Below are 72089 nucleotides of genomic sequence, written 5' to 3'. Positions count from 1 at the left end.
TAATACTATTCTTGTTTATTTTACTGTGGAGAGTCTATTATATAATAGATTTATTATAGGACTATAGCATCTGTACTGTAACTTATAACACTGGATACCATTTTACATTTCTGTATCCTGAACAAGGAATAGGGCTGAGGCAAATGCTTGCGGTGAGTAACCATGGTTACTATAACAAGTGCATATATATGTAGCGGTCCTGCCACATACAGTAGATGTATCCAACTCTGATTAGAGATGAAAATTCACTTTATTTTCTGAACACACAATGCCACAAAGTTACTTTTCTACTGACCAACCCCCACTAGTCCATTAGTTAAAACCTGACCTAAAACAACCTACACAAGAAAATATATTTTAAAAGTAGAGAAAGTGGTTATTTATTATTTGTGCTGTCAGGGATATCAAATTAAATAGACTAAGGGGACTGACTCTCCTCCTACTTAATAGGGTGTTCCACCTCTATAATGGTTACACCAGTGGTTCCCAAACTGTGTGCCGTGGCTCCCTAGGGTGCCTTAGGACACTTGCAGGGGTGCCACAGGTTGGTGGTCCAGGACCAATTCAAATAATTTATTATCAATTATTTATGGACAAAACCAGTGCTGGTGGCTGCCAATCATAAAATATGTGTACAATAATAAGCAAGTCATGCCTTTTACCAGACAGCTGAACCTAAGAAGCACATATAAACACGATCTACTTAATTTTATATAAAAAATTTTGGGGCCTACGGGTGCCGTGGAAAAATTCTGATACTTTAGGGTACCGTGATTTGAAAAAGATTGGGAACCCCTGGGTTACACACATGACAAACAGAGAACAACATGTCAAGGTTGGAGCAGTCAACCACAAAAAAGATAGGGATTTAACAGAAAACTGTCCCCTAGCCATCAGATGACTAAGTACAACCCTGCATGTTATAGTTACTATAAGTTTTCCTTTTTATTTTGCCATGCTATAAATCTATTGTCTATTATTATTAATATTATAACAATGCTTAGTTACAATTATTATTATTATTGTAACTAAGCATTGTACAATATTAATGTATTCAAACAGTATAGTCTTAGACGTAGCAATTGTTCACTTAGGCTACTTAATATATAGAGTTATTTTGTGACTAATTAATTGAGTGATACTTTATATCTTGAGAGACTGAGTAATTGTAAATAAAGTAGTTATTTGAGAGCCTACAGTATGTGGGAACCCATAAGTGTTGTATGATATAGATACTTTTAAACCTAAACATGACTTAATAAACACAATTTATTTAATTCATATGTTTTTCTTAATTTCTTCATAAGAAACTTTTAGCCTATGGGGTGCCATGGATAAAATTCTGATACTATAGGAAACCATTATTCAAAAAAGTTTGGGAACCACTGATCTTGAGCATCACTGAGTATTGTAAGATAAGTATCTGATATTCTCAACTGTATTCCATGTGATCAGACATTAATGCTGGGTACACACCAGGACGACAAGGGTCCGATCCCATCAATCTAGATCCAATTCTGACTGATTGGATGTAGATTGTGTGGTGATTGGGCCCTTTTCTGTCCTGGTGTGGTCTGATAACAATCCGATGCGCGGTCCCGCGGGTAGGTTGGTCGTTATTCAGATCCTACCTGCAGCACCTAGAATCTGGAAACAACCATACTCCCAAGTGCGGGTCGCCATCGGATCGGACCCGATCACGGTGCACACTGTGACCCCCGCTTCAACGTGAGCGGGTCGGAAGAAACACTGACGACCCGCTCACAATGTGCATCGTGAGTGGGTCGTCCTGGTGTGTACCATAAGTATGTGTAATTGTGGATATATCAATTCATATGTACAAGTTTTAAAACACATTGCAGTTACTGTACTCTCTGCTTACTATATAATGATAATACCTATTAGTTTCTGACACAGATAAAATAAATTTCTGGTAGAATAAGCACATCCTTTAACCCCTTCCTGACAGAGCTAGTTTTTGCGTTCCTGACAGAGCCATTTTTTTCAAATCTGACATGTCTCACTTAAGTGGGGATAACTTTTTTTTGCTTTTACTTATCCCAGTGATTTTGAGATTGTTTTTTCGTGACACATTGTACTTCAAATTAGTGGTAAATTTGGGTCGATACAGTCTGTGTTTTTTTGTGAAAAATACCAAAATGTCGTGAAAAAATGGAAAATTTAGCGATTTGCAAAATGTTAAATTTTCTGCTTGTGAGACAAATAATCATACCACTCAAAATAGTTAATAACTAACATAGACCATATGTCTACTTTATGTTGCAATCATTATTTCAACTTCCTTTTAATTTTTTTGGACACTAGGAGGCTTACAATATGAATAGCAAATTCTCAAATTTTCAAGAAAATTTCAAACACTGATTTTTTTAGGGACCAGTTCAGTTCTGATGTGACTTTGAGGGACTTGTATGTGAGACACCCCCATAAATGATGCCATTTCAAAAACTGCACCCCTCACAGTATTCAAAACAGCATTTTGGAAGTTTGTTAACCCTTTAGGTGTTTCACAGGAATTAAAACAAAGTGTAGGTGAAATTTCAAAATTTCATTTTTTTTGCAGATTTGCAATTTTAATACATTTTTCTAAGGAACACAGTACATTTTACTAGAAAAATGTGACTAAAAATTGATTCCCCCAATTCTTTTGTTTTCAAAAATATCCTATATGTGGCCCTAGTGTGCACGTTGACCAAACCACAGGCTTCATAATAGAAGGAGCACCTACTTGATTTTGGAGCCTCCTTTTTATGAGATTATTTTTTAGGCACCATGTAGGTTTCTAGGCACCATAAGATGCTAAAATTTAGGAACCCCCCCACAAGTGACCCCATTTTGCAAACTACACCCCTCAGGGAATTCATCTAGGGGTATAGTGTACATTTCAAACCCCCAGGGGTTTCACCAATTGTGGTACAACTGGGCAGTGAAAATGAAAAATTACATTTTTTACACAAAAATGCAGTTCTGGCTCAAAATTTTTCATTTTCACAAGGAATGAAGGAGACAAAGCACCCCAAAATCTGTGCCCCAATTTCTCCCGAGTACCGCAATGCCTCACATGTGACCAAAAAATACCAGTTGGGTGCATGGCAGGACTCAGAAGGGAAGGAGTGATTTTTGGATTTTGCAGCTCAGATTCTGGTGGAATTTTGGTGGGTGCTATGTCGCATTAGCAAGACCCCCCAAGCACCAATACAGTGGAACCCCCCCACAAGTGACCCCATTTTGCAAACTACACCCCTCAGGGAATTCATCTAGGGGTATAGTGTACATTTCAAACCCCCAGGGGTTTCACCAATTTTGATACAAGTGGGCAGTGAAAATGAAAAATTACATTTTTTTACACAAAAATGCAGTTCTGGCTCAAAATTTTTCATTTTCAGAAGGTATGAAGGAGAAAAAGCACCCCAAAATCTGTGCCCCAATTTCTCCCGAGTACGGCAATGCCTCACATGTGAACAAACAATACCAGTTGGGTGCATGGCAGGACTCAGAAGGGAAGGAGTGATTTTTGGATTTTGCAGCACAGATTTTGGTGGAATGAATGGTGGGTGCTATGTTGCACCAATACAGTGGAACCCCCCCACAAGTCACCCCATTTTGCAAAGTACACCCCTCAGGGAATTCATCTAGGGGTATAGTGTACATTTCAAACCCCCAGGGGTTTCACCAATTTTGATACAAGTGGGCAGTGAAAATGAAAAATTACATTTTTTTACACAAAAATGCAGTTCTGGCTCAAAATTTTTCATTTTCAGAAGGTATGAAGGAGAAAAAGCACCCCAAAATCTGTGCCCCAATTTCTCCCGAGTACGGCAATGCCTCACATGTGACCAAAAAATACCAGTTGGGTGCATGGCAGGACTCAGAAGGGAAGGAGTGATTTTTGGATTTTGCAGCTCAGATTCTGGTGGAATTTTGGTGGGTGCTATGTCGCATTAGCAAGACCCCCAAAGCACCAATACAGTGGAACCCCCCCACAAGTGACCCCATTTTGCAAACTACACCCCTCAGGGAATTCATCTAGGGGTATAGTGTACATTTCAAACCCCCAGGGGTTTCACCAATTTTTATACAAGTGGGCAGTGAACATGAAAAATTACATTTTTTTACACAAAAATGCAGTTCTGGCTCAAAATTTTTCATTTTCAGAAGGTATGAAGGAGAAAAAGCACCCCAAAATCTGTGCCCCAATTTCTCCCGAGTACGGCAATGCCTCACATGTGAACAAACAATACCAGTTGGGTGCATGGCAGGACTCAGAAGGGAAGGAGTGATTTTTGGATTTTGCAGCTCAGATTCTGGTGGAATTTTGGTGGGTGCTATGTCGCATTAGCAAGACCCCCAAAGCACCAATACAGTGGAACCCCCCCACAAGTGATCCCATTTTGCAAACTACACCCCTCAGGGAATTCATCTAGGGGTATAGTGTACATTTCAAACCCCCAGGGGTTTCACCAATTTTGATACAAGTGGGCAGTGAACATGAAAAATTACATTTTTTTACACAAAAATGCAGTTCTGGCTCAAAATTTTTCATTTTCAGAAGGTATGAAGGAGAAAAAGCACCCCAAAATCTGTGCCCCAATTTCTCCCGAGTACGGCAATGCCTCACATGTGAACAAAAAATACCAGTTGGGTGCATGGCAGGACTCAGAAGGGAAGGAGTGATTTTTGGATTTTGCAGCACAGATTTTGGTGGAATGAATGGTGGGTGCTATGTTGCACCAATACAGTGGAACCCCCCACAAGTCACCCCATTTTGCGAAGTACACCCCTCAGGGAATTCATCTAGGGGTATAGTGTACATTTCAAACCCCCAGGGGTTTCACCAATTTTGATACAAGTGGGCAGTGAAAATGAAAAATTACATTTTTTGACACAAAAATGCAGTTCTGGCTCAAAATTTTTCATTTTCAGAAGGTATGAAGGAGAAAAAGCACCCCAAAATCTGTGCCCCAATTTCTCCCGAGTACGGCAATGCCTCACATGTGACCAAAAAATACCAGTTGGGTGCATGGCAGGACTCAGAAGGGAAGGAGTGATTTTTGGATTTTGCAGCTCAGATTCTGGTGGAATTTTGGTGGGTGCTATGTCGCATTAGCAAGACCCCCAAAGCACCAATACAGTGGAACCCCCCCACAAGTGACCCCATTTTGCAAACTACACCCCTCAGGGAATTCATCTAGGGGTATAGTGTACATTTCAAACCCCCAGGGGTTTCACCAATTTTGATACAAGTGGGCAGTGAACATGAAAAATTACATTTTTTTACACAAAAATGCAGTTCTGGCTCAAAATTTTTCATTTTCAGAAGGTATGAAGGAGAAAAAGCACCCCAAAATCTGTGCCCCAATTTCTCCCGAGTACGGCAATGCCTCACATGTGACCAAAAAATACCAGTTGGGTGCATGGCAGGACTCAGAAGGGAAGGAGTGATTTTTGGATTTTGCAGCTCAGATTCTGGTGGAATTTTGGTGGGTGCTATGTCGCATTAGCAAGACCCCCAAAGCACCAATACAGTGGAACCCCCCCACAAGTGACCCCATTTTGCAAACTACACCCCTCAGGGAATTCATCTAGGGGTATAGTGTACATTTAAAACCCCCAGGGGTTTCACCAATTTTGATACAAGTGGGCAGTGAACATGAAAAATTACATTTTTTTACACAAAAATGCAGTTCTGGCTCAAAATTTTTCATTTTCAGAAGGTATGAAGGAGAAAAAGCACCCCAAAATCTGTGCCCCAATTTCTCCCGAGTACGGCAATGCCTCACATGTGAACAAAAAATACCAGTTGGGTGCATGGCAGGACTCAGAAGGGAAGGAGTGATTTTTGGATTTTGCAGCACAGATTTTGGTGGAATGAATGGTGGGTGCTATGTTGCACCAATACAGTGGAACCCCCCCACAAGTCACCCCATTTTGCGAAGTACACCCCTCAGGGAATTCATCTAGGGGTATAGTGTACATTTCAAACCCCCAGGGGTTTCACCAATTTTGATACAAGTGGGCAGTGAACATGAAAAATTACATTTTTTTACACAAAAATGCAGTTCTGGCTCAAAATTTTTCATTTTCAGAAGGAATGAAGGAGACAAAGCACCCCAAAATCTGTGCCCCAATTTCTCCCGAGTACGGCAATGCCTCATGTGTGACCAAAAAGTGGCAGGACTCAGAAGGGAAGGAGTGATATTTGGAGTTTGCAGCACAAATTCTGGTGGAATGATGGTGGGTGCTATGTCGCATTAGCAAGACCCCAAAAGCACCAATACAGTGGAACCCCCCCACAAGTGACCCCATTTTGCAAACTACACCCCTCAGGGAATTCATCTAGGGGTATAGTGTACATTTCAAACCCCCAGGGGTTTCACCAATTTTGATAAAACTGGGCAGTGAACATGAAAAATTACATTTTTTTACACAAAAATGCAGTTCTGGCTCAAAATTTTTCATTTTCACAAGGAATGAAGGAGAAAAAGCACCCCAAAATCTGTGCCCCAATATCTCCCAAGTACGGCAATGCCTCACATGTGACCAAAAAATACCAGTTGGGTGCATGGCAGGACTCAGAAGGGAAGGAGTGATTTTTGGATTTTGCGGCTCAGATTCTGGTGGAATGAATGGTGGGTGCTATGTGGCATTAGCAAGACCCCCGAAGCACGGTGAAATTATGAACCTAATATTCCATAGATGTGTGGTATATTTTAAAACACTCCTTTATACATAGGCCGGGTTTGTCGGGGCAAGTGTCACACTGGAAAATAGTTTGCTTTCTTATTCCCTTTTTATAGCAAACTTTGCACCTTTTTTGTGTCCTGCCCTTTTTTCCAGTGGAGGGGATTTCATCAGGAAAATGCTGCCCTGGTACAATACGGGGGCCAGTACTAGAAGTACTGGGGCCCTCTGCCTGCTGGTTCCCAAATATTAGGCCCTTTATGACTTCCTCTTGAAAGTGCATAAATGTCCCCCTCTGGCCGGTAGAACGGAATAGCACGTAAGCGTTATACAGTGCCATCTGGATGATATACACGGCCAGCTTCTTGTACCAGATATTTGTTTTCCGCAGGGCACTGTACGGCTTCAGTACCTGATCTGAAAGATCCACTCCGCCCATGTACCTATTGTAATCCAGGATACAATTAGGTTTTGAGGTGTGGGTACTGGTACCTCGTACAGGGACGGAGGTGGTACTGTCTCCGTGAATTGTTGTCAGTATAAGGACATCCCTCTTGTCCTTATATTTGACCAACAACATATTTTCGTTGCATATTCCCCTGCTTTCACCCCTTCTCATTACTTGGGCAATGTGCGTTTTTGGGAGGCCTCTTTGGTTCTTGCGCACAGTACCGCAAGCTGCTGTACCTCTTGAACCAAGGGCCTTAAACAGGGGGATGCTAGTGTAAAAGTTATCCACATAGAGGTGATAACCTTTATCCAGGAAGGGGTGCACTAAATCCCAGACAATTTTCCCACTAACACCTACGAGGGAGGGGGGGCATTCTGGCGGTTCAATTCTTGAATCCTTCCCTTCATAAACCCTAAACCTGTGGGTGTACCCTGAGGTGCTTTCACACAGTTTATACATTTTTATGCCATACCTTGCCCTCTTACTGGGAAGGTACTGGCGGAATTTAACCCTTCCTTTAAAATGTATAAGGGACTCGTCGATACAAATAAATTTTTCAGGGATGTACACCTCTTCAAATTTGGCACTGAAATGATCAATGACCGGCCTGACTTTGAATAGCCGGTCAAAGGTGGGATCATCTCTGGGTGGGCACTGTGCATTATCGGTGTAATGTATAAATTTAAGAATTGTCTCAAATCGAGTCCGGGTCATGGCCATACGGTAAAATGGAGTACTGTACAGAACATCTGTACTCCAATATTGCCTAATTTCTGGCTTTTTTACTATGCCCATATGAAACACCAGACCCCAAAACGTCATCATCTCTACTGCATCTACAGGGGTCCACCTAGCAAATGATGACGTGGGGTTTTGAGCAATAAACTGCTGGGCATATAAATTAGTTTGGTCCACCATTAAATTTATAAAATCATCAGAGAAAAATAATTTGAAAAAGTCAATTTCTCTGAGACCTGTGGAATCAAATTGGATTCCTGGCATGGCCAAAAACTCAGGAACCTGGGGCTCAAAATTGTCTGGTGGTGGGGTCCATACGAGATCAATTGTTGGGGGGGGGTCTCAGCTGCTCTACGGGGGCGTCTTTGAGGGGGTCCCTCATCACCAGAGGAGGAAGAGGAGCTTAAGACGAATCCTTCAAATTCCCCGCTTGCATCACTGGCTGTGTCAGAGTCAGAGGCAAGCATGGCATATGCCTCCTCCACTGAATACATTCTCCTGGATGACTGGGAGGACATTTGGGAGGACATTTGGGATGCCATTTTTATTTTTGTGTTACTGGTAGTGAAATGTTTCAACACGTGTATAGTGTAGGGGGGGGTACAAACTTTATTTCAACCTGGGGGGAATGTAGTGTGTAATGTGTATGTAGTGCAGAAAAAAAAAATACTTTATACCAAAAAAAAAAATTGAAGGGGTTAAAAAAAAAAAAATTGAAGGGGTTAAAAAAAAAATTGAAGGGGTTAAAAAAAAAAAAGGTCCTGCGCCAAAAATTGAGCACAGATGTTGGTCAGTAACGTCTGTCACTGAACAGCGCTCAAAGGCAACAGGAATTTGATCAAAAAAAAAAAAAAATAGATCAACCCTGTGCCGAAAAAGCTGATCAGTGATGTACGTCACTGATCAGCGCACAGTGGCCACAGGACACCCACAAAATCACAGTGTGTGTAAAAAAAAAATTAAAAAAAGACCCCACAGCACCCACAAAAAAAAAAAAAGGTGATCAGTGATGCGACACTGATTACCAGTGAGGGGCAGCAGGTGCACAACCTTTGGTGCAACTGGCAGCAACTGACAGGTATATATAAAAAAAAAAACCTCGGCGCCCCCAAAAAGTTGCTGATCACCTCAGATATGGTGATCAGCACAAAAGGCGGGGGTAGCAGACACAAAATATACACTCTCTATCACTCTCTGTCACTATCTCTCTCTATCTCTCACTATCTATCACTATCTATCACTATCACACTGCAGCAGCAGCACTGACAGTTATATGTATAAAAAAAAACCTGCACCCCCAAAAAGGGGGGGTAGCAGACACAAAATATACACTCTCTATCACTCTCTGTCACTATCTCTCTATATCTCTCTATCTCTCACTATCTATCACTATCTATCACTATGACACTGCAGCAGCAGCACTGACAGTTATATATATAAAAAAAAAACCTGCACCCCCAAAAAGGGGGGGTAGCAGACACAAATCTCTCTATCTCTCACTATCTATCACTATCTCTCACTATCTATCACTATCTATCACTATGACACTGCAGCAGCAGCGACAGTTATTTATATATAAAAAACCCCTGCACCCCCAAAAAGGGGGGGTAGCAGACACAAAATATAGCTCTCTCTGTCACTATCTCTCTATCTCTCTCTATCTCTCTCTCTCTATCTCTCTATCTCTCTATCACACTGCAGCAGCAGCAGGAAGTCTCAGGAAGTCAGATCCAGGAAGCGTCCAGCACGCTACAAGCAGTGATCAAGTGATCAGGTAAGGTATTTGCAAGGATCAGGTAAGTATTAGCAAGGATCAGGTCGGTATTCACGGCAGACAGGCACGGTGACCGTTCTGCACGCTATTCCAGACTGGAATGGCGTCTGCAGCGCAGTCACCGTTAGTTTAAATGTCGCGCCTTGGCTGTGATTGGTCCGTGGGTCCCACGGACCAATCACAGCCTTGGGGGCAGGTGGGGTGAGGGTGGGGTGAGGTGTCATCGTCACCGATGACCCCCTCATGCCCCCTGACGCCCGGCGGTGATTGACACCTGTGTTACCGAGCGTCTGATTCGCTGGTAACACAGGAAAACGCTGTAATTGGCTGTTCACACTGAACAGCCAATCACAGCGATCGCCGACGGGGGGGCGACATCGCAGCCCCCCCTGGGCATGCAGGGACATGTCTGCTGTCAGGGACAGCAGACATCGTCCCTCTGTCACTGCGTCTCGAGACGCAGTGACAGTTTAAAGTCATGACGTACATTTATGCCATGTGTCGGGAAGTACATCCCGGCCATGACGTAAATGTACGTCAAATGTCGGGAAGGGGTTAACTATTGCAGGGCGAATAAATTGAAAAATCAAACATAGTTCAGTAATAATATCCCCCAGTGCGAAACTTAAGTTCATGCTAAATTATTGTCACATAAATATAGATATGAGCCTAAACTTAATGTTGTGGATAAAGCTTCTTATAGTTCAGCTTTACCATACATAAAGATTAAGACAAAACTGGGCTATTTTATAAAATAGAGAAATGCAATTATAGATGATGCCCTAGAAACATAAAAAGATGTAGATAACATGCGATTTTGTCTATGGCATTTCTACAAATTCATTATAGCTTAACTGCATTAAGTCAAGATAGTTATACTTAAAGATATTGAAGAGGAAAATACTGTAGTTTTGATTGAGTAAATGTCTTAATACTTTTCTATACTTCCTGTTTAATATATTATTTTAATATATTATTTTAAATTGGCCACTGAGTCAATACATTTAGTGATAATGAAAGTAGTATTGGATTATGTTGTTATGGAGTAGTAGCATTATTATTACTAATACTGTTATTATATATTACAGTATATTGCATATCAATATAAATATAGAAGAACTTTCTGAAAGCCCCCTATGGAAATAAGTAAAAGCGAGAGGAATGTTCTACAGGGTCTAGGAGACTCACACAGAGCCAGAGAGCAGGCTGGTAGAAACTGTACTGATAGGAGAGGGAGCCATTGGAACTTAACTTAGGAGGAGCTGTTGCAGAAGGTTGCCAGTCAGCGAGGGAAGCCTGATGTTGCTGTTGAGAGGTGGACCTGTTGGAAGAGATGATCAGAAGCCTAAAGCCCTTCTCCAGTTAACAACACTGACAGACTGTTACAGGTATTCCTGTGGAACCCACCTTCTGGCAGATGAGATCACACCTAACATAGCTGGGATCATCCCTTAACAGGCAGGGGAGCTGTAACTTCTGCCTTGCCTCCTAAACATGGCAAAGTTGAAAGGAAAATGAGATGTGAAATCAACAGCAGCTGGTAAAAGGGTAGTCACTCCCCTTAAAAATATGCAAAATTATAAAAAAATAAATAATGTGCCAGCACTGGCTGAAATAATATGTAGAAAGACGGTTTCACGATAAGTTATTTATGATCTATAAAAACACATATAATCTAAAAATGATAATGACAGATCTGCTGGGTGCGGAATACAGCTGGGGTTCTATTTACATTTTTTTAATTATAATTATAAAGATGTACACTGTTTATAATATCATTGACTGCATGCTCTTAATTACATTTTAATTGAATGGTACAGTACCTGTACCATTTAAGATTTTGGGATATCTTTATATTGAAAAACTATTTAAAATTGGTGCAGAGGTGTCATTAGGGGGTGCAGACCAAGCGCGGTTGTTATCCTTAAAACGAAGTAGCACCAAAATGCCAGCTCCTTCTTAATGACTATGAGACGAATGTTGACCTGTGACATCTTCAAGCTGCACATGGCTCCTGTCAATGAGGAGGAGCTGGTAATTCAGGGCGAAGTCTATGATGCAGCCCAGCATCTCTGAGAATGCTGAACATGCCCCCAGAGTGATGTAAACATGGGCTCCCCATATGGTCACACCAGTTGAATGATGTAAATGGTAGGTTCCACAGATGCCAAATCCCTTCACACTATGCCATACTCCTTTTGACAATGCACAGAGAAGCCAATTTATCACAAAAGTATCACCACCCCTGGTGGCACCACTATCTAATTGTATTATATTTTGAATTCATTTATCTGACTTGCTAATATATGATATCAGCAATGTAAGCATTAATATATTTTTTTCTAAGAGTTGATTTAATACTCTGCATTTTCTTCAATTTTACAATAGGGACCACAGCTAATTGTCACATATTGGTTATTTTCTATTAGACCGCTGATACAGGAGGGGTGGAGAAAATTAAAAAGTGCAATACTAAAGGCAACGGACCTTTGTATCAAAAGGGTTAAGAAAAGTACCAGGAAAAGGAAGCCAGTGTGGTTTACTAAAGAGGTATCAACTAGTGTAAAAGCAAAAAAGATGGCCTTTAGGACATACAAGCAGACTCAAAATAATAATGACAAAGAAGTGTATCTTGCCAGACGCAAAGAGGCTAAGAAAGTAATCAGGCGTGCCAAGGCACAAGCTGAGGAGAAAATGGCTCAGTCAGTAGATAAATGAAACAAAACTTTTTTTAAGTATATAAGTGAAAGGAGAAAATCAAATGGAGGAATAATAAGACTGCAGACAGACACTGAGAATTTGGTGGAGGGAGACAAGGCAATTGCAGATCATCTAAATAATTACTTTTGCTCTGTATTCACTATAGAAGGAGAAGGGAAGGGACCACAGTTAAGTTGCAAGGACATTCATAAAAATAAGGTAGATGGAGGTACATTTACTAGGTAGAAAGTCCTAACAGAACTTTCAAGACTGAAAGTGGATAAATCAATGGGGCCAGACGGAGTGCATCCAAGGATACTAAAAGAACTAAAAGATGTGTTGGTAGCGCCATTAACAGATTTATTCAACCAGTCACTAGATACAGGTGCAGTTCCAGAGGACTGGAGAAAAGCAAATGTAGTTCCACTGCACAAAAGTGGAAGCAAAGAAGAAGCAAGTAACTACAGACCAGTGAGCCTTACATCAGTAGTAGGGAAAATAATGGAAACACTATTAAAAGAAAGAATAGTGGAATATCTTAAATTAAACAACTTACAGGATCCAAAACAGCATGGTTTTGCAGGGAGATCATGCCAAACAAGTCTCATTGACTTTTTTGACTCCGTGACCAAAATACTAGATGAAGGGGGGGCTGTAGATGTGGCATATCTAGACTTTAGTAAGGCATTTGACACTGTCCCACATCGCAGTCTGCTAAATAAACTTGAAAGTGTGGGATTGGATTATAAAACAATTAAATGGATAAGAACCTGATTGCAGGATAGGAAACAGACAGTTGTAGTAAATGGAGTGCATTCTATGGAGGGACATGTTACCAGTGGAGTACCCCAGGGATCTGTACTTAGACCAGTGCTCTTTAATATCTTTGTTAGTGACATTGCAAATGGTATTGAAGGGAAAGTATGCCTTTTTGCAGATGACACAAAGATATGCAACAGAGTAGACACACCAGGAGGGGTAAATCAAATGACTGATGATCTAAGTAAACTTGAGAATTGGTCAAGAGAATGGCAACTACAGTTTAATGCTAAAAAATGCAAAATTATGCACTTGGGACTCAAAAACCCAAAGGCTCAATATAGAATCAAGGGTACTATAATGGAAACTACTGAGGAGGAAAGAGATGTAGGAGTCACTATTTCAAGTGACTTAAAGGCAGGGAGGCAATGTAACAAAGCAATGAGGAAGGCTAGTCAGATGCTTGGTTGCATAGGGAGAGGAATCAGTAGCAGAAAAAAAGATGTAATAATGCCACTTTATAGGTCATTGGTACGACCTCATCTGGAATACTGTGTCCAGTTCTGGAGACCATATCTTCAGAAGGATATAAATACATTGGAGAGTGTACAAAGAAGGGCAACTAAAATGGTTCATGGCCTACATCACAAAACTTACCTGGATAGACTAAAAGATCTTAACATGTATAGTTTGGAGCAGAGAAGGGAAAGGGGGGACATGATAGAAATCTTCAAATATATCAAGGGTTTTAACATAGTACAGGTGGGAAATTTTCTTCAAAGGAAAACAAGTATTAAAACACGAGGACATGCACTGAAACTGGAGGGAGGTAGGTTCAGGGGAAATGTTAGAAAGAATTACTTCACAGAAAGGGTAGTGGATAAGTGGAATAGCCTCCCATCAGAGGTGGTAGAAGCTAAGACAGTAGAACAATTTAAACATGCTTGGGATAGGCATATGAATATCCTTACAAAGAAATAAGGATTAAAAAGGGTTGAGTTTACCTGAAGGGTAAAAAAAGGGGCAGACTAGATGGGCCAAATGGTTCTTATCTGCCGTCAAATTCTATGTTTCTATGTTACTACGGTAATAGCAGTCCCGCAGTTTTCACTTAACCACATGAAGGAGATCTTACATAGCTGCCTGTATTTTTTTAAAGCAATGGCTCAGTAAGAAAAAAATGTTTAACAAAGTATACTTATATTGGAGGGAACCTTTGCCACTAATGAGAGGATAAATATCTGTCTCACTCAGAAATGATGACATAACCAACCCTCTAATAACAATAAATAATGGAATCTATGAGAGATATTTTGAAAACAATGGCTCCAACATTAAACTATTTCAGCTATTTCAAGTTATTTATGTCCCATTATCTCAAGTGATATTTTACAGTACCCCATAACTCATGTGTTCTATGTTTTACAGCATTATGTTAATTTGTGATAGATTCCTATAATCTATATAACTTAAACAACATTGCATCAAGCATCGGAGATGTTTTCCAACACTTTGCTGTGAAATATGTTACTGTTTAATAGGATAATTGCTTTTTCATTAGATCATTTCACTTGCTTAGTTTTCAGGACATATTCATTTTACTTACTTACAAAATGCTATATGCCTTTTTGTCATGGAATATTAAACATTTTTAATTCTAAAAATGATTGATGTTAGTGCAGAAAGAAAAGTAATAGATGTTTTTTCTTCGAGTCTATTGCAATTTATAGCCTAAATTATATTATATAAACTACATAGATTTGTAGTTACCTGTACTGTGTAGACAAGAACATTATATTTTAATGATGTACTTAATGACTTACTAATTCAATGTTATTCAGCAAATAAAAGTCAATGTTCAAATACTGAAGTCTTGTAAGTCCCTAAAGCATGCAAATTATTAGTAGTTATATTAGTTATCCTTTATATAGATTTGTATTTTTGGTTCCATAAAAATGATTGGCAGAAAAACAGGTATTTTGCAGCATGTTTGCCATCTAACAATACATAGCCTTTCACATTTTCACAGTTCATGCAAGCAATTATTGAAAATGACCTGAGCAGCTATAAAATTTCTGAGGGAGTAGCTAAACCTATTCAAGGCTTATAAATTCTACACGTCCTGTCAGTTTCAAGGATGATAACTCTTAAATAGAAAACACAATGCACAGCTGAGTACACTACAACACGTTTTAAGGACTTTTTTTATTGTGCATTTGTTTGTTTTTGTGTTTTTTTGCTTTTTTTAGTAGCAGCAGCTGCAGCATCAGGCACCAGATGAAAAAGTAATTAGAAGAGCAACACAACTGCTTTTGTTCCAAGAAATTTTAAGACATTTCCAGTGCTCTCAATAAAAGAGATAGCTACACTATGCTACTAAATAAATGTTTAGCAATACTATAACCTTTTCATTTGATAATAAATCCTATAATTTTAAATAGTTAGCAATACAAAGGAGTATTATTGTTATCTCCCATATGAAAATCGTTATGAGTATTTAGCAGTATATGTTGTGTCTTACAACTAAGATTGAATTGATTCCCAGGGCCTTCAAAGTTCTATCAATCCCAGTAGCATGACCAAACATAAGGAAGGGACATAGGGGTTTATTCTGGTTCAGGCGGCTGGGCCGTAAGCGTACGTTCCGGGTTTTTTTTTTATCTGCGCATGCGTACCTTCTGTAATGCGCAGGCGCGACGACTACACAACGCTCACGGACGGTTGTTTCCGTGCGAAAAAACCTGTCCGCAAGAGTACGGTCATTGTGGGCGGCATAGGGGCGTGTTGAGGGGAGCGGCCGAAATAATGAGGAAAACTGGGCGTAAACATGGGCGTACACGGGGGTGTGCACAAAAAATGTACGCTGCTACAACCGCTCGATCGGCCAAAGCAACGTGCATTTCGGACACAAAACAGGCAGCCGCCACCTCCAGACCACCCCTACAGATACCGCATGAGAGCGGACGCCTGGGTCTGCTAATTAACGCTGATTACTACTTAAACACATACACCTGAATGTAATAAGCAATGATGCAGCCTATTAAGTCCAAACCAGTATTTCACTACCTGCAAGCCACACACAGCACTCAAACACATTGGAAGCATATCTTTCTACACTTCTCTACATGTAAAGGTTGGTTTCATTTAAGGTAAGAATCATTTTAAGACCTGCTTATAGATGCTAAGGTAGGTATTTTTAAAACATTTATACACATTCAGTAAGTGTTTTCATATACTTTAAACAGCAGCACACTCAATCTACACAAGTCGACATGTGTCAACGTTATCACTCTAATACATACATATGTTTGTTCATTTTGCAAAAAATACATAAACCACATCTAAGACCTACAAGGATGTGCCAGCAATGTTCTAAGGCCATGGTCACTATTTTGCACACAATCTTTGTATACATAACTGTACCACTTTCTGATCTGCTATGAATTGGATGTTACTACACTCTGGATGTAAAATGCCACCAATCACATTATTGCAATCACATCTCTCTAACAAAGGATTTCTACATCTGCTTATGACACTGAAAACTCATATCTGTTTCAATATTTAAACATGTTTGTTCACAATCAATTTTATCATGTTTGGTCGACTCACACATCTTTAACATACCTGTACCAAGACATGACTGTTTTTTTAGGGAGGACACATATGCATTCCTACACAAATGTCCCTTTTGACCAGGGCTGGGCAACACCGGCCCTCCAGATGTTAATGAACTACACATCCCAGGATGCTTTGCATTAGTTTTGCTATGTGGCCATGCTGAAACCGATGCAAGGCATGCTGGGATGTGTAGTTCATCAACATCTGGAGGGCCGGTGTTGTCCAGCCCTGCTTTTGACCCTTGTTTGCCTACCTCACCCACACCATGACGAACTCATTGTTCTGGACCTGCTTTTACCTACTAATGTAGGAGTTACCTCACCTGCACAGAAACTGCTTTCTCACCTATTAAGTTGCTCTGCACATGTGCTGACACAAACCCTGCAAATGGTGAAAGAAATGTGGACACCAGAATACGACCTGCAACAACCAGGGAGAATACTAAGCATGATACACACCACCAAAAATAAAACCTGCATTTCTAGAGGTCAAAATAAGCACTTTATTGCCCTTTGCACGAAAATGGATAGATGGCAAACTCAGGAAGTGGATACACAGTGCAATTTAAAACTTTGGGATCCAAACACAGAGGAAGTGACCCAGGTGTCATTATTTTGGCCCTTTTTTCCCCTTTTTGGATGGGGCCTTGGGGACAGGGGCCTTTTGGCACTGAAGGCTTGCGCCGTCTTGCCCCGGTGGACAGAGGAGGGTCAGCAGAGGTGGTAGCTTGTGAAGCAGCTTGGGGTGGGCCAGCAGATGGGGGATTGTCCCTTTGGGACCTGGCAGTGGTCAGCAGCTCCGCCAGAATGTCATTCTGGCGGCTGAGTTCTTGGGCAATGCTTTGCATGCCAGCCGCCAGAATGTCATTCTGGCGTTGGAAGGCCTCAAACTGCTGGGTGTTGGTCTCCTTCCAAATGCCAATGAACTCAACCAACTGATGCTGACATTCTGCAGCCTCCATCCCATGCTGCTCTATCTTCTCCAGCATCTCCAACAACCTGCCATCATATGAGGCCACTGGATGGGTCTGGCGTATTGGTGGAGGCTGGACCACTTGCTCCACTTGTGGCTCTGAAGAGGAAGATGCTGCCGGTTCATCATGTGCTTCTGCTTCTTCTAGGATCAAAATTGAAAACAATGTCACCATCACATAAACAAACAATCTCTCTTACCACAAACAATGCATTACTGTGACTTACCATCAAAAGCACCAGCAAAGACCTCCGCCGGGAGCTCACTATCCATATTGGATACCCCCTGACCTCGACCACATCAATGACATCCAATGAGTCCTGCTCCAGGGGGGTATATTCCAAACTCTCTGGGATAGGCCCCCTCCCGGTGGAAATGCTGTGGTTGTACCAGTCAGTCATCTTCCTCTTCAGACCAGTTTTGAAGTCTGACCACCTACAAATACAAATCAAAATAAATCAACATGAGATATGTGCACCACTGTGCTAGTGAACATCATGACTACATTACATTTCCTAGTGTGGGTTATATTATGTTTTTAATGCATATGTTTCCCACACACACATTAATGTCTCCATTATGAGGCATTTCAGTGTCTCATCTCATTCATGAGGCCACTAAATGCACATACATATCTCACTATGCAGAAATGACAGCAGCCATGGACAAATTATGCACCTCCACCTGTTGTGAAACTACACATCCCACCATAGCTTGACAGTGTTAATAATATGGAGTTATTTCACTATGGGAAGGCATGCTGGGATGTGTATTTTCTCACCAGCTACATGTGCACAGTTTTGAAATCCTTGTTTCAGTAGCATCATATGTAACTTGTTACTACAACTCTTTTTCTACAACACATTTTCTGTTGTCCCATCACATACTTCACATGAGCAGAACTGTGCCCATAACCTCACATCACACCAATGGTGCATGTTTCATATATAAATGTGGGTTATTAGACATGGTTGTGTTCACATGTGTCATTGAAGTGTAGCACTATCTACAAACACACCTTTCTATTATTCTCTAAACATACATGTAACATATGTACACACATATGACACTTGCCTTTTCTTCACTGATGTCAAATCTCTGACCACTGTTGACACCTGGTTCACTTCCTCTGTGATCTTCTCCCAAAGCTTTCTCCTTGCACTGGCACCCGTCTTACTGGTAGGTAATTCTATCCATTCTCGTGCCCTGGGAACTAAAATTCTCAATTCTGCCTCTAGAAATGCAGGGTTTCTCTTTTTGGTGGTGGTATACTGCTCAGTTCTCGGCCTAGATGGTGCAGGTCATGTTCTGGTGGCCCCAGTTCTCTCACTATGCAGCTGCTGGGTCTCACATGTTTGGAAAGATGCAACCTCTTGTTCTGCCTGGTTGCTTGGCCCTTGTGGAGCTGGTGGCGTTGTTAGTGAGGGGCCCACTTGCTCTTGGGCCCTCCTTCTCCACTCCTGCTCCCTCTGCCTCAAACTTTCAAGCAGGTATTCTGCTCATGCTCTTTGTAGGGCGTCCTCAGCTGCGGAATCATCTGAGCTAGACATGTTTGCAGCAATTATGGCCAGCATCTGACTGGATATTTATATGGTAATCTCCCGCCTTGAACAAGGGGGCGTATATTTTTCAACGCAATGTAGTAGCTAATTTACACCGATATTTCCCGCCGATAATTTCCTCCGTTAATTACCGCGGAAATTACGCAGGTCTCAACGCACCTGAGCATTCACCTGTACAATGCACATACACAAGTTGTTGACCATTGTGTGCTACATGTTGAAATGTGTGCACATGTCATTCCAATGATGAGTGTTTTCATGTGGTCTCTGTGGGAGTACGTGTATGCTTTCTTAAACCAATGTATTAACATACCAACATTACAATGCTTTCCTTACTTTTGTTATGAGGAATAACTTGTCATACACCAACATGTTGTAAGTGCCTTGTTATCAGCGTATGTATTAGTAGATGGTTGCGTGTATAATTTTTCGCACACTGTATATACAGTACGTCTCTCTCTACATTGAAAGCATAATGTATGTTATGGTGTGCATATCAGAACGGTCCGTGAAAGTTTTTATTTTATGATCATTTTTAATGTTATGAGCATCACTAATGTGAATTTTTCTTTCACTCTTTTTTATGCAACCCAACCTTCTATTTCTATACCATCAACATGAACATTTCAGCATGCGCCAGGGCACGCATGGAAGACCGGGAGGAGGCAGCCTGGGAGGAGGCAGCCCAGGAGGAGGAAGCCCAGGAGCAGGAAGCCCAGGAGGAGGAAGCCCAGGAGGAGGCAGCCCAGGAGGAGGAAGCACAGGAGGAGGCCGAAATAGATCTGGAGGAGGAGGAGACATTGGGGCCTGCTGGTGACCACCCCATCTCAAGCTCTTCTTCCACCAGCCACTCCCCTACCCCCACCCACACCCCTACTCCCATCCCCTCCCCACCCCATTTCCAACCCCCCTACAACTCCCCACCACCCACCCCCAAGCCTTACCAATCCCCACTCCAACCCACTACCTCTATCCCAACTCCCATCCCATCCCCCTTGCTCCTGACCCCCCCATCCAAAAACACCGGCCACCCATCCAGCAGAGACCAGGATAGCACAACGAGCCGTAAGTAAATAATGTGCCTAATGTTTACATTAATTTATAGGTTGGTTTGTTTATAGTGTGTGACCATGCGGATGCATGCTTTTCTAAATTTGATTTAGAAATTTTAACATTTTAATAAGTAAGGAGTGGTTATGCCACAACAATGTCAGTACCCTTAACTAGCACAGGTTAATTGTGAGGTTAGAGGTGATTCCCCCACCACAAACCTCCCAATTGTGATAGAGCATACATTCATCCAATGAGGAGGAATTTTTTTCATTTCATGTAATATATACGTATGTGTGTGAAAACATAATACTAATTAGTACCGTGTTCACAGCATACCCATCTTCAATGTAGTTGAAAAATGTATGTGGCCTTCACACTTAGCTCACAAATTCATATTATGTTACAATGCAACAAACATTTGTGTATATTATATTAATTATGTGTTTTTCCCCTTCACTGCAGACACTGAAGAGCACCAGGAGGAGGTGGCCAATATAATGAGGGAAATATTCCTCACTTTATTTTATTTAAATATTCTTTTTGGACGTCTGGAGGCCCTCATGTAATTTGTTTTGATCCCCCCCCCCCCTATTATGTTTGTGAACAATAAAAGTTTTTGTAAAGTTAGAAGTTGCCTGTGTTTTTAATCCTAAATATGTGAGAGGGTTTGTAAGGGCAGGTACATACAGATGTGTAATGTAAGTTATATTGGTAATTTGAGGTGAGGGGTAACGAATGATGTGTGAATGTGTGTGTTTTTGGGTGAAATAACACATAGTGAAAAGGCATGATTTTTTATTGTTGTCACATCACACATAACATCAGGGTAGGTATACATGTTACAAAATCAGATTAAACTAATTATTGACATAATTTAGTACATACACAGAAACACCACCATGACTTTATTTAAATGTAAAAGCCAATGTGGGGACACAAAGATAGTGATTAAAATGCAACATTAGAACATAATAAAGATACATGTAAGTAGGGGTAAAATTTATTTTTATTAGGCTGTTCATTAAGGTAGATAATTGAGGTAATAGAAAATAATAATTGAATAACAATTAGAATTTCATTTAATTGTCTTAATCATAGTTGAAAGGCTAGATTAGCAGGTCCATATATGTGAAGGGTATGCCAGCGTGCACGGACGTACGCTCACTCTCACGATCGGTGACATACACTGAGTTTTCCATTGAAAACAATAGAGACCCGTCCGTGCATGGTGTCGTACGCTCAGATAGGCGCAAGATGTCGGTGGGAAAACGGACGAGAGACATCCGTAAACGGTGGCGTACGCTCTGTTGTATGCCAGTTGTTGGAGTCGAAGCGCTGATCCGTCCGTGTACGGTGGCGTACGCTCAAGGGTACGCCACTCCCCTTTGTCAGTGTTTGTGAGCGTATAAGAGATAAGAGCAGATAAGAGCCGATTGGCGTGTGTCCTTCTACTGCCCTGGCTAGTGAAATAAAAATATGGTGAGCACCATGCGGTTTTTTTCCCCATCATTTTGGGGGATATTTTGTTTAATTTAACATTTTTAAACAACATTTATACAACAAAGCATGCAAGATTATACTGATCTGTGAAGGGCTTTAAATCCAACAATCTATGTAGATAGATTATTGGCAGATGTATGGCAGATTAGGGACAGCTATCTGCAGAAGATGAAAAATGTATTTAAAAATGTTTTCAGACTATAAAGCAGGCATGTCCAACCTGCGGCCCTCCAGATGTTGTGAAACTACACATCCCTGCATGCCTTGCCATAGTATTGCTATTAGGGAATGCTAAAACTATTGCAAGGCATGCTGGGATGTGTAGTTTCAGCTGCAAGGCCGCAGGTTGGACATGCCTGCTATAAACAGTTGATGATGCCACCTGGCTGCAATTGACAACAAACACTCCTTAGGGGTACAATTCTTATTCAGCTTCCTACTACTTGTACTTGTAGAAGAGTAACTCCACTTTTGTGTTGGTCCTAGAGATTCCAGCCACAGACTGAACAGTTGAGAGCAGATTGCCATTGTCACAGGTGGACTCCATTCTGTGTGTGGCCTAGTCCTAGTTATTTTTAAAAATGGTAACGCCCACATTGTCACACCCTTCTTATTTTTAAATACAAGTCCACCCTCAGAGGACCAGGGCTTATTCGAATTTTGGGCGGGGGCACAAGATGTTTCTTTAAAAAAAAAAGGCTGAACAAATCCTTGTGGTCTGTGCTGTTAATAATAGCAACTCGCCGATTAGAGGCAGGTTTATTATTTGGATAGGTTTGCCCTCAATTTTTCAGCAGTTTTTAAACCCAATACATAGTAAATAAAGGATTTACTTCTTCTAGTTAAAAAAAACATTAATGGAGAGTTGATGTTCTATTGTGTTCGAACATCTGCATTTTTGGTGGATTCCCATTGGACTTGGCAGCAATTGCAAATATACCAATAATACAGTCCACCAATGCTTTATAAATATGTTAAGATGTGCCAGAGGCAGTACAGATGGTGTAATGGTTAGCATTACTGCCTCACAGCACTGAGGTCATGGGTTCAATACCCACCATGGCCCTAACTGTGCGGAGTTTGTATATTCTCCCCATACTTGCGTGGGTTTCCTCCGGGTACTCCGGTTTTCTCCCACAATCCAAAAATATACTGGTAGGTTAATTGGCTCCCAAAAAAATTAACCCTAGAATGTCTGTGTGTGCATGTACATGTGGTAGGGAACATAGATTGTAAGCTCCACTGGGGCAGGGACTGATGTGAATGGTCAAAATATCTGTAAAGCGCTGCGGAATCTGTGTGTGCTATATAAGAAACTGCTAATAAATAAATAATCATACACTGTGGTTTAATCCCACCAAATAACATTTACTGTACCAGCATACCAAGTACCATCATCTCGGCCACATCAAGGACCTGATTCTTGTTCAATCGGTCCCGGCTTATTCGCTCTGGGGACCAATTGTGCTGCTCTGCACATGCCTTTGGCAACTATCACAGTCGCCGAGGTGGTCATTGTTTATGGACACTCTTGAACTTTCCACTAAAACGCACATTATCTCAGTATTTGAAAATTCTCAATCATCTGGTTCCCCACCTTTGAGTTGAACCATAGTAACATCCTGGTTGGGTATTGAATTGAAAGTACTTAAGGTATATCTACTGTGTATTTATTATTACAGATATCGACTTACTATAGACGGTATGTTTTTAGGTACCGCGTACATTTTTCTTATCATTAATGTGCCCCCTTCCTTTTCCTTTCTGTCTTTTGTCTATATCTGGTTATGTTTATTGTTATTTGTTATAAGAGTCTTTGTCTTATGGCCTCATGTACGTATTAATGTCACAACACTTTATGGTCATGGGTTGAACAAACATTATGTGACTGGAAAAATGTGACATACTGACTTATTCTCGATGTTATATTGATACTTTATATTTAATACATGTGGCACGTTGTTGGAATATTGTATGCTTAAAAGAAAAACTTTTCAATAAAAAGTATTTTTTAAAAATCACAGTCACTGAGGTGTTCATAGGGGTAGGGGAGGAGGGCAGGCATCTGCCCCAGGCAGGGGAATGCCCAGCATTTTATGGGCATCCTCATGAAAACGCTTGGTGTTTTCTTCAACGGACACCAAAGGCAATAAAATACAGTTTAGACTAGTGATGACACTCCAGCTGTTGTTGAACTACACACCCTAGCATACCCTGCTACAGTTTTACTATTTGGCCATGCTAAAACTGATGCAGTGCATGCGTATTTCAGAAGGGGAGAGAAATCTTTCGATGGTCAGTAACCATCGAATGAGTTCTCTCCCTATGGCCACATGCCATAGGGAGAGAACTCATCCCCTCTTATGTTGCACCGATGTCGCTGCAAACTAGCTGGGAAGTTCAATCAATGATTCAAGTGGATGGCTGAATAAATAGTGCGACTGGATAGCACAATCGATGAAGCGACTTGATAGCACAGCAAGAGTTTGATGCTGGTGGGTAACAGGAGTGCAAGGAATCAGCTGGAGCTGAAGAAGTTAATTCCAACACTGGAAGGAGCCAGACTGTGCAGCTGGACACGATTTGCATTAGTCTGAGGGTGGAAGCCTCAGGAGACTGGGGCTGACAGGCAGACATGACTGGCAGGGATTGCTGCAGCATCAGGTGACCTCTAGACAGACTGTGGAGAAGCTGTGCGGTGGGCTGCATGCAAACAGCATTGGAGATATCCAGACCTGGAGCACAGTGTCAGTCTTGAGAGACACTTTAGAGGTAAGAATAGATGTCTTGTTACCTGGATTATGACATACAGTATATATTACAAGGCATAGCACACCCAGAGCCGGATTAATAATGGGCCTGATGGAGCTACAGCTCCAGGCCCACTCTCCAAATAGGCCCATTTTGTAGCTGAGGGCCAGGGCTTTCCAACGAGCCAAGCCCTGCGTCGCTAGCCCCCCGGGAACCGGAGATACCGCCAGGCAAACCTGGAACGTTTTCCCCATAGGATAACATGGGACCCGCTAATTCCGACCTCCACCTGGTTCCAACGGCGGCCAGTTCCCCCTCCGGCATCACAGAAGCTCGAGGTTGATCTCAGTCAAACCCAAATCGCTGGGCCTTTAATCTGATACCTGGTCCATATGGGTTCATTGGTTCTAGAGATATATATATGGCTGTTCATGTTGTTTAAGGACGGATTTCTCTGGAACCAAACGGCCCAGTTTCACGGGGCCAAAATCATTCGAAGCCTACATGTAAATGGATTGAGATAGGGGTTGGGCTGGCACAGGCTTAGGAGAGAATTAATGGGTATAATTTCAGCGTTGTTAATTGAAGTAAACCAACATAAGAAAAAAACCGTACGGGAAAGACCCTGAAGGCTGTTTTACTGGTTGGTGGTGCTCCCAAAAAAAGTTCAAAGTATAAACTGAAAATGGAGGTAGTCTATAGAAGAAGACTAAAGAAGAACCAACAAGGTTTTTGGGGCACACTTGATATAATATAATATACAAGTGTGCCCCAAAAACCTTGTTGGTTCTACATGTAAATGGGTCAGTTGGTTCCGAAGATATAGCTGGTTGTTTAAAGGGGGACGGGGTGGTTTTCTCTCCCCTCCCATCAGAAAATGCAGGGACTAGGCTGGCGTAAAAGAGGCCAGTCCGGGAATGTCCCTGCATGATCCTGGCACCATATTCCTGGGTAAATCCCTGCATTTTCTGGTATGAAAGAGGTATTATTTCAAATAGCCAGGACATGCAGTGCTCTGAATAAAGCCGGGGCAGCCCCCTGCTCTCTGCCCCCTGCTCTCTGCCCGGCTGTCAATGGCTGTCATTTCTGCCCGGTGGCTGTCCCCCAGTTACCGCGAGTGTGTATTCCCCCTTGGCAATGAGCATGTAATCCCACATGGCAACGAGCATAGAACCCCTGGCAAGGAGCATGGAACCCCTGGCAAGGAGCATGGAACCCCTGGCAATGAATATAGGCATTATGGTGATCAGCATTATACGTAATGGAGATTATGGTGTGAGGCTTAACATGTAAAGGGCATTATGGTGTAAATTTTTAATGCGCGCAATGCCCCTATTTATGAAGCATAATGTGTATTACTGCACAATCTGTTTGGTATAGTGCAGGCATGTCCAAACTATGGCCCTCCAGCTGTTGTGAAACTACAAGTCCCATCATGCATTGCCACAGTTTTGCTATTAGGGAATGCTAAAACTATGTCAAGGAATGCTGGGACATGTAGTTTCACAATAGCTGGATGGCCACTGTTTGGACATGCTTGGTATAGTGTGTATTTTGGCTCAATCCATGTGGCACAATGTGAATTTTGCCTTAATCTGTGTGCCATAGTGTGAATTTTGGCTCAATCGGTGTGAATTTTGGCTCATTCCATGTGGCATAATGTGTAAGAAGCAAGTACAGTATAAAGGGGGTTACTATTGTGTTGCATGATTTGTATAAGGGGTATATGGTGTGGTAAACTTAGGTGACCACATAAAAGGTGCTGAAATGTTGTCTACCCAGATTCGGCTTTCAGTATTTTTTTATGACTGGAGTGCTGCCTCAACCCGCAAGTATCCTAGGACATTGGCATCCTGCGGGTGCACCTTTGGAGGGCACCCGCCAATATATCTCTCTGCATTTTTCTTATGCCCACCCCCTGCCTTTTCCAGGCATATATAATTAGTTGTAAGTAGTTACACAAATACAGACACACCCATGAGCAGACCACCCGAACAGAACACTGGTCCCGCCCCCCACATTATTAGGTGCTGGCCACAACCCCTATTCAGGGCCGGTGCCACCACTAGGCAGCTCTAGGCATCTCACACTGGAGGGCGGCCAATTGGAGCAGCCCCTACCCCTCGGATCAGGTGAGTGGCTCCCTCTCTCTCCCCAGCTCCCCCCCGTGGAGCTATGTAACTCCCGCCACCGCACGCACCCCAGTGCTCTCTCTCCCCCACCAACCTGCCCCCCTGCAGGGAAGTGAGTGACGCTGCGGCCAGCGCCGCATCTCCAGCAAACACACCCCCCCCCCCCCGCCGTGGAGCGAAGCAGCTCCAGACGCTTCACCCCCCGCCCCTCTGTCCCACCCATGGAGCGGGTGAGCTCCGGGGCGCCCCCCCCCTCCTAGGACGCTCCTTGCACCGGCCTTGCCCCTATTATTGCGCATAATAGGCCCTTCATAATTTTCAGCTCCAGGCCCATTTAGACCTTTATCTGGCTCTGAGCACACCCACTACTGTAATGGACAAGTCTCCTCAGATCTCTGGATCTATGTTCACAATACTCCTTGGTGACTTATATTATGATTGTAATTTAAAGAAAGGGGTACATAATATATAAAACTATGCATAGTTTCTTATTCTGTTGAGAGTGAAATAGCGACTTGTGCATACACTTGTTCGTATTGAGCATTAATCAGAAGTGTTTAGAATTTCAAAGTTTATGCAAAATTTGACAGCAATTAATTCAATTAAGTAAATATTATATATTTAAATTAGAAGTCTTTTTAATTTACAAAAACATATGGTGGATCATCAGATCACCTCTAGCAACTAACAGCATGCTCTCTGCAAATTAAATATATCCAAAAAGTACCTCGTGCTGCTGTAATTATTCGACACTGTAGCTAAAATTGACTGAAGCTTAATTATATTCTACTGCGGTTTACACAGGAGGGTCTCCAAAAGATCTGGGATGAAGAGATGTAGACTGATGAAACTGTGTCTCAAATGGGTATTTCTGCAGAGGATTACAAATCGCTTGTCTGAGCATAGTACAGGTAACAGTGATGAACTTGAAATGATTAATTGTGCCCTAAACAATACAGCACTGCGACAAAGCCATAATAATGTAAAGGGAGGTAAACAAACAAATGCTAACACAGCCCTAACAGTAACGTTAGTAAGGTTAGTGTTTGCAAAATTTTACATGGACAAATAATGTAGTAAATCTTCGTTATATTTGTAAACAAAATAATGTCATTTAGAATGTAAATGGAATAATTTACTGATAGAATAAATTGGACAAAGGTTTTGACAAGGTATACAGCTGTAATGTAGTGTATAGATCTGTCAGCAGTACACGGGTAATGAAAGCCATAATATTGTCATGCTTCGGATGATTATTAAAGTTGCCAGAGAATTGTCCAGTGGGTGCTTAGCCTATGTGGGACCCTATTAAATATTTTATACAAGGAAAAATGGAATAATAAGTTAATTAGAAAAACATTAAAGGCTCAGGAAATCTATTGTAAAGATGACACTCGCATTCATGATGACCTCTTCAGCCAAGTATATCCAACTGCTCTCCTGTTCAGTGTTTGGATTGCTAGACATGTTGTGTGATGGGAATTATTATTTAGCAGTTATTTATGTAGCGTGCACATATTCTGCAGCACTTTACAGAGAATATTTCGCCATTCACGTCAGTCCCTGCCCCAGTGAAGCTTACACTCTATGGGGCAGATGTATTAAGCCTTAACAAGAGATAAATGCAAGGGTGATAAGGAGAGATAAATGTCCAGCCAATCAGCTCCTTACTGACTTTTTTCAAACACAGGCTGTAACATGGCAGTTAGGGCTGTTTCACACAGTACGGTTCCTGCCGCACGGTGAAATCCCGTACGGTCAGGGAGCCGCGCCGCACTCAGAATTTTATAATGGCAGGGATGGCCACAGCCCGGCAGCCGTCCCTTCCAGTGGGGGGATCCGGCTGCAGCCGTGCGGCCGGGCCGTGGCCGTCCCGTGTGAATGGACACAATAGTGTCCATTCACAACTGCTGAGTGCGGCACGGCTCCCTGGCCGTACGGGATTTCACCGTGCGGCAGGAACCGTACTGTGTGAAACAGCCCTTAGGATGTGATTGGCTGGATGTTTACCTCTCCTTATCACCCTGGGATTTATCTCTTGTTAAAGCTTAATACATCTGCCCCTATGTTCCCTACCACATGTACCCACACACATTCAATCTAGGGTTAATTTTGTTGGGAGCCAATTAATTTACTGTGCCAGTATATTTTTGGATTATGGAAAAAAACAGAGAACCCAGAGAAAACCCACCCAAGCACAGGGAGACAGTGAACCCATAACTTCAGTGCTGTGAGGTAGTAGTACTATTAATTACGCCATCCATGCTGACCATTACACTGTTGTCTGCCTGGGGATGGAAGTTCCCAATCTTTTTAAGTTTATCATGTAAATTGTTATGGATGTAGGGTATTTGTTTACTACATAAAATGTATTATCATTGACTTCACAACAGGTCCTTATAACTGGATTTAGATGTGGGCCATCTTACATACCGCAGCACAATCACCAGAAATTATTACTGATACAACACATTGTTGTTAGCAGCGCTTGACTGTGTATATGCCCTTAGGGATCTAACATAATTTACAATACTTTGTTAATGCTTCCTACATAGGGATAGGGAACTGTTTGTATAATACAGTGATTGTTCCCTTTGTGAAAATAATGAGTGTAAAGCAATGCTCTGAAAGTATTGTTACTTACATTACATCAGTAAATAACGTTTTATTGAATTTTACATGGAAATAACAAAGCAAGGTTGGCATAGCAACACCAATAACAATGTTATTCCTGCTGCTCAACACTATTATTTTGTGGAGCCTTTCAAATTAATTGTGAGGAGGTGGTAGTCTACAGTAGGCATAAAGTATTTCCACAGATGGAGCATGTCATGTAGATAGATGAGCAACTTGATGGATCTGTATGTGCATGAAATGTTATATATACTCATGCGGTGCACAAGATGTATGCAAAAGGCACTATTGCAATCAAGACGCACAGTATCAGAAATGTTTTGGAAAAGTGATGGGTGTTCCTTGACGGTTCCTGTAACATAGCTAGCTTTACAGGTCAGTGGAAATCTTATGTGAGTGATGCAGAAGTGTCAAGGAAAGCAGCTATGTACACAGATGCACAGCCAATGGCATAGGAGGACAAAGTCAGGTGAAGAATCTGTTCTTGTCATTGGGCTGATTCCAGTTTCAGTGGTGTGACTGATAATGACGCACCAATTGGTAATACTGCATGCACAGATGATGAAGCCACCTTCTCAGTCCTTGCACATTAGAGAGATGTACACAAGGGAAGGAGTTTGTAGTGCTATTTGTATAAATCCGCAGACGGATGACTGGTCAATAGACAGGGCCAGTGCTAGGGTGTTCGGCGCCTCCCTGCAAACTCTAAATTTGCGCCCTCCCATACTTTATAAAATAGCACATTCTAGAGACACACGCCACAAAAAGTTGTGTAAGCGCTGCTTATGCATAATGCCAACCATAGTGTTGCTTACATATAATGCCCAGAGTAGTGCTCACACAATGCCCCTTCCATCTTTATAAGTTGCAACCTGCCACCTCCCCTAGTTACCTTGCTCTCAGCTGCTCAGCTCCTCCTCCGATCTCACCTGCGTCTGCAGCAGCTGCTTCCTGTTCAAGTCTGAGTCTGACCAATGTGACAGCAGACATGGGTCCCTACAGTAAGGAACCACCGAATTGCAGGCATAAGGTCCATACACACTGGGCAACTATAGTATGCCCAGCATGTATGGACAGCGATGATGACAATCATCGCTGCGGGGAAAGCCACTCAGTGCATACACACTAAGTGGCTTTCCCCCTGCCCGGCGCCGACGGAGGGGGGAGGACGGCGTTGCATAGCGTAGAGCTATGCAAAGCCATCCTGAAAGCCGCTCATCTGCTAGTATAACCAGCAGATAAACGGCTTTCCCGGCGATGTTGCGGGAGTGCTCATCGCCGGGCCATACACACTGGGCGGCTTTCAGCTGAAAGCCGCTCAAACCTGCTGTTTTTAGCAACTTTCAGCTCAAAGTTGCCCAGTGTGTATTAGAGATGTGCGGGCTCGGATTCCCCAGATCCGAGCCAGCACGGACGTCATCAATCCGGGCCCGGATATGAGCAGTGCTCGGCGCTTCCCGCCTGACTGGAATCCGGGCGCACGGGCAAAACGTCATCGCCCGGCGTCGGATTCTCGCGAGATCACGGAACCCTTAAATTCCGCAACCTCGCGCCGCCATCTTCACTCCAATCTCGGAGAAGGGTAGGGAAGGGTGTGCTGCTGCTGTGTGTGGTCTCTGCTGGGGCCCGTGCTGCTGTGTACTGCTCAGTGATCAAGACATCACCATTGCAAGGATGACTAGTGCTGTGTTCTGTCTCTCCTTTGTGCTGGGGCCTGCCTCTGCTGAGTCTGCTCCTGTATAGTCAGTCACAGTGTGATAGTCCACTGGTGCTGCTAGTGCCACTGCCTGCCCTGCACTGCCTAGTGTCTGCTGCAGTCTGCTCTCTGCTGTTGCCACTGGCTAGTGCCTACCAGTACCTATTGCAGTATATAATTCCAGTGTACTGTTGCCCTTGGCTACCAGTACCTATCACAGTATATAATTCCAGTTTGCTGTTGCCACTGGCAGTGGCTACCAGTATTTTATTTATTGCAGTATATAATTCTAGTCTGCTGTTGCCACTGGCTACCAGTATTTATCGCAGTATATAATTCCAGTCTGCTGTTGCCGCTGGCTACCAGTAATATTTATCACAGTATATAAAAATCCAGTCTGCTGTTGCCACTGGCTACCAGTATTTATTGCAGTATATAATTCCAATCTGCTGTTTCCACTGGCTACCAGTACTATCAGTCCAGGGGTGTCCACATGTGTGCTGTATCCATCCAGGGGTGCCCACATGTGTGCTGTATTTGTCCAGGGGTGCCCCCATGTGTCCTGTATCAGTCCTGGGGTGCCCGCATGTGTGCCGTATAATTCCAGGGGTGCCGCATGTGTCCCATATCAGACCAGGGGAGCTGCCCTTTTTTTTTATGAAAATAAATTTAAGGTGTTTTTTTTTTGTTTTTACTGCAAGGGGTGAGCCAAGAGTGCTGTATAATTCATGGGGTGTTGCTAAGTAAGGTGTGCTGCTCTTTTTTATAATTAAAAGAATACACATTTTTATTTTTACTGCAGGAATTTGTCTGCCGTATAATTCCATGCCTGCCGCCATGTGTGCCGTAACAGTCCAGGGGTGCCGCCATCTGTGCCGTATAATTCCATGTGTGCTGTATCAGGTCAGGGGTGCCACCATCTGTGCCATATAATTCCTGGGGTAAGCCAAGTCTGCCGTATAATTCATGGGGTGCTGCCAAGTGTGCTGTATTAGTCCAGGGGTGATGCTAAGCGTGCCATATCAGTCCAGGGGAGATGCTAGGTGTGCCGTATTAGTCCAGGGGTGATGCTAGGTGTGCCGTATCAGACTAGGGGGGATGCCAAGTGTGCCATATCAGTCCAGGGGTGATGCTAAATGTGCTGTATCAGTCCAGGGGTGATGCTGTGTGCCATATCAGTCCAGGGGTGATGCTGTGTGCCGTATCAGTCCAGGGGTGCTATTAAGTGTGCCATATCAGTCCAGGGGTGATGCTAAATGTGCTGTATCAGTCCAGGGGTGATGCTACCTGTGCCATATCAGTCCAGGGGTAATTCTAGGTGTGCAGTATCAGCCTATAGGGTATGCTAAGTGTGCCATATCAGTCTAGTGTTTGTGCCGCACACTTGTGTGGCTTATCATAGTTATCCAGCTACCTCGGTGCAACCTTTTGCCCTAAAAACAATATTGTAAGGTGTGAGCTGTTCAAAATAGACTGTAAATGAGTGGAAATGAATGTAATTGAGGTTAATATAGCGTAGGAGCAAAACAAATAACAAATTCTGCAATTTTAGCAGTTTTTATGCTTTTTTAACAAAAAAATCAGAACCCAAAACCCAAGAAATCCAAACACAAAACACTTAGGAGGTGTTTTGGCAAAACCCATTAGAACCCAAAACCTCAAGGTAATCAGAACCCAAAACCCAAAACCCGAAAAGTGGCCGGTGCACATCTCTAGTGTGTATAGGCCTATACTCTGTGGGCATCATGGTAGCATAATGATGCTGCTGTGGGCAGGGTGTGACAGTCCAGCACTTCTGGTTTTAAAGAAACAATAATAGTAGCTTGCCGGGGTGACCACCATTGAGAAAGAGTCGTCATTCTAGGACTTGTGCAAAAAACAACCTTTTACTGTTTTTACTGTAGTCTACGCCATTTTGGGCCTTAGCCTTATACAGGACACCTACGAAGTGATGTGGACCACAGTAAAAGGTAGTTTTTTTGCACAAGTCCTGGAGTGACACCTCTTCCTCAACATACATATGTGTGAATATATACCTCCAGAAAACCGACACTGTCTTAATATTTTCTCATTTTCAGCGTGCTCTGAGTCCATGTACAAAAAAGTCCCCTTATGTACGAACATAAGCTTAGTTATTCAGGCACTGCTTGCTTAAAGGTGTCTGTACATAGGGGTACTTTTTTATAAATGGACTCGCTGAAAATGAAAGAATGTGAATCCAAAACTGCATGCATCTAGCATTTGGAGAAATGCCTATGCTAGATGTGTTATAATCTTTTCAACATGTTTATATATATATACTGTATATATTAGTCCCTGTCACTTTCCTCTACCAGTACAATTTCTTAGGTATTAACACAGAGGTGGCAGTGGCACTCACAGAATAAACACTAATAGCCACTTCTCTATTTCAACCAATTCTAATTAACCCTGTGAGTCCCACTGCCACCTCAGTATTAATACAGATGGTACCTCTCACCTAATGTACTGTAGGTGGTTGCCAGCGTGGCCTTCTGTCCCGGCTCCCACATTGTGTCCAGCGCCGAATCAACCTGCTCCAGCAGAAACCCGACCAGGCGCAGGCTGCGGCAGCTGGCAGCTACAGAACCGGAGGAGGGGAGATAGCGCCTTCAGGGGCCGGCGCTTAACTGCTTTGCAGGCTGTGCTGAGCTGGTAGCGCCGTCCCAAATAGATGCTGCTGTGTGTGCTTCTACTTCTACCTCTTAACCTACCCTAATGTTTTAATAGGTTTATAGATCCTACAGTATATTGTATGAACTTATTGATTCTATCCTAGATTTTGACAGACCCAGAATACACCAAAAAAACATGTTATATTCATTTAGACATCTGTGACTCAAGAGAGTTAACATATAGATTTTAAAGTATACCGTTTGTTTGAAGCTGTACTGTGTAGTCAAATTAGATGTTGCTAAATACGTATTTCTTCATATACTGTATACAGAGAAGTAACATTTATTTAATAAAGAAACTTCATTGTAAAATTAATTTCCCTAATTAAAATGATTATGCAGTTTTCACGGTCTGCTGATACAGTGATAACTTGGTTGATGCTTTGTGAAACCCGTCTGTTTTCCTATGCTGCTAATGCTATTTGCTGTGAAATATGGTCCCCTGATATTCACCAGAACACAGGCAAAATGTCATGATCCAGGTATTACAACAGACATACTTACCATCCAGATGCCTGAGAAGACTGATGGTGCGCTCTAGACATAGGGCCTAGTTCACTCTTTCTGACAAAATCCTTCTTAAATGGACAAAACCATGTGCACTGCAGGGGGGCAGATGTAAAATGTGCAGAGAGAGTTAGATTTGGGTGAGTTATTTTGTTTCTGTGCAGGGTAAATACTGGCTGATTTATTTTTACAATATAGATCTCACTTTGAAGTAAAACCCCACCCAAATTTTATTCTCTCTGCACAAGTAACATCTGCCCCACCTGCAGTGCATATGGTTTTGTCCATTTAAGAAGGAATTTGTCAGAAAGAGTGAATCAAAATAACCCCCATAGTTTCTATCAGCGATGTGTAAGTCTGTGCCACTATTCCCATGGCTGCACCCCGCGCCCTCCCTGTCATCTCTGATACCTAGCTTCAACCTCCTGCGGCTTCCACGCCGCTGCCATGACTGTAGGCCTCAGACCATGTGCCAAACAAACAAATCCTGTCCGTTTCCCAGTCTGGCAAGTTACCCAATCAATCCGCTTCCACTCCTCCCTATATCCATAATGGGAAAGTAAGGCCAGTTGCCAGTGCTACTGATCTCATCCTGAGTGTATTACCTGCTTGGTGTCTCTCTGTGTTCTGAGGAATCCGCTCCTTTCAGGTCCTGTGTCATCTTCAGCAAGCAGCTGCCTGGCTCCACCGGTGCTCCACCATCAATACTTCTCATCATCGGTGCTCCGCCATCGCTACTTCTCATCATTGGTGCGGCACCATCGGTACTATTCACCATCGCTGCTCTTCCATTGGTACTACTCACCATTGGTGCTCTGCCATCGGTACTTATCGGTACTTATCATCGGTGCTCCGCCAACGGTACTTCTCACCCTCGGTGCTCTGTCATTGACATCTCATCACCCTCGATGTTTCATCATCTCAACTGATCGCTAAAGGTGCATCCTTGATCGATATCCACCACCATAGGTGCTACCCATCGATACCAACCACCATCAGGGCTGCATCATCAACTCTGTCCTCCCCGGGTGATCGTCTGGTTGATGTTTCCCACCATCGGTGCCTCCATACTGTGATCCATCCACTAAGGTATTCTTCAGGTCCACAGTGGTCAATAATTCATCTCTGACAATACCATCTACATTATTGTATTATATTCTATATCCTAAGCATGATGGACACATGTAGATAGAGACGCATCTCCTTCCTAACAGATCACCTTCTGTATAGGAGGCCAATAAGGTATGAAGGACAGATGAGGTTATGTAGAAGTGTTTATTTTATAAACTGTTACAGTCTTTGAAAGATATTAAAGTCAAATAGTGGTTTTATTTACTTTTTAAGGACTGAGGGTCTCAGGCAGATAGTTAGCTACATCTGTTTATTAGCATAGTAACATATATTTTAGTACTTCGTTTTTATGCAGTGCTATATGGGTACACATGGACCCATATGCTGAATTGCATATTATGTTCATACATACATACATTTTTTTTTTGCCAACATTTGATTTGTTGTTCATGTGCCATTCAGATAACTATTATTCTTAAACTTGTGAGGATCTTTGCTATAGCATTAGATTGTGGAAGTAATTCAGACCATTTTCAATATGCTTGGTTTCAGCATTAAACTTTTTATTGTTTGCAAGATTGATAAATCTAGAGCCCCATTATTAGAGAATGTGGGGACAGACCACATACGTTCAGATGCCAGTGATGCACACTGAGGGAGTAATGGAAACAAAATCTTGGAGATAAGGTTACACAGTATCGGACTGAGACATGAAAATGCCCATCGGGGAATGTAGTGATAGGGACCCTTGTTGATGTGGCTAATCTACAGAAGGGGATGGCCAGCTGCCACAGAGGTTTACTCTTATGTAGGGTACACACCAGAACAATTTGGCCTCAAAAAAACCATTTTAGTTACAATCTTGACCAATTATATGTCAATTGGGCATGTTTTGGGCCATTTCAGATCTGATTCCAATCCAATACGTGGCCCCGTGGGTTGTTTGGTCGTTTCATAGATCCTACCTGCAGCAGACAGGATCTGGAAATGACCATTCAGCTGGCTACAGGTCGAGATCGGATCGTATTCAGATCATGTGCAGGTCGTGAGCATAGCGCATGCTCCAACAGATTGTGAGCCGATCGCATGATCGTCTTATGATCTGCTCACGACCTGCATCGTTCTAGGCATTAGAAAGCGCAATATCAATGCATATATAAGATATAGTGCTAGTGCATACATGATAATGTACCAGATTAATAATGGCAATGCACTGTAGAAAATACACCATTGCCCCAAAAGGAGGTAGGGCACCCAGACAGTGGGGCCCACTGGATATTTTCCCTCTATACCAGTGGGCCAGTCCAACCCTGTGGTCACACCTCCATGGCATTGTGGTGCCACCATAGAGGCCCACCAGACTGCATTCATGGTTTTCTTTATTCATCACATTTTATATTGTATTCCCACAACGCCATCTCTATGCCCCATATTGTGTTGGCCACCCATTCATCTGTATGTCCTGTTCTGTGCTACCCACCCAGAAGGAATTTTAGAGAAGGAATTTGTGGGCCTGATTCAGAGAAGGATGCAGGTTATCATTTTTTCCCTTTAACGTTTAATTTCCTGAGAACTACAGTATCTGCCTGAGGCTGCTGAATTGGGTTGGTTCATTAAAAGTACAACTGTGCATCTGCTATCTCTTACTGAATTTCTAATTACAGCATATATTCAGCTTTAATTTCAGAATTAAGATGCAAAAAACATCATCCAACAATCTCACCATAAAGAATTGCAATATTTATGATTATGATTTTTTTCCATGCATGAGAAGTTAGTTTGTAACATTACACAATATATGTTTTCTGTTCTCTCCAAAGACATGTTAATTATTTGCTCTTGTATCTATAAATCATCAGCATTCAAATGCAGTGTGGAAAGCTACCTTGATTTATATACAGATATAAGTCGTTTATTAAACTGTGCAATTAATAGTTAGAATCCTCTGGTGGTAATTTCAACAAACAACACACCTTGTGCCTACATTTCGATACAATGAATGCGAGCTAGCCTAATAAATCCATCACATCCCCTCCTTTACGCTTCCGTTTTATGCATGAGCACATGTCCTCCAGTCTTTATTGTAATGAGTACATTCGTTATACATTGCCTTGAAATAATTAACCACTTTGGACTGTAATTCAATTATTTTACTGTACCTATATGAAACATTTTGGGAATTATAAAAATGTCCTGTTGGATGTTCTACAATGTTACACGTGGCGTTGTCTTTGTGGTCAATTAGCTTGTGCTTTAATTATTTTTAGTTTTTAAAATGTTATCCAGGTTTTAAAAAGTCAGAACAATTATTTATCAGATGATTATTATTATTATTATTATTATTATTATTATATGTAGACTCTGCTGTGGTATATGTTGATGGACAGCTGATGTATCACTGTCTCCTATTGTAAAGCGCAACTGGAATATGCTGCACTATATAAGAAACAGTTAATAAATAGAAATAAAATAAATAATGTCATCTCTTTCTGCTACTGTTTGTCCTTACAATGTCACTGGTATATTTCTTGCCCCGACTGTGTCATGGTGCTCTGGGTTACAGTTTGTTAGACTTTGACTTACCTGTAATAGTTTGCATTTTAAAGAATGTCTATTGTTCTTATAATGGGGCCACACTTTTTCAGCAGTGAAATACAAAACATATATACTGTGTGTGTGTATATGAGGTTTTAGCTCATGAGTTGATCTATGCGTTTAAGTTTACAGCCCTTCGCCAATGGACCCCATTTCACTGCAAGTCCTACACTAACAATTAGGGGGAAACTTACTAAGAATATGAATACTAAAATTTTTATACGTATTCTTAATATGAATGAATACGACTGGCATCCCCATCGTATGGCATGTACGAGTTCGTATTCCGGAGGAAAATTTACCAATCAGTCGTATTTGACTGATTCGTATTATCTCATGGCGTATGGATTCGTATTTTTGCGGATACAAATTCATATTTTAAATACAAATTTGAATTTTTAAATACAAATTCGTATTTTAAAATATTAATTTGTATCGGCTTCAGTGTGTAAAGAAAAAAAAAATATTTTAACAAACAAAATGGGGTACCCCCACAACCGGTCCTGGTTTAAATAAACCAAGGAAACAATCGAGTAGGGTTCCACTGTTTTTTTTTAAAGCCAACACCAGGCCCAAGGGCAGATCCTGGTTCCCAAAATAAGAGGGACAAAATGACTAGCGGTCCCCGTATTTTAAGAACCAGCACCAGGCCCAACCAGCCAGCAGTCAAAGAATTCACCCCCTGACCGGTTAGCCTGGGCAGGGGTCCTGGGGGAGAGGCCCCCCCCCCCCAATGAAGGGGTGTCCCCCCCTCCAGAATTTACCTATCTAGGCTGAAGCCTGGGGTTTTGGACATCAGGCTGATAAAATTGTAAAAAATAGAATAATACTATTGTATATTGCTGCGGAACTATGAGTCCCAGCAAGCCTCCCCCCGCATGCAGGGACTTGGAGAAGCACAATTAGAGGGCCCGCTGGAATTTGTAGTTCCACAGCAATACAAATAGTTAAACACACTGACACACAAGAAAAATAAAACTTTATTACAAACATAGCCCACTCATACAGATACTTACCTCTGTTGAGCCTGTAGGTAGGTCACCATCCATCCATCCGCACGTCCTGAAGAAATCCTTTGGGTACCCGTGGAAGGAAATTATACTTACAAGGGTCCTCCGGCATAGATCTGGTCCTCTTCATTCCAAAGTAGGCATCCACGGTCTTGGCGAAAGAAAAAACGTAAAAACCCGAACCAGCAAACTGTCAGGAGGAGACGGAGCATGTGTTTTTATATCCTGCGGCTCCTCTTCCCGAATGCCGCTATTGACCGCCTAGCGGCTCCTGATTGTCCACTAGGTGCCGCTAGGTGCACCTCTTTGTCTTATACAGTAGTTGTTATTTTGTAGAGATAAAATGTTTCACAAAAAAAAATATGGCAGTTTAATGAAACCTCCATTAGATATATTTCTTACAGCATTGATGATAATGTCCCTAAATTAATTCTAATGAAGAAACAGGTATGATTAATAAAGAAATCCAGAGTTATAGATTAAAGCCATTGACTGGGTCTACCTGTATATGTTATATTTATAAAGGTCAGTGAGATTGAGTAATTTCATAAAACTTGCCAAAATATTTTTTATAAATATGATATAATTAATATCCCGGGTAAGGCAGTCTGCACATATGCTACATTTAACTTTACATGTACATTGAAATGTGCTGGCTGGTACCCCCTTCAGTCTTTAGTCAGCATTGCCATGACTCAGCCACAACTCAGATAAGACCTTTTTGAGGAGCATAAGATAGAAGGTGGACACCCTTTAAGAACAGATATAAGGTTGCTCATTTCCTAGTCGGGATACTTAAAAAAGCCATGCACAATGGGCAGTATTCAATGCCTTTTTGCAAGCGGTGACAGCGAGCAGTATTCAACTGACCCCTGCACACGCCATTTCCACCTCGCTGGGTTTTTACAGCAACATGGAAATGGCGTGTGTGGCCGCCAAATGGTGAGACTGGCAAGCTAAATGTAGCGGGCTCCCTGCAATAGCCGCAAACCCCATCATTTGGGGGAATCCTCGCTGTCCTCTGACAGCGAGAATTCCGGTGGGATTTTGAGTAAGATAAGCAGCCGGTGCGGGGGTTAAATGGTGAGGGTCGCTTGTTTTTGGCTTGTTTTAACCCCCTTGTCGGCCGCATTGTATATGGCCCAATGAATAACAGGAAGCAATTAAAGAATGTATCAGATGACCTTTAGCATAATGACTTCTCGGTCTGGCAGATACTTTTGCATGTGAAAAGGAACTAAAATAGAATCTGCTGCAGATAAAGACAATGATTTGAATTAAATACTAAAACAATTTACAAAGAGTGATATTCAATTTATTTAGTCCCATTACCCAATCCATATTTATCTATGCATGGTCTGTGTATTTGATATTTTGTATATACCAAATTGAGTTTAAAAGCAAAGTGTTTAAAAAAAAATAAAAAATGAAGTGTTAATGGCAGTGCACAGGGAATTAGAAATTTGGTTGAGAGCAATAGTCTTTATTAGTGTGTTATTAAAATGTTATGCTTCAGAGAGACCTTAATGTTGTTTTAAAGGTTTTAAAGAGAAAGATAAAAGTTTAAAAACGATGTGTTAAAAACAAGGCTGTGTATTATCCAGTGATGATATATTAATTCAAGTTACAAGCAAAGAGAAGGTGTTCCTCCTAGTGGCGCCCTATAAAGAAGAGTACGTCCCTGTAAATAAAGGGACGGTCCTCTTCTCCGTTTGGACGTGGTAGTGTATAATACCCCGGACTTCCCTCCTTTTAATATAGGGATCCTCTTCTCCGTATCACAAAGGAAAGCCAACAGATGATGTTAATCCCTTGGATCATCCACAGGGGGGCAGAATTCCCTCCAATAGTATAGATACCGGAAAAAGAGTGAAAAAGGAGGTACATAGAATAATACCTTTTATTAAGACACAAAAAATCCACAAATACAGAGGTAAAAAGTGGCCAATTACCCAGGTGTTGGAGAACTAGTGTGGGTACAGAAGTTCTCTAATGCGCATAAACGGAAGGTGAATACCCGGGATACACCTCCACATCCAGGCCAAAGGGGTAACAGGTCCACAATCCAATCCTCACTAAAAACAGATAGGCAGCAGGAGCTCCAAACGTTTTCGATCATCCACTGTGATCTTCTTCAAAAGGGAGTGCTCCTGTTTGCCTTTCCTACCTATTTAACAAAATCTAGACCAATCAGATATCCTCCCAAATAACATCCTCCCATTATTTAGGCAAATCATATTAATGTCCATAATGTCCTTAGGAGCGGAACAACACCCACTTCCGGGTTGCGTTCCACCCGCACTTAATAGCGCGCATACCAGGAAGATCCATACTTCCTGGTTGCGTTCCAAATGTGACATTTACCGGCTGGTGATGGACGCGTAGCGTGCGTTGCGTCGCGTCACTTCCGCCGGATATGTAGCTCCGTGTCTCTCTCGCCATCTTAGTGAAGGAAGAAAAAGGCTTTTAACAGAGCTAGTGCGCCACATCACTTCCCCCGGATATGTGGCTCCGGGTACCAATCCGCCGCCATCTTAGTGTGGGAAACGGTTTTGTCTCGCAATGATATAGGGTTACTCGCTTTCTCCGTGTAATCTGTCCCCATACAGGTTGTTCAGTCGCCATTTTGTTGGTTAGATGGCTATTCAGCAAAGCTTAATAGCTTGATTTCGAAGTTGGTTTAGGGAGAATAATTTCATCCATTTTAGATTCCATACGACCAGATATTGACCTCAAAGAAAATATAAGGGGTATGAGTATAAGTGTAAAAATGTGTAAAACATTTATACAGTCAGTTTATGTGCAAAATTGCATTAAAACTGTGCAAAAATAGCAAGACAAGTGGGTGGTTCTCCCACATACGATGTGAGGCATAGAAAATCATCTAAAATCAAGTGTAAACACATATACATATTAGACTAAAAATAAATATGATGGACACAAGAAAAAACCCCAACCAGATCCTAGTACAGATAAAATCGAGAAAATCACATAATAAAAACAGCTGATGGAGCAAAAAATAAAAAAAGGCTAAAAAGCTTAAAGGAACCATTTAACCTCAAAATCCATATTCAAACCCCCGGGAGTGAGTGTATTCAGCTCATATATGCACTTCATTTCTTCTCTAGCCAGAGTGCTGGCGAGGTTCCTGTTTCGCACATTTGCGGTAATGTGTTTAAGACCCACAAATTTAATGATGTGGCCACATGAAGAATTGTGCTTAGTTTTAAAATGTTGAGGTAATGAGTGTGTTTCCAGACCTTTCTTTATGTTATTTAAATGTTCACTTATTCTAGTTTTTAAAGGTCTGGAAGTACGTCCAATATAAAATAAGTTGCACGAGCATTCTACGGCATAGATTACATTTTTACTGTTGCACGTGATAAAATCGTCGATAGTAAATGAGATTCCATTAATAATTACTGTAGTGTATTTGGAGGTACCATTACTTTTAATATCACGACAACCTTTACATAATCCACACCTGTGGAAACCTTTGGTCAGGATTTTTCCTTTTTTTTGGGTGGTTAAAAGGGCGCTACGTACAATCTTATTTCTCATATTGTATATATTATATTATATATATATATTATATTATATTTATATATTCTATTTATATATTCTATATATAAATTTTGGACGCTCCGGTAAAATTACCCCCAGGATCGGATCCTTCTTTAAAATTCCCCAATTTTTGTTAAAAGATCTCTCCAGGAGTTTAAATTGTGCATTAAAACCCGTAATAAAAGCCCAGTTAAAATTGTCAGTATTGGTTTTTATAATGGTGGAATCCTTTAAAAGATCATTTCTTTCCACCTCAATGGTTTCTTGTGCTTTTTTCTCAATAAAAGAGGGGTCATATCCACTAGTAATGAATCTCTGTGCCATTTTGTTGGATTGTATTTCATACGTGTTTGTATCGGTACAGTTCCTTCTTAGCCGTTTGAATTGTCCACCGGGTATGGCATCCAGCCACTGGGAATGATGGCAGCTATCTCGTTGGATATATGATAGTGAGTCTGTGGGCTTAATAAACGTTTTGGTTTTCAATTGGCAATCTTCAATAAAAATGGTCACATCTAAAAAGTCAATACTGGTTTTATCAATGGTAAAAGTGAGTTCAATATTGCGGTTATTATCATTAAGGTGACTGCAGAAAGAATCCAGATCCTCCTCCGATCCATTCCAGAAGAAAACAATGTCATCTATGTATCTCTTCCAGGACACCAGGTTCGCCCCATATGCATTGTTGGACCATACGAAATCACGTTCCCATTGACCCATAAAGATATTTGCATAACTTGGGGCGAACCTGGTGCCCATAGCAGTCCCAGTCCTCTGGAGATAGTAATCATTCTCGAAAAGGAAATAATTATTTTTAAGTATAAAATTAACACCCTCCGTGATAAAAGCCTGAAAGTATGTATCCAAAGTGCTGGTGCTTAAATATTGATTAACAGCTTGGATCCCCAGATTATGATCTATAATAGTATAAAGGGACTTCACATCAGCTGTCACCATAAGGAGGCCTTCAGTAACCGGAATAGTAGGTAAAATGTTAAGAAGACTCTTAGTATCTTTAAGATGTGACACATTCGTTGTAACTAGGGGTTGTAAATAAAAATCGATGAACTCCGAAAGATTAGCTGTAACGGAATTAGTACCGGAGACTATCGGTCGTCCAGGGGGATGTGTGGTACTTTTATGGACCTTTGGTAGCAAATAAATTACTGGGACCGATGGTTCATCATTAATTAAAAATTTAAAACTGTTCTCATCTAAAACCTTTTTAAGTTTAAAATTCTCTAAAAGTGTTAAAAGCTGTTTTTGGATTCTCTCCGTGGGGTCGGTTCTTAATTTTTGATATACCGTACCGTCATCTATTTGTGATCGGACCTCTCTAATGTACCAGTCCTTGTCCATTATTACTATACTACCGCCTTTATCGGCCGGCTTTATAATAATGGTGTCATTATCTTTTAGATTTTTTAGGGCCTCTTTTTCTTTTAAAGAGAGGTTGTATTTAACCTTGGTTGGTTTGATGTTTTTGATGTCCTCCTGGACCAGAGTGCTAAAAGTTTCCAAAAAATTCCCTTTCATATGTGATGGAAAAAAAATAGATCTAGGTTTGAATCTATTATGAGAGTCATTAGGGAGAACGGTGTCCTCGGAATCCTGTATAGTGGATTCTTTCGCCAAAAAGAATTTTTTTATACATAATTTACGTATAAACTTATGAACATCCACAAAAGTTTCAAATTTGTTAATATTGTGAGTCGGGGCATATTTTAGGCCTTTTCCCAAGACTGAGGTTTCTGTGGTTGACAGGATGTGAGAACTGATGTTGAAGATTTTTACAGTCTCTCTATCATCGGATGAATTCTCAGGTGTTGTGGCCTTGACTTTCTTTTTGGGTTTTTTTCTCTTCCGAAGTCTCATTACTAATTTGCCACCCCTTTTGCCCCTTTTAGTGACTCTCTTAGTGATTATCTCCATCGGCGGTTTGTCTCTCTTTCCTCTAAAAAATGTAATCTATTTTGGTTCCTTCTTAGAGGTTCGAATGTGTTTCTGGTATACAAGGGACTTAGAATATCCATTCTTCTCTGGTTATTGGATGGATTCCTATCACCCTCTCTATTCTGGAGATTGTCCCTATTTAATCCACGATCCCTATCCATATGTGGGCGGTATCTAGGTGTGGAATTAAAATCATTCTGGGCTTCTCTCAGACCTCTATGTCTAAACCTTTTTCTTATCTCGTAGGGTGATTGTGCTCGCCATATGGGCCGGCCCTGTATTTTTTGGAATTGGCCTTCCCTCCGTCCTCTCTCATGATGTATTTGGTGTGGGGATCGTGGTTTGTTTTCATGATCCCTAAATCTGTTTCTAAGAGTTAGATGGTTATCTCTTGTTTTAGAATCTGCTCTTCGTTTTTTTGCAATGGGATCATATTGTGGACAGCCAGGAGTATGTATACTAAGGTCTTCATCCTCTTCCTCCTCGATTTCCTCATTAGCTTCCCGTTTGTCCCTAATGAATTTCCTAATTTTCCTATCGACTAGAATTTTCTCAGTTTTTTTAATGGAAGTCTCTATTCTTTTTTCCAAATCCTTATATTCTGTGGAATCTGCAAAAGGTTTGATTAAATCCCTATATTTATTGATTTCATCATCTAGTCTGCTCAGTTCGCCCTTCCTCTCTTCTATAATTAATTTCATTAGGCGGAATGAGCAGTTATTTATGATTTTATCCCACTCTTCTTTAAAAGGGATAGTAGGAGATTCAAAAGATGCCCTCTTATTGATTTGGAGGCCTTTAGGTATAAGTTCATGGACTAAATATTTTTCAAGGGTGACAACCTCCCACCACATACCATTTTCTTTAAGGAGTACTTTTTCTAATTTTTTCTTCTGAGAGAAGCCCAGAATGATTTTAATTCCACACCTAGATACCGCCCACATATGGATAGGGATCGTGGATTAAATAGGGACAATCTCCAGAATAGAGAGGGTGATAGGAATCCATCCAATAACCAGAGAAGAATGGATATTCTAAGTCCCTTGTATACCAGAAACACATTCGAACCTCTAAGAAGGAACCAAAATAGATTACATTTTTTAGAGGAAAGAGAGACAAACCGCCGATGGAGATAATCACTAAGAGAGTCACTAAAAGGGGCAAAAGGGGTGGCAAATTAGTAATGAGACTTCGGAAGAGAAAAAAAACCAAAAAGAAAGTCAAGGCCACAACACCTGAGAATTCATCCGATGATAGAGAGACTGTAAAAATCTTCAACATCAGTTCTCACATCCTGTCAACCACAGAAACCTCAGTCTTGGGAAAAGGCCTAAAATATGCCCCGACTCACAATATTAACAAATTTGAAACTTTTGTGGATGTTCATAAGTTTATACGTAAATTATGTATAAAAAAATTCTTTTTGGCGAAAGAATCCACTATACAGGATTCCGAGGACACCGTTCTCCCTAATGACTCTCATAATAGATTCAAACCTAGATCTATTTTTTTTCCATCACATATGAAAGGGAATTTTTTGGAAACTTTTAGCACTCTGGTCCAGGAGGACATCAAAAACATCAAACCAACCAAGGTTAAATACAACCTCTCTTTAAAAGAAAAAGAGGCCCTAAAAAATCTAAAAGATAATGACACCATTATTATAAAGCCGGCCGATAAAGGCGGTAGTATAGTAATAATGGACAAGGACTGGTACATTAGAGAGGTCCGATCACAAATAGATGACGGTACGGTATATCAAAAATTAAGAACCGACCCCACGGAGAGAATCCAAAAACAGCTTTTAACACTTTTAGAGAATTTTAAACTTAAAAAGGTTTTAGATGAGAACAGTTTTAAATTTTTAATTAATGATGAACCATCGGTCCCAGTAATTTATTTGCTACCAAAGGTCCATAAAAGTACCACACATCCCCCTGGACGACCGATAGTCTCCGGTACTAATTCCGTTACAGCTAATCTTTCGGAGTTCATCGATTTTTATTTACAACCCCTAGTTACAACGAATGTGTCACATCTTAAAGATACTAAGAGTCTTCTTAACATTTTACCTACTATTCCGGTTACTGAAGGCCTCCTTATGGTGACAGCTGATGTGAAGTCCCTTTATACTATTATAGATCATAATCTGGGGATCCAAGCTGTTAATCAATATTTAAGCACCAGCACTTTGGATACATACTTTCAGGCTTTTATCACGGAGGGTGTTAATTTTATACTTAAAAATAATTATTTCCTTTTCGAGAATGATTACTATCTCCAGAGGACTGGGACTGCTATGGGCACCAGGTTCGCCCCAAGTTATGCAAATATCTTTATGGGTCAATGGGAACGTGATTTCGTATGGTCCAACAATGCATATGGGGCGAACCTGGTGTCCTGGAAGAGATACATAGATGACATTGTTTTCTTCTGGAATGGATCGGAGGAGGATCTGGATTCTTTCTGCAGTCACCTTAATGATAATAACCGCAATATTGAACTCACTTTTACCATTGATAAAACCAGTATTGACTTTTTAGATGTGACCATTTTTATTGAAGATTGCCAATTGAAAACCAAAACGTTTATTAAGCCCACAGACTCACTATCATATATCCAACGAGATAGCTGCCATCATTCCCAGTGGCTGGATGCCATACCCGGTGGACAATTCAAACGGCTAAGAAGGAACTGTACCGATACAAACACGTATGAAATACAATCCAACAAAATGGCACAGAGATTCATTACTAGTGGATATGACCCCTCTTTTATTGAGAAAAAAGCACAAGAAACCATTGAGGTGGAAAGAAATGATCTTTTAAAGGATTCCACCATTATAAAAACCAATACTGACAATTTTAACTGGGCTTTTATTACGGGTTTTAATGCACAATTTAAACTCCTGGAGAGATCTTTTAACAAAAATTGGGGAATTTTAAAGAAGGATCCGATCCTGGGGGTAATTTTACCGGAGCGTCCAAAATTTATATATAGAAAAGCCCCCAATATGAGAAATAAGATTGTACGTAGCGCCCTTTTAACCACCCAAAAAAAAGGAAAAATCCTGACCAAAGGTTTCCACAGGTGTGGATTATGTAAAGGTTGTCGTGATATTAAAAGTAATGGTACCTCCAAATACACTACAGTAATTATTAATGGAATCTCATTTACTATCGACGATTTTATCACGTGCAACAGTAAAAATGTAATCTATGCCGTAGAATGCTCGTGCAACTTATTTTATATTGGACGTACTTCCAGACCTTTAAAAACTAGAATAAGTGAACATTTAAATAACATAAAGAAAGGTCTGGAAACACACTCATTACCTCAACATTTTAAAACTAAGCACAATTCTTCATGTGGCCACATCATTAAATTTGTGGGTCTTAAACACATTACCGCAAATGTGCGAAACAGGAACCTCGCCAGCACTCTGGCTAGAGAAGAAATGAAGTGCATATATGAGCTGAATACACTCACTCCCGGGGGTTTGAATATGGATTTTGAGGTTAAATGGTTCCTTTAAGCTTTTTAGCCTTTTTTTATTTTTTGCTCCATCAGCTGTTTTTATTATGTGATTTTCTCGATTTTATCTGTACTAGGATCTGGTTGGGGTTTTTTCTTGTGTCCATCATATTTATTTTTAGTCTAATATGTATATGTGTTTACACTTGATTTTAGATGATTTTCTATGCCTCACATCGTATGTGGGAGAACCACCCACTTGTCTTGCTATTTTTGCACAGTTTTAATGCAATTTTGCACATAAACTGACTGTATAAATGTTTTACACATTTTTACACTTATACTCATACCCCTTATATTTTCTTTGAGGTCAATATCTGGTCGTATGGAATCTAAAATGGATGAAATTATTCTCCCTAAACCAACTTCGAAATCAAGCTATTAAGCTTTGCTGAATAGCCATCTAACCAACAAAATGGCGACTGAACAACCTGTATGGGGACAGATTACACGGAGAAAGCGAGTAACCCTATATCATTGCGAGACAAAACCGTTTCCCACACTAAGATGGCGGCGGATTGGTACCCGGAGCCACATATCCGGGGGAAGTGATGTGGCGCACTAGCTCTGTTAAAAGCCTTTTTCTTCCTTCACTAAGATGGCGAGAGAGACACGGAGCTACATATCCGGCGGAAGTGACGCGACGCAACGCACGCTACGCGTCCATCACCAGCCGGTAAATGTCACATTTGGAACGCAACCAGGAAGTATGGATCTTCCTGGTATGCGCGCTATTAAGTGCGGGTGGAACGCAACCCGGAAGTGGGTGTTGTTCCGCTCCTAAGGACATTATGGACATTAATATGATTTGCCTAAATAATGGGAGGATGTTATTTGGGAGGATATCTGATTGGTCTAGATTTTGTTAAATAGGTAGGAAAGGCAAACAGGAGCACTCCCTTTTGAAGAAGATCACAGTGGATGATCGAAAACGTTTGGAGCTCCTGCTGCCTATCTGTTTTTAGTGAGGATTGGATTGTGGACCTGTTACCCCTTTGGCCTGGATGTGGAGGTGTATCCCGGGTATTCACCTTCCGTTTATGCGCATTAGAGAACTTCTGTACCCACACTAGTTCTCCAACACCTGGGTAATTGGCCACTTTTTACCTCTGTATTTGTGGATTTTTTGTGTCTTAATAAAAGGTATTATTCTATGTACCTCCTTTTTCACTCTTTTTCCGGTATCTATACTATTGGAGGGAATTCTGCCCCCCTGTGGATGATCCAAGGGATTAACATCATCTGTTGGCTTTCCTTTGTGATACGGAGAAGAGGATCCCTATATTAAAAGGAGGGAAGTCCGGGGTATTATACACTACCACGTCCAAACGGAGAAGAGGACCGTCCCTTTATTTACAGGGACGTACTCTTCTTTATAGGGCGCCACTAGGAGGAACACCTTCTCTTTGCTTGTATTTTGTTCTGTTTCTTGATATTGGGGAATATCATTTAGGTGTACCTTCCCGCAGGCTGCCTAGGCGCACAGAGGGACCTTTCTTCACTCTCTTTTGTATATTAATTCAAGTATTTTAATCTGTGGAGGATGCAAAATAATAAATGGTATAAAAAATATAATTTTTTATCTTTTACAACATGAATGCGTCAGAATAATAATCAGTTTCCGCGCTATTGCAAGCACTTCCTCAATATAAATTGGAAAAGTCTAGTACACAATGTTGCAATCAATACATGTATTATATATAGCCCAGGCTTCCCATGCAGAAGGCATACTGTATGTGATGCGGTAAAGCTTAGTGATGAATGTGCAAAAGGGAACACAACTGGTGTTCGAAACTATAAACCTCTTACTACTGCTACCAGACAGTATTTCCAGGGAGCTGAGGGTCAATCAGCTCCCCCAGCTTAGTATTTGTGTTAAATTGCAGTGCTGTAATCTGTAATGACCAAGATTGTAGAATTAATATCTCTCACCTTAAATATGTTGCATTTATTTTTCCTAGATTTTGTATTTACTGTATTTAGCTAAACTGGAAGAAATGGGCACATATATTTGGTGAAAGGGCAAATTCCATCAAATCACAGCATGTTCTTATAGTTACTCCTGAATTTCCATGTATGTATGATTTAGTTTCCTCTTATAGCCTTTGCAATTACTTTTCTTATTAACGTTACAGTAGTACAAAAGAATTTACAGATCAGTGTCAAACATACTGGACTAATTCTGTCTCCGCTCACACCATCATGCTGTATTGTCTGGCATGTTCTTGGATCACATTATGCTTCCACTGCACTAAGTGCTGACTGCTGGCTTCTTTTATCATATTGTTTTTATCCTCAGCCCGATGAGAGCGAGAATACAATATGCCACCTGTCTCATCTCCAGTAACTTACAATGGAAAATTGACATGCTCCTGGCATTCATCTTCAAAACATGACGAAAAAAGCGCCCAAGGTATCGGATACATTTTGCTCTATTATCCAGCTGTTGACCGGAAATGCATTTAGTGACGCATGGTAATTCTTCTAGTTTGTGAGATTACCAACTCCAACTGCTGTATTTCATCTCTATGGGGGTTATTCTAGTTCACTCTTTCTGACAAAATCCTTCTTAGATGGACAAAACCATGTGCACTGCAGGGGGGCAGATGTAACATGTGCAGAAAGAATTAGATTTGGTTGGGGTTTTACTTCAAAGTGAGATCTATATTGCAGTGTAAAAATAAAGCAGCCAGTATTTACCCTGCACAGAAACAAAATAACTCACCCAAATCTAATTCTCTCTGCACATGTTACATCTGCCCCCCCTGCAGTGCACATGGTTTTGTCCATCGAAGAAGGATTTTGTCAGAAAGAATGAACTAGAATAAGCCCCTGTGAGCTGAAGGTTTTAAACGTTGAACATGATCCTACAATATAGCATGGTTCTTACACATTATAAAATAAAGAGTACTAAAAAGTATTTTAATCAGCATTATTTTACTTAATTGTGTAGTTAAATATATATCGGATGTCATATATATTCGGATTAATTAATTTATCATTACAATAATCATTAATGTATAACTACTTAGCTCTTGTTTATAGTTAGATGCTGGACACTGCAAGGAAAAGCTACTGCAGGTATGGTTCAGGCACTGTTATGGTTTGCTTCTGGCTAGCAGCTACTCAAAAGATAAGAGTCCTACAAGAACACGAGACAGAAGGGCAGTGCTAGGAAACATAAAATATATAAATATTATAACAAATAATGTAATACATAAACAATGGATGGGTTAAAAGTTCAGAGATTAATAAGTACACAATAAATATATATAAATAATAAGTAATATACACCAGTTACTGATAAACATATTTTATAAAAAACAGCATAATAAAGTACAATATATGTATGTCTGTGTCTATTAAACTCCAGAATATATCAGATTGTTATAATGAACCTGTCCAATGAGCTACATAATTAGCATGAATGGCCATCGATAGAGAGAGAGTCTCCTCAGAATAAATATCCTTGCTATAACACGGAGCCTCTTAAATTGGCATGGTGGATTTACCTAGTCAGGTTGGAATACGTAATGAAGATAAAGAAACCATCCAAAGTAAACTGTTAAAGTTGAAAGGTTGGTCCAGGCACACAACAGGTATACTGTTATTTCCCCTCTTCTTAGAATGCACTCTTGAGAACCAATTTTCCGCTCATTGTACATTTGGAAATATGTTTTGCCCATGGGATGTACTTGGGTCGAAAAGGGCATGCAGCCATGGTAATCTGTCTAATCAGCATACAGCACATTGTTCTATTCTCTTCAGTCCTTCACACAGTGTGAAATGTAATGAATCAATATACATGTTGCTCCATTCTGTTTTAAAAACAGAGCACTGGAGCCCTGGGACTGAATGTGTAGTAGCGCTTAGAACCAAATGTGAGTATATGATAGGTAGAGAAATTAATAGCTATAGTCACCTTTTATGTATACATTTCTCCATATATATGGCACTGTAGTAAGATGGTGCTGTAAATATGACTATATTATTAATGCACAGCAATACGCTTTGTTGGGTTGAATTAGATGAGATATTGATTAGATACTGGGTAAATCAAATTAAAAGAAAAATAAACAAATCTTGAAACCCAGCAATTTAAGACCAGAGCAGGATTACAATTTAAATGTTAGTTGGCTTTCATAATTATCTGTTCAAATACTTTCAAATTCACAATGATTACACTATACACTAACAATGATTTAGATTTAAGCAAGAGTCTCCTCCCAGTAGTGCAAAGCACTATTTGTTCAGCCCACTGGGAGGAGGCAGCCAGGACAGTACAACAAGGGAAGGGGATTTGGCATATGCAGTGCAGAGTCATGAAGACAAAATTGCGTCATCATGGTACCTCCCACCCTTTACAATGTCCAAATTACGGGCATATGAAGCAGGAGGTGTGGCTGTGTTGATGCAATTCAGTGCAAATCACATCATAACCACATAACCTTTTAATCTATAAGTGGGCGGGTGTGGGGAGTAGTGGGAGGTGTGCATGTAAATGTGGTTGGTGTGTGGGTAGATGAGGGGGAGAAAGGGATTCAACCAGCCCCCGGAGACTTCCATCTTTTTCCCGGAGTAGCACACAACTTTTACATTGGAGAGTAGCCAAATATGAAATTCATATGCTTTAAAACAGGGGCAGAACTCTGGGAGGCAATGGAGTTATCTGCCGCTGGGCTCCTGCTCCCAAGGGGGCACCTCTCCTACCCTGCAGGTTGAAAGCCAATGATATCCCTTCTGTAGCTGAGTTCTGAAATATATATGTATTGTCTCTCTCTCTCTCTCTCTCTCTCTCTCTCTTTCTCTCTTCATTATATGTGTGTGTGTGTGTGTGTGTGTGTGTGTGTGTGTGTGTGTGTGTGTGTGTGTGTGTGTATAAAACACATATTTCAGAACAGACACATATTATATTATATAAGGTTGTGTGTGTTTTTGTTGGGGGGGTGGCACAAATATTTATCTTGCCTCCGGGCAACTGTGACGAACTTATGTCACTGCTTTCAAACAAGTAATGTATACTATATGTGAAAGTATAAATGCTATTCAGAGGTAATGTGAACATTTGCAAACATTAACCACCTTGTTATCTTTATACATTCCTGGGTGCTGCTGTTAATGTACCAAGGGATGCAAGGGGTATACGTAGTAAGCCTTGGACAGAAATAAATTACCAACCATTCAGCAATAACTGCCATGTTACAGGCTATGTTTAAAAAATGGTTGGATGGTACTTTATTTAAGTCCACTTTATTTCCATCCAAGGATTAGTAAATATATCCCTAAGTGACTGTTATGCTTTTTTAACACAGAGGACACCTGGGTTGTCTACATTATATATATATATATATAGATATATATGGGTTTCGCTGTTACATTGTCGACCTAGATCAAGCCCTTAAATAGCTTTTTTATATGCCCTACTGGTGGGTTTTACAATATATTAGATACGCATTTTGTTTATATCTGTTACCATGGTAGCGTGGTTCAAGTACCGATTGGTCTTGGCTCATTTACAACCGCCCCCTGCCCGCATTCGGGCTATGTATGGTTCATAACCCTGCCTGTCAGCGCCACTCGAATGACGCGAAACTTCTGTACCAGCCCCTTTGCTCACGGTATCCAATACCGCGATGTACCCTCCCCGCTCGCGTCATTTGGATGACGCGCCACGTACTTACCCGCCTTCGGACGAGTGGTGTCCAATACCACATGGATACTCCCCGTCCGCGTCATTGGGAAGATGCAGGATACACCCAGTGGTTCGCGTCATTTGGCTGACGCGTCACGTATGTACCCGCCCGCTTACTAGCGGTGTTTAATATAACATTCTCCCTGTCCGCGTCACTTGATTGATGCAGGACACACCCACACGCCCTCTCACTCGCGCTGTCCAATACGGCGCACTTACCTGTTCCTGAGTGACGGGGATAGTCCTTTATATTTTGGATGAGCGCACGTAGTAGCCACGCCCTCTGACGAAGTCCGCAGTGACGAAACGCGTCAGGGCGTGGCCTACGACGCTCCCTCAACTCTGATCACTGGTCTCCTGGACGTGGTTTTCCTTCGTACGCTTCCTTGCAAGCCAGCTCTGCAGCGTTTCGAGTGCTACCAAGGTCCCGGTACAGTGTGAGCAGTTTGCCTTTGGTTTTAATAACCCAAGCCTTGTGGTACCCAGTCCACAGTGTTTTAATATATGGTACGAGTCTTTCCTAAAGTGTACCTTGGATTTTTATTCTTAATAAATTTTCACAATCAAAATACTGCACCATGAAGCGCCTTCTTTCTGCCTCTTTCTAGATCTTCTGCCCTGTGGATTCCAGGGATCTCCATATAGAGAAAGAAGCTGCTGCAAGTTTCATGTGAACTTTGGTGCTACTATCCCCTGCTTTATAAAACAGTGGACGCTATAAACTGGTATACTGTTGACTGACATTTTGGGCGCAGTTTATCAAAACTCTTTCTATATATCTATATATATATATATCTATATATATATAGATATATATATATATAGAGTAGGTAGGATCCGGCTCTCCATATAAATGCAAATCAGCGCCGGGTGCCCATACAGCATATACATACAGCACAGCAGGGGGATGTATAGCACTCCAGGCGGCTTGTCAGCAAAGAATACACTAGGTCCACGGTGTTGTGGTACAACGTTTCAATGCCCGTTCTATTGCGGCATTTTCGTCAGGTATAACATGAAAGTACAAACAGTCTTACCTTATAAACACCACAGTGAGCACACCGGAGCACGGGGGGCGGGGACCGACGCCCGAGCTGCAGAGGCAGAAAAATGACATCATAGAAGGAAATCATTGTGCACCCGTCACCATAGATACAAGGGTAAACTCTGCGCAAACAGTAGAACAGCATACCAGTAAAAAGTCATACAATGCATAATGATACACAGTACCTATATATCAAAACAATGCTTAGGTAACAGGGAATCACCAAACACAAAGCCCAGAGGGGATTACAAAAAGGTACCAAGGCCGAGGTGCTCATTTAAACCACGGGGCACCAATGTCCCCAAGCGGAAAATCCACTTAGTTTCAAGCTGGATAAGTTTTTTTAGAATTATCACACCCCCTAATAGACGGGGGTAGGTGATCGATCATGCAATATTTCAATTATTTAAGTGGGTGAGGGTGGTTACAGAAATGACGTGCGACCGGTTGGTCGCTCTGGCCTTTGGTGATTGCATTTCTAATGGCCGACCTGTGAGCTGTCATACGTTCTTTAAATTGATATTCAGTTTTGCCAATGTATGACAGCCCACAGGGGCATAGGATCTGGTACACCACGTATCTGGAAGTACAGTTGAGGCGATGCCTGATGTACATAGTTTTTCCAGAGAGGGGATGGGAGAACGTATCTCCCAGTATCATGAACTGGCATGTGGTGCAAGTGCACCTAATGCATCCTTTGCAGGTGTTAGCATAATCACTAATTTGCTTAGTGCAGTTGGAGATATCCTCTCTAACCAGAATATCCCTCAGGTTACGCCCTCTGGTGTAGCATTCTAGTAGTCTAGCGCTAGCCAGCCCCAGATCACTGTCACCATTGATGATGGGCCACAGCTTGGATATCTGGTTAAGGTTTTCACTGGCAGGATTATATTGGCATACCCACGGGATCATGTCACCTTTGGTTTTCTGTTTAGCTGGTTCATTAATAAGAGCAGTTCTATCTAGATCAAGTACTCGTTGTTTGTCCCATTTCAGTTGTTCTATATGAAACCATCTATTAGCAAAATTGGCTATTATAGCAATCATCTCCCTATTAGCAACAATTGTATCAGAGGTAATACGTTTGATACGTAGTAGTTGGGAATACGGGAGGCCGCGTTTAAGCGGCTTAGGGTGAAAACTGTCGAATCGTAACAGATTATTTTGATCTGTCGGCTTCTTATATAACGATGTACAGATCATCCCTTCTTTCAGGGCAATGTTAACATCTAAGTATTGGATATATTCAGATCTAACAGTATATGTCAATTTCACAGGGTGGTCTTTTACATTGTGAGATTCAATGATCTGCACTAGTCTATCAGATTGTCCTCTCCAGAATATCAACAAATCATCGATATATCGGCAGTAGAAAAATACCTCTCCCGATATATCGATATCATCAAAGAATATCAATTGCTCTACTTCAAACATGTAGATATTAAGCTGGCCATACAGATCGATTGCGCTAATGATTTTGTACAATTTCCCTAGAAATCCCCGGCAGTCCTTGGTGGTTTTTGGACACACAATCTACTCACAATCCATCATACAATCAGTCATACAATCCATCTGCTGCATGATTGTGTACACAAGATGTGCACACAATCTGCATACAATCCATCATACAATCAGTCATACAATCCATCTGCTGATTGATTGTATGATTGTGTACACAAGATGTGCACACAATCTGCATACAATCCATCTTACAATCAATTGAGATTGTATGATTGGGTACAATATCTTTCTGATGTATGGCCACCTTAAGAGTAGGCAGGTGCCATGGCAGAGCCCATGGCACACCCACGGCATTGGAGGTAAAAGCAATTGTCATATAAGAAATAGTTTTTGGTTAGGATCAGTTCCAGCAGTTTGATATGGAAGTCCAATTTATCGCCACTGAATGTCCCAGTCTATTCAAAAAGTCTCCTCACTGCCGCCAATCCCCCATCATGATGGATGACCGTGTATAGGCTCTGAACATTGATACTGCATAATAGTAAAAAAAACATTCTTTAGGCGCTGGTAACAACCGCAAAGAAACTTGGATACGTCATGTGAAAATACAGCCACAGCCAGCGACTCTGAGACCACCACCCAAGCAACCGCACAAAGTGGCCCTTTAGGGGTAATTAACAAGGACAAACGTCGAGGAAGAGGAGGTAGCGCCGTTATACCCGTTGAGGTAAACAATGGCAGAGGAAGGGGTTGTTTAGGCAGAGCTACAAAACTTAGTCATAAATCTATCTGACTATGATCTTAATACTATTGAACATAAAGTATTAATGAAAGGACTGTCATTTGTGCCAACCTATCCTCAAGACCCCCTACAGTGGTAGATTGAGAAGTACCTTTTACATCGCCAACTGAAAATCAAAGAATACTTCGCTAAGCCAAAAACCCCAATAAGTAATATACAGGAGGAACAGCTTCGGTAATTGTGTATTATCTGGGCGCCCGATTTTTTCATTGCACGTTAAAAAATCGTGTCGCATCGCATACAATTATATTGCATGCGATGCGATGTGACGCGATTTGACCAGATTTTTAATCGTACAGGCACCCAGATGCCTGATCCTATGTTAAATGCCCCCCCAGACCTGATTTTTGATTGTACATCCACCCTGATGGGTGATTACTATGTTAAATGGCCCCCCATTGTTAACGCCACTCCACTGTCAACGCCAACCCAAAGCGTGGCGAGCGCAGCGAGCCCGTGAGGGGTGGCGGTACGCGTCCTCCGACCTTTTCATACCCCCACTATCCACGTAGGCATGGAGTTGATTTTATATAGTGTGGCGAGCGCAGCGAGACCCGCGAGGGGATGCAGAATACATGTGAAGTAATACGCGGGGCTTGCTGCGCTCGCCATGCTTCAGGCTCGGTGGCTCGCTGCGCTCGCTACACTATATCAAATCAACTCCACGCCAATGTGGATAGTGGGGGTATAAAAAGGTCGGAGGACGCGTACCGCCGCCCCTCGCGGGCTCACTGTGCTCGCCACGCTTCGGTTTGCCGTTGATACTGGGGTGGCGTTAACAATGGGGGGGGGGCATTTCACATAGTAATCACCCATGACGGTGGGTGTACAATTAAAACGGGTCTGGGGGGGCATTTAACATTGTAATCAGGCATCAGGGTGCCTGTACAATGTGATATCTGGTATAATTGCGTCGCATCGCATTGCATGCCACTAGTTAAGGCATGCGATGTGATATTAAAATTGTACACTCCTCCCGGGAAAGGCTCAAAATCGGGTACAATCGCATTGCATCACATGCCTTAACTAGTGCCATGCGATACGATATATATCGGGTGCCCGGATAATACACAAGTACCACAGCTTCCCCTTAAGATCATTAAACTTATGCCAAAATCATCATTCGACCGCCTTTCATCGAATGCATCTATTCGGACGTTTAACCGATTGTTGGACCAACAAACCAACCAAGTTGTCTCACAACCTCCTAGAATCCAGAACAACATGTCGAAAGATGAATCCATGGCTCTTGCAAAGCTCTCTTCCAATAAAGATCTAATCTTCCGCCTGGCCGATAAGGGGGGTGCATTAGTATTACAGAACTTACAGGACTATAAGGATGAAATAGTGAGGCAGCTATCAGACTCTGAAACCTACCTGAAGCTCCAAGGAGATCCAACTACTGCCTTCAGCAAAGACTTGTCCACCCTTCTTAAATATGGTTTGGATAATGAGTTTATATCTGAGAAATTGCACATCCAGTTGTTCTAGTGCTATATACCACTCCGAAAGTGCATAAATCACTTATTAAACCGTCAGGAAGGCCAATAAATTTCGGCCGTTAATTCTTTGTTCCAGCCTGTAGCACTGTACCTAGATTCTATCATGCAGCCACTAATACAAGTTCACCCTTGCTTCTTATTGGACACTAACACCCTATTAAAACGTCTTGCTGAATTCATGGTTTTGCCTGATGATATTTTATTATGCAGTATCGATGTTCAGAGCCTATACACGGTCATCCCTCATGATGGGGGATTTGCGGCAGTGAGGAGACTCTTTGAATTGACTGGGACATTCAGTATCGATAAATTGGACTTTCATATCAAACTGCTGGAACTGATCCTAACCAAAAACTATTTCTTATATGACAATTGCTTTTACCTCCAATGCTGTGGGTGTGCCATGGGCTCTGCCATGGCACCTGCCTACTCTAATATCTACATATTTGACCTACAGCAATCGATATTCTTTGATGATATCGATATATCGGGAGAGGTATTTTTCTACTGTCGATATATCGATGATTTGTTGATATTCTGGAGAGGACAATCTGAAAGACTAGTGCAGATCATCGAATCTCACAATGTAAAAGACCACCCTGTGAAATTGACATTTATGTAGGGTACACACCAGGACGACCACCGTCGTTCACGACCGATAGACGACCATGGAACGATTTCCCTTGGACTTCCCGGGAGCTCCCAGGCAGTCCCCAGCAAACGATTAGCAAAAATTGTGGGTTTTTTTGCGGAACGATCTAGATCCGATCCCGATGTGCCCGCGATGGTCGTTAAGACGGTCGGATCGCTGGTTTTTGTTTTTTTTGCAAGAACACATGCGACCGTCGTCAGATGGGCCTTTGAAATTGTAATGAAGGGGCTGGACTAGCAGAGGGGGAGGACTAGCAGAGGGGGATAGGAATAGCAGCAGCCATTTTAAACCAGTGTATTTCTGCTTTGTTACTAGTGAGGCTTGGTTTATACCTGCTGGACATAGCTATTTACACATTACTTTGTTTTGCCTGCCATTACAAAGTGTCTTTTAACCCTGCACTATGGAGAATGCAGTGATGGGTAGTCACCAGCAACAGTACCTGCTCTATTATGCAGTTTTGAAGCTCAGGCGTCAGAGAGCCCAGCGCAGGAGAGAAAGATCATGCTGGACAAAGCAGTGGCTACTTCAGCGTCAGACTCGTTCGCACATGCCACTGCTCAGGGACATCAGGGAGAATAACCCAGACGATTTTCGTAACTTCTTGAGGATGGATGATGCCACATTCCAGGAATTGCTGCGTCTGGTGACTCCCCACATCGAGAAGCAGGATACCAAGTATCGCATGGCTATCCCTGCTGAGGAACGGCTGGTGGTGACCCTGAGGTTTCTGGCGACAGGACGGTCTCTTGCTGACCTAAAGTTTGGATCCCTCATCTCCCCGCAAGCTTTGGGCCTCATCATCCCGGAGACCTGCAAAGCCATTGTGAAGGTGCTGCAGTACCAGTATTGCAAGGTAAGGATGAAATATACACTGTACACTTTATTGTGCAAACAAAATATTTTTATTTATAATTTAGGCCTAGGACAGAAACAGGTTTTTTAGGCCTTTCATGGTTAAAACATGTAAAATAGTAAATAGATTGTGTCAACACAAATATATTATAATACCATATATAAAAGATATTGTACAAAAACACACACTATATATAAAGATTTAAGTATGTATGACCCAGTTTAAACTTTCCCAATAAGTACGGGCTACTGTGTGGCAGAGGATGTCTGCCGCAGATAAGTAAAGGCTGCGGCCCACATGGCGCATGGCGCAGATGCAATGGTCCCGGCCCCATTGATGTGCGCCATACGCCATGTGAGCAGTGGCCATCACATACCTGCAGCTGAGACCATGTCTGCCGCACAGTACCCCATACTATTGGCAAAGAAAAAAGGGCAATAAATGGAGTTTGCTATCCAGATTGAGGAGAATCCTGTTCTCCCTCTGGTAATGCAGGTACAGGTAGCAGCATATAAATAAACAAAAAAAACACACTCTGGTAACTTCTGGAACATGCCCTTACAACAGTAGGGATAAGGTACTGTGCGGCAGAGGATGTCTGCTGCAGATATGTAAAGGCTGCGGCCCACATGGCGCATGGCGCAGATGCAATGGTCCCGGCCCCATTGATGTGCGCCATACGCCATGTGAGCAGTGGCCATCACATACCTGCAGCTGAGACCATGTCTGCCGCACAGTACCCCATACTATTGGCAAAGAAAAAAGGGCAATAAATGGAGTTTGCTATCCAGATTGAGGAGAATCCTGTTCTCCCTCTGGTAATGCAGGTACAGGTAGCAGCATATAAATAAACAAAAAAAACACACTCTGGTAACTTCTGGAACATGCCCTTACAACAGTAGGGATAAGGTACTGTGCGGCAGAGGATGTCTGCTGCAGATATGTAAAGGCTGCGGCCCACATGGCGCATGGCGCAGATGCAATGGTCCCGGCCCCATTGATGTGCGCCATACGCCATGTGAGCAGTGGCCATCACATACCTGCAGCTGAGACCATGTCTGCCGCACAGTACCCCATACTATTGGCAAAGAAAAAAGGGCAATAAATGGAGTTTGCTATCCAGATTGAGGAGAATCCTGTTCTCCCTCTGGTAATGCAGGTACAGGTAGCAGCATATAAATAAACAAAAATACACACTGTGGCCCTTGTGTGGCAGAGGATGTCTGCTGCAGATATGTAAAGGCTGCGGCCCACATGGCGCATGGCGCAGATGCAATGGTCCCGGCCCCATTGATGTGCGCCATACGCCATGTGAGCAGTGGCCATCACATACCTGCAGCTGAGACCATGTCGATGGTAAATGATAAAGTAGCCTATTTTTTAAGACAGATCCTCAAAAACAGGACACTCTGGATCTTCTATCAGTAAAGAACTGTAGAATTGACGGTACTGGGGGGGTTGAGAAGGCTGTGTAGGTGTTGACTGGGTATGTGTTGGAATTGTGCTCGACTGGCCTGCTACGGTGGCAGGCGGAGTAGGCACTGGTGATTCTAATGACAGTGGTGTGTCTGGTGCACTACCAATGCCAACTATTTTAGTGCCACTGTTGAGATACCCTAAACTGCCATTATACACCAACTCCATGCATAACTTTTCAAAAGTAAGTTGCTGGTTAGGAGCCATGTTGCGAACACACTCTGCCACATAAGTGAAGTAGTTGTCATGTTTGTCCGGGTTTCTTTGCAGGACTTGATGTGCCCGCATCATAAATTCTTCATGTGCCGCTGCTTCTCCTTTTTTTCCTTTGCCACGCATTTTTTTGGCACGGGGGAGTGGTGGAGTGGGTTCCAGGGTGGGTGGCGGAGTGCGTGCCGGAGTAGGAACTTCGTTCGATGTGCATGCATTCTCAGATAGGACAGATAGGTCTGGGGTTGCAGGTGGGTAGTCACCAAGCTGTAAAAAAATTGAACATGTTTACTAATCAATTCTATTTACTTCTAATTTCAGTTCCCTACCAGCGTGAATGAATGGAAAGTCATCGCAGAGGAGTTTGAACAGCGATGGAACTTCCCAAATTGCGGTGGAGCCATTGATGGCAAACATGTCCGCATAGCCCAGCCTATCAATAGTGGTTCCTACTATTTTAATTACAAGGGCTATTTTAGCATTGTACTAATGGCTGTTGTTAATGCGAACTATGAGTTTATCTTCCTGGATGTAGGAAGGAATGGCCGTGCATCGGATGGTGGCACTTTCAAGGACACAAAGTTCTACGAAAGGCTCATAGCGAACACCCTTCACTTGCCGTCTGTCCAGGAAACTAAACAGGGGCTTAACTTTGTTTTTGTGGCTGACGAGGCTTTTGGCCTGCACGAGCATGTCATGAAGCCATATGCGCAAAGGGGGTTGAACCATGACAAAAGGATCTTTAACTACAGGCTATCCAGGGCACGGCGTGTTGTGGAAAATGCTTTTGGCATCCTGGCAAGCCGGTTTCGCATTTTCCACACTGCCATTAACCTGAGGGTGGACAAAATTGACTGGGTTGTCACGGCGTGCTGTGTCCTGCACAATTTGCTCCGCAGAAAAGCCACACAGCAAAGGGCTACAGGCACAGCACTCCAAGAAGACCAAGAACTGCCAGAGGAGGTAGTGCAGATATCCTCCTTGCAAACCCCAACACAACACTACACAGGGAGTGCACGAGCCAAACAGGTGAGGGAACAGTACATGGCCTACTTTAATGGGGAGGGCGCTGTGGATTGGCAGGAGGAATCAATTAGATAGCCAAAAAAATAGACTCACCGATGCAGACTGCGAATTCTCCTCCTCCTCCTGCGCCGTGACTTCTTGGTTTTCATGTTCTACCATAAGGACTACTCCTGTCCTCATCGACTCCTGGCTGAGGGTGAATGTCAACCGGTCATAGTACCAGAGCGATGTTTGATACATCTCGTCGACTCCAGCACCAGACTTCTTTGCAGCCTCCACCTTCTTGTGTTCCTTTAAGAACACCGTGCGCAGATTCTGGATGCGTTTCCTCACCCATTCAACATTGGCCTCTGGGTGAAATGGAAGACTGTAGCGTGCCAAGTCCTCCAAGGCTTGGTTTCTTTTCATTTTGTTTGAATACTCCTTGGATTTTGTTCGCCACAGGCATTCGTGTGAACGATATTTTTCAATAAACCCTTCAAGAAACTCTTGTTCCTTTGCGTTGGACATTGGGACTGTAAAAAGATAAAACCATTTTAGTTGTTATAGTTATACCCATGTTTTGTTTCATATTTAAATTTTTATAGTTATAGTTACCAGTTTACCTAGTTCTTATGTTTTAAGTATTTAAAATGTTAATAAACTTTTATGAAAACCACTATACATTTTATTGTGCAGATTGCTATTCACACACACAGGTGAATGGGGCCTAGCAGAGAGGAGTGCATGGAATACTGCAATGGTGGACAATGGTTTATGTATATATATCTATATATACACAAACACACACACACACAGGTGAATGGGGCCTAGCAGAGAGGAGTGCATGGAATACTGCAATGGTGGACAATGGTTTATGTATATATATCTATATATACACAAACACACACACACACAGGTGAATGGGGCCTAGCAGAGAGGAGTGCATGGAATACTGCAATGGTGGACAATGGTTTATGTATATATATCTATATATACACAAACACACACACACACAGGTGAATGGGGCCTAGCAGAGAGGAGTGCATGGAATACTGCAATGGTGGACAATGGTTTATGTATATATATCTATATATACACAAACACACACACACACAGGTGAATGGGGCCTAGCAGAGAGGAGTGCATGGAATACTGCAATGGTGGACAATGGTTTATGTATATATATCTATATATACACAAACACACACACACACAGGTGAATGGGGCCTAGCAGAGAGGAGTGCATGGAATACTGCAATGGTGGACAATGGTTTATGTATATATATCTATATATACACAAACACACACACACACAGGTGAATGGGGCCTAGCAGAGAGGAGTGCTTGGAATACTGCAATGGTGGACATTGGTTATATGTATACACACACACATGGGGCCCACCCAAAAAAAACAGTGACATGGTCGGGTGCACGGTTGCCAAACCAGTGCTTTATACACACTATATACATTGGTGGCATCAGTGGGCATGCATAGAAGAGCATTGGGAGTGCAAACATACCAGGTTGTTGTTCTGGGAGATGAGACAAGAAGGAGAGTCCAACTGCTGCGCCAGCGCTGTTTGCTATGTGGAAAAACATGGCGCCGGGGGAGTGTTTAGGAAATGCCACTCAAATAGGCTGGATCAAACGACGGACGCACCGACGGACGGACGACGGAGGCGGCAAAAAACACTCACGATCTGCATACGATTGACGGTCGGTCGGCCTGGGATTGACGGATCCTACCTGCAGCACGTAGGACCAAAGATGCGACCAAACGAGCGGCGTGAACGCGCATTGGATCGGAATCGGATCAAATAAATGTCAAAAACACACGATAGTACATACAATCTGCATACAACCGGTCGGAATTGGATCTAAATTGACAGAATCGGGCCCTAGTCGTCCTGGTGTGTACCCAGCATTACCGTTAGCTCTGAATGTATCCAATACTTAGATGTTAACATTGCCCTGAAAGAAGAGATGATCTGTACATCGTTATATACGAAGCCGACAGATCGAAATAATCTGTTACGATTCGACAGTTTCCACCCTAAGCCGCTTAAACGCAGCCTCCCGTATTCCCAACTACTACGTATCAAGCGTATTACCTCTGATCCAGTTGTTGCTAATATGTAGATGGATGCTATGATAGCCAAATTTGCTAATAGAGGATATCATATAGAACAACTAAAATGGGACAAACAATGAGTACTTGATCTAGATAGAACTGCTCTTATTAATGAACCAGCTAAACAGAAAACCATAGCATGTTACACCAGAGGGCATAACTTGAGGGATATTCTGGTTAGAGTGGATATCTCCAAGTGCACTAAGCAAATTAGTGATTATGCTAACACCCGCAAAGGATGCATTAGGTGCACTTGCACCACATGCCAGTTCATGATACCGGGAGATACGTTCTCCCATCCCCTCTCCGGAAAAACTATGTACATCAGGCATCGCCTCAACTGTACTTCCAGATACGTGGTATACCAGATCCTATGCCCCTGTGGGCTGTCATACATTGGCAAAACTGAATGTCAATTTAAAGAACGTATGACAGCTCACAGGTCGGCCATTAGGAATGCGATCACCAAAGGTCAGAGCGACCAACCGGTCGCACGTCATTTCTGTAACCACCCTCACCCACTTACATCATTGAAATATCGCATGATCGATCACCTACCCCCGTCTATTAGGGGGTGTGATCATTCTAAAAAACTCATCCAGCTTGAAACTAAGTGGATTTTCCGCTTGGGGACATTGGTGCCCCTCGGCCTTGGTACCTTTTTGTAATCCCCTCTGGGCTTTGTGTTTGGTGATTCCCTGTTACCTAAGAATTTTTTGATATATCTATGGTGACGGGTGCACAATGATTTCCTTGTATGATGTCATTTTCCTGCGTCTGCAGTCCGGGCGGCGGACCCCGCCTCCCTGTGCTCCAGCGTGCTCATTGTGGTGTTTATAAGGTAAGACTGTTTGTACTTTCATGTTATACCTGATGAAAATGCCGCAATAAAACGGGCATTGAAATGTTGTACCTAGTGCAGGGGTTCCCAATCTTTTTCTAATCACGGCACCCTAGAGTATCAGAATTTTTCCACCGCACCCCTAGGCCCCAAAAAATATATATCAAATTAAGTAGATTGTGTTTATATGTGCTTCTTAGGTTCAGTTATGTGGTAAAGGGCAGGATTTGGTTCTGATTGTACACATTTTATAATTGGCAGCCACCAGCACTGGTTTTGTCCAGAAATAATTGATCATAAATAATTTGAATTGGTCCTGGATGACAAACCCGAGGCACCCCTGCAAGTGTCCCGAGGCACCCCAGGGAGCCTAGGCGCACAGTTTGGGAACCACTGACCTAGTGTATGCTTTGCTGACAAGCCGCCTGGAGTGCTAAACCTCCTCCTGCTGTGCTGTGTGTGTATATATATATATATATATATATATATATATATATATATATATATATATATATATATATATGTATATTGGAGGGGGCAGAAAGAGAGGTTAGAGAGATGTAGAAAAATAAAATGGTACTTGTGTAGTTTCACGGCGGCACTGGGATCGCATGCTGTTTGCTTGCGATGCGATGCAGTGGTACTTGTCCCAAGACCAGTCCCCAGGGACCCCTAACAGTACATGTTTCACAGATTACTCCTTTGTTACTCCTTTGTTAATTGCTCCTTACTATCAGTCAGGCCCTGTATGAGTAAATGAAATTATTCAATAATGTAAGTATTCTAAAGTTCTGAAACATTGTACATTAGAATGACTAGTTGGAGGTTATGAATGAATTCATTTGGATTGATGATGGATTTACTGCTAATACAGGATTTAGGTCACAGTTCCAGAAATAGCAGTCTCACTTCCAATAACCTCTATTTTATGTAGTGCTTTGCATTTCAATTAACTTATTTAAAAGTCTAATTATCTATTGTATCTCCCACTGACTTCTTAATTGGCTGGAAATTGAAGTTCTAATAATGATGAAGTGATAGTTGTTTAATAAATGTGCCTAAATCTGTATGTCCCTAAATGCGTTTTATATAAAAATGAAACATATGGTAATTAGTATAGATCTTCTGAAGACTTACATTTAGTACCAGCACCATGAGGTTTAATGTGATTGTATTAGGAAGTAATTGTTTTATAGTATTGTTAAAACATTGTTTCTTGGAAATATCAGGAGATAGCTATAGTTCCTACATACCAATATATCAAACATACAATGTTCTAGGATTTTGATACACCAATAGCAAAACATTAATATAATCCTTAATAACCTTACTCTTTTTAAAATGTCAAATAAAATACATATTTTTTTAGAATATATTTTAGAGAGCGCACATGTGACACTGATACTATCCAAAATTGAAAAATATATTTTATTACAATTTACACACATAAAAAGAAACAATCAAAGTTAAATATATGCATATACATCAAAACGATGTTAATAAAAAGCATAAAAAGACTTTTGATACCACCTTGCATAGGTATTATAAGCTTATGCCCAGTTAACCTTTCCACAAAGAAAAGGAGGGGAGGTGGTATGGAATGTCTAGTTTTTTGCTCCAATATGTCCAAGATAAGGACTGTAATTTTGTATAGGAGGCCTCCAAACTTGTTTCAATAAGACCCACAATTATCGATTGAATTATCAAGCAATGCTGTCCATTCCCTATACCAGGGAAATTTTTAGGACTCTCACTGGTGGTAGTGTGGATACAGAAAGGCAGTGGTTTAAGCTGGAATAACAGTGCCAATAAAGAATTGGGAGGTTGCTTATCGCGGCTGCTGCTCAACCAATGCTGACTGTAGTATAGAACCAGCTAACTACATTAGCGAGCCGTCTGTGCTCACTCTGAGGACACTCACAAAGGGAGCAGACTTACGGACGTATATGTCCAGCTTCTTCTTTCCAGATTTAGGAGCCAGCAATCCACATACACTGTCCGGTCACCAGTGACAATCCAGTGGGTAACAACGGGCTGGAAGCTCTACAGGCAATCTGCCAAGGGGTGATGAGTCCACAGTTAGAACAGGTTTCTGTGCCTGTGGGAACGGTCTTTACGTGTTTCTCCGACTTCTCAATATGCCGGTTTCCCCAGAAGATACCCTCCCATGTGTGTAAGGTAATTTTTAAAAGGCAAATAGCCAATCAGAAGTGTGTAATCATTATCAGCACCTGTAGCTTTCAGGTGAACTCAGAAGCTAATCAGCAAGGTTTCCAGTGGCACATTTGGAGAGGGAGTTTGAGAGACCAAACTTGTTCTTTTCAAAATGTGCATTCATAGATTTGTATGGTAAAAATGGAGTCCCCACCATTGCCGTCAGTGCCTGCTGGTCCCCACTGCTGGTCCTGACCCCCATCGTGGTCACGTGACCAGAGTATGCGCAATAGCTTCTTGGGTACTGTGCATGCGCTGGCCCTCAGCCTTTATGGGCTGCTTCGGCAGCAGTCCATAGAAGCTTATTCACAGTCCCAGGTCCGGTGCATGTGCAGTGTCGTCCTAGGTACTGCGAATACCTAGAACCTGTCTGCCAACAGAGCAGCCCATAGAGGCATCTCAGAGGGAGGTAACGCCTCCCAGTCAGACTGCCTTGGGTGACTGGCAGGTTTGACTTCCAATAAGAAGCCACTGCTAGTCACAATAAAGCCAGTGCAGTCTCACAGAATGCATCTGGTTTCACACAGTGGCAGATTTTACTTGGGGGTGCTGCATCCCTGCTAAACTAAAAGTAAGTAACTAATTGTTGTCTATTTAAACAATATTGGCTAGATATAATAGGGTGAAGTCTTTTAGACAGCTATAAAATCGCACCATATTACACGTCACATTTGCAATTGTTCACCCGGAAAATTGCAAATGTAATAGGATGCAATTTTTTTAGACAAAATTAGAATTTGCTTGTGATTTCTGGTTATTTTTTATTTTCTTCCAAGAAAACGTCCATTTTTTGAATAACGTGAATGTGTCATTTTCTTTAGTAATGGGATGGGGTCCCCCGCCTGATCATAACCAGCCATGGGCTCATTAAGCTGATCCTTGTTCCAAAAATATGGGGGACAATAAGAGTAGAGGTCCCCCGGATATTAGGTACCAGCATCGGGGTACAACAGCCAGCAATGTCATGCCACAACCGGTTGACACTCTTTATACAAGGTCCCCAAGCCGAAACATGACTACCATGCCTTGGGTGGGATACCTTTGGTAGCGGAGACCCTAGAAATAAAGGGGTCCTCCAGGCTTCATCCATCCAGGGCTGAAACCCTGGGCTGTCCTAGCCAATCCTGGCCAGTGGGTAGTGGACTGATTTTTTTGGTGTACAAAATAAAATAAAAAAATACATTGGTAGAGCTACAAGTCCAAGAAGGCCTTGCCTACATGCTGGGACTGGGAGAATTACCAGTCCCAGCATGTGGGGCATTCTACTGTGAAAACATTGAAAAAAAAAAAGAGAGACAGACACAGAAAATAATAACTTCAACACACACTAGCACACATAAACACATACTTACCAGCACTCTTATGGGAGCCCCTGTGGTATCAGTTCCCACTGACCTCCATTACAGGGATTCCGTTCAGCCCTAATTGGCTGTAGGCATTGGGGATGCCTACAGCCAATTAGGGCTCAGCTCAGGCTGTATTTTTGTTTACACCAAAAAAAGCCCAGGCTTCAGCCCTGGATGGGCGAAGCCTGGAGAACTAAGCTGACCACGCTCGGTAGTCATGCTTCTGCCAAGGGACCTTGTATAAAAAGTGTCTGCTGGCTGTGACATGACACCACTGGCTGTTTTTTTTTTTTTTTTACAAATCTCACTCATCTGTGCATGGCTCTGTCAACTCATCAGTCTGGACCTGGTCTATATATTTAGAGATTTTTGGGGTGCAAACAATTGCACCCTATTACATTTGCGATTTTGATGTTTTCTATGCAAATACATCTGGATGCAATTTTGAATGTGTCATTTTTTGACAGGTAAAAACATGTGAATTTTACCACTATTCGCACCTTATTACATGTGCCGTTATTGAAAAACTTGTGAATTTGCCAGTTTTTTACATAAAAATCGCACATTTGCAAAAATCGCACCCTATTACCTCTTGCCCTATATTTCCATTTTGATTCCAAATAGAGCCTATCTATGAGAAAAGCAATATAAGAGTTTCCTTAAGATAAGCAAACAATATAATTATCTCCCTCTGAAACTGATATGCCATGAGAACGTTTTATTATAAATGGGTAAAATCAAGAGATCTAGAGATACTGGAACTGTTCAAGCCACGTCAAAATTCAAACTGTTAATTGATCCATTTTTAAAAATATAAAAATACATTTTTGGTTTAACAGCCATGTTCTAAAATATAATCCCGATAAACTGGCAATTTGAGTTCTAGATTTCAGTTTGAAGTCTATAGTAGCAGCTCTCAGGTTAAATATGCGAAAGTACTGTAAAATGTAGCTGTTCTGCCCCTTTGATCTTAAATGGTAACATATTACAGATTTGCTAACCATATTTTAACTTTGTACTGTGAACATTATTGTTTTCTGCTTTGATGTTTTAATCAAAGTGCAATGTTTGAATTTGTCTTTTGTTAAAGAAAAAGAAACATTTTGAACATTTGGAAAAGTAACCATTTACGTAAAGTCAAATAAGCTCACACATGCTCAAATTCTTTAGTGTTAACAAAAAGAATTATTGCAGCTTTTAAAATTATAGAACCAATTCTAGAACAATTTTGAGCATTTCTATTAAAGCCATTTGGTTAGTATATTGGATTCAAAACAAAAGGGCATTGAATAAATATAGCTTTATAAATGTCATAAAGCCAATTCGAGGCAGTATGTGTTATAATTGATTCTAACTGATGTTTCAAATGTTTCCTTTTGTCCCTGAATTTAAAAAAAATATCTGTTCTAGTTGTATATTCATATGATATTTATTTTAATAGTGTGAAAGTACCTCAATATTATTTTCCAGTGTTTATTTCTAGTGTATAGGCAAGTCATAAAATGACAATATGCTAGTCTGAAAATTACTCTTGCTGAAAATGGTGGCTGAGTATGACAAAGAAGGACCGTCTAATTAGTCTACATTTTTCAAAAAATGATTGCCTGTCATCCTGTTAAGCCATTTTTCTGAAAATACATTTCCCAAGGCTTCAAGCGAAACTTCAGGTATACTCATGTGGATCCTTAATAATATACATTTTCTGAAAAGCTCTTTTGCTTTGCATTGTTCTACGCAGAAATGTATTTCATACACTTCTGGATTTGAAGTACAGAGTACAACATTACAACACAGATATAAAAGGTTTCCGGGTCATGCATTGTACAATGTAGTGAAAACAATTTAAGAGGAAAACGCAAAAGAAAACAAGTTCAATTGTTCATTTTCTAGATTGCCAGTTATACCATTACCTAAAATATTGCTTTTCATCTTTGTTGGACTCTGAATCAAGCATGTCGGCTGTATCAGTACAATTACACGAGCTGGGGGTTACAGATAATTTGGTACTTATGTAATATCTGGGCTCCCGTTTTTCTTATGAGACCGCGTCCCCTCGCGGGGCTCGCTGCGCTCGCCACGCTTCGGGCACGGTGGCTCGCTGCGCTCGCCACACTATATAAAATCAACTCCATGCGTAGTTGGATAGTAGGGGTATGAAAAAATGGGGTGCATTTAACATGGGAGCCCAGATAATACATAAGTACCGATAATTTGAATATTAATACTGTCAACAAAGCAGAGATGATGTTTATATTTAGATCTCTATTTTCATTTCTGCTTAGAGCAACAATTTATTCATTATTCTACTCAACAGGGATTACAGCTGAGTAAAACTTTCACTTCGTTGTCATGGAGCTGAAGGCAGCATTTGAAACTGTGAAGTGGGATTCAATAAATATTAGTATCTGTAGGAATGCTCAGAGGGGACATTTTCAAGTATCTCATTATATGTACTACTGCCTACTGATTTTAATAGTAATTAGACGCAGGGGAAAGGACCCTAATTAAATTTGGGATAAACAACTGCTAGAATAAATGTTGTCCACTGGCTTAACTACCTAGCAAATTGTATACACCAGCATAAATATAGCAGCTTATTTGAAAAGTGGAAGTAGAACTAAGGGGGTTATTCTAGTCCATTATTTCTGACAAAATCCTTCTTAGATGGACAAAACCATGTGCACTGCGGGTGGGGCAGATGTAACTTGTGCAGAGAGAATTAGATTTGGGTGGGGTTTTTCTTCAAAGTGAGATCTATATTGAAGTGTAAAATCATGCAGTCAGTATTTTCCCTGCACAGAAACAAAATAACTCACCCAAATCTAATTCTCTCTGCACATGTTACATCTGCCCCCCTGCAGTGCACATGGTTTTGTCCATCTAA

Source organism: Crinia signifera, chromosome 4 (genome assembly GCF_055691185.1).
Source record: "Crinia signifera chromosome 4, ASM5569118v1, whole genome shotgun sequence".
Lineage (NCBI taxonomy): Eukaryota > Metazoa > Chordata > Amphibia > Anura > Myobatrachidae > Crinia > Crinia signifera.
This window is presented reverse-complemented; position numbering follows the sequence as displayed.